This window comes from Osmerus mordax, chromosome 8 (genome assembly GCF_038355195.1).
Source record: "Osmerus mordax isolate fOsmMor3 chromosome 8, fOsmMor3.pri, whole genome shotgun sequence".
NCBI lineage: Eukaryota > Metazoa > Chordata > Actinopteri > Osmeriformes > Osmeridae > Osmerus > Osmerus mordax.
In genome coordinates this window covers 1,149,618-1,220,979 of record NC_090057.1, presented here as the reverse complement: position 1 = coordinate 1,220,979, position 71,362 = coordinate 1,149,618, and the positions used below count along the sequence as shown (strand labels likewise).

At 46.7% G+C, this 71,362-nt stretch overlaps 1 protein-coding gene and 2 non-coding genes across 13 annotated transcripts; 2 read left to right on the top strand and 1 right to left on the bottom strand.

The window, feature by feature from the left end:
- Positions 1–14,217: 14,217 nt before the first annotated feature.
- LOC136947323 (unconventional myosin-VI-like) lies at positions 14,218–60,203 on the bottom strand. Of its 11 annotated transcripts, XM_067241326.1 has the most exons (37): positions 60,110–60,194; positions 51,140–51,189; positions 50,869–50,987; positions 47,920–47,989; positions 47,665–47,738; positions 46,842–46,971; positions 46,659–46,764; positions 46,506–46,561; positions 46,309–46,406; positions 46,069–46,233; positions 44,183–44,263; positions 41,324–41,504; positions 39,021–39,165; positions 37,192–37,349; positions 37,005–37,096; positions 36,712–36,784; positions 35,363–35,490; positions 34,862–34,957; positions 34,496–34,666; positions 33,033–33,071; positions 32,385–32,478; positions 31,653–31,783; positions 31,448–31,525; positions 30,363–30,492; positions 29,433–29,523; positions 28,865–29,009; positions 27,352–27,560; positions 25,676–25,754; positions 24,286–24,446; positions 24,034–24,075; positions 23,597–23,632; positions 22,500–22,538; positions 21,146–21,249; positions 19,342–19,473; positions 18,056–18,082; positions 16,497–16,715; positions 14,218–16,188 (listed from the first exon to the last, which is right to left on the bottom strand). In XM_067241326.1, exons 3-37 carry the CDS (start codon positions 50,983–50,985, stop codon positions 15,989–15,991), a joined length of 3,897 nt encoding a protein of 1,298 aa, XP_067097427.1. In that variant the 5' UTR covers positions 50,986–50,987; positions 51,140–51,189; positions 60,110–60,194; the 3' UTR covers positions 14,218–15,988. The 11 variants fall into 11 exon arrangements, with proteins under 11 accessions (XP_067097427.1, XP_067097426.1, XP_067097428.1 ...); XM_067241325.1 differs by lacking the exon at positions 51,140–51,189 and having other exon boundaries at positions 50,869–50,999; positions 60,110–60,203; XM_067241327.1 differs by lacking the exons at positions 18,056–18,082; positions 51,140–51,189 and having other exon boundaries at positions 50,869–50,999; positions 60,110–60,203.
- Positions 60,204–62,031: 1,828 nt separating this feature from the next.
- trnag-ucc (transfer RNA glycine (anticodon UCC)) lies at positions 62,032–62,103 on the top strand. Its single transcript has one exon. It is a non-coding gene; the product is annotated as a tRNA-Gly (tRNA).
- A 2,465-nt stretch (positions 62,104–64,568) lies between these two features.
- Positions 64,569–64,640, top strand: trnag-ucc (transfer RNA glycine (anticodon UCC)). The gene has a single exon. It is a non-coding gene; the product is annotated as a tRNA-Gly (tRNA).
- The last annotated feature ends 6,722 nt before the right edge of the window (positions 64,641–71,362 follow it).

Sequence of the window (71,362 nt, the reverse complement as noted above, 5' to 3'; positions counted from 1 at the left end):
ATTCGATTTCTAAAGGATTGTGTTTACAACAATACTCTTGGGAAATTTATTTAATAGGTCTTCCCTGTTGGAAAACCAACAAGGGTTTTGGTTCCTAGTAGAATATTGTAGTGTTGAAGGCAATGGTTTGCTTATTTTGAAAGTGTAACATGAGGCTTTAGGTAGTTTGTGATGAATCCAAATGAAGTACTTTGATCCTGAATAGAACTGTATTCAGTTTTAGGACCAACGTCTTGCCTCACTGAAGAACTTTCTTTTTTTCGGTCAGTTTGCCAGGAAGCAGTATGGGAGGCTTTCAGGATCTTCTTCGACAGGATTCCTGCAACGACTGAGTACCAGAGATGGGTGCACACATGTCAACATGACTCTGTCTGTATCTCTGACCTAGCCAGGAACTTCAGCAACTCAGAAGAACACATCAGTATGGTTTACAGGGTAAAGATATTATAGCACATTGTAAACTAAAGCACCTTGTTTGTCAATTTGACCACATCATCCACAGTGATTGGGGTGCAGATTGCATTTTCTAAAGAATTATGGTATCATTATCCTTTTTGCAAGACAAATGATCAAAACAGAAATGCAATCATTTCTTTATCTGTTCACTATTCTGTAAACAACCAGGAGTGAAGCGTCAGTTGATACTATAGCAACAAGGAATTTTTCTCCTTCTCACTCAGAAAAGCTGTTGACATTTGGTTAATTATGTATCTGTCTCTCGAGGCATTATGCTGCATCCATTATCACACACAGAAGTGCACAATCCATATGGCCAATTACATTTGATAATACACAAAAATATACACAATTACTGACAGTCCTCTCCAGGGTTGCTCTACAAACCCTGCGTGCAGTATTACCAATTATTTTTAAATATTATTGCCGTGAGATTGTTTCTTGACTCCGGTTGTGTTTCTGATTCTGCTCCTACAGAGGATGAATGTTCCGGACCGGAGGCCAGTGCCACAGTAAGTCTGTGTGTGTGTGTGTGTGTGTGTGTGTGTGTGTGTGTGTGGGGTGTACAGTTTGTGTATGTACGTGTGTGTGCTTGTGTGTGAGGGGGGAGTATTTTTCAAGTTAAACGCTGTTCAAAGGAGCTCTTTTCCCACAGCTTTTATTCCACTTATGTACACTCTGTAATGTGCATTGGGTGGATGTCTCCTGTGTAGATTCTCACTGAAGTGGTTCTAAATGGTAGTCATTAAATAGCCTATCTCAGCTAGGATGAGAGCTGAAAGGAGCTACAATGTTTCAGAAATGATTGGTGCCCTTAATTGGAATAGTTTAGAAGTGTATGCATCACTAATCAGCACATATAACAAGAACCATATTGTACATAATTACAAACTGGCACACATGTACTGGAATTTGCATAATTGTTAATTGACATCATCTGCTCTTTGGTCTGCAGAGAGGTGACTACGACTGCAGCACCAGACACATCTGAGACTGCAGGTCAGGCTCCAGATCTAGATGTGGACGATCGTAGACTTTTGTCTTTCACAGTCTTTGTAACCGAGTGATGATGATTGGTTTAGGTGCAACGGAGGCTGAAGTTGTGTCTGAACCGGACGATCATGTGACCAGCAGTGCTGTTCCCCCTGACACTCCCACTCCTACAGTCCTGGATGAAACCCAGGCCACTAAGGAGGTACAATACCACAAAGGCATTTAGTTTAGCTCCCTAACAGCTTGTAGACTGACAAGAAAAGCTAACAGAAATAACATGGATTCATAGCCTGAACAGCTGTTGTCTCGCACTACTCAGTGTGTTTGAGCTGGTAGTTTTGAGGCACGTGTTGCTGGTAGTACTAGTACCAGCCTTCTCACTGACACATTACATTTACATTTAGTCATTTAGCAGACGCTCTTATCCAGAGTGACTTACAGTAAGTACAGGGACATTCCCCCAAGGCAAGTAGGGTGAAGTGCCTTGCCCAAGGACACACCATAATTTTGAAATTATTCCCGTTCACCAGGGGATATTACATCCTATGCGCCCTGCCTTGTTAGTGTACGTACTTGTCCTATGCTGGCTACATACTCCAAGGCAGGGTGTTACCCCTTAGACATTACCACACCACCAGAGACAAACCCATTTCCATTGCAGTAAATGGTTAAATAAATCCTTGAGTGTCTTGACAGAACTGTTATTGCGTCTCCCTAGGACCCAGAGCTGCCCAACCTTGTGCCTGAACAGCCTGTTGAACAGATCTTAGAGTTCAGCATTGAGCTGGTGGACCCTGGCTACAGGGAGCTGCTGGATGACCCCGACTCACTCCAGTACATCGACCTGTCTCACCACCTGCAAGACCAGGTGGGACACCATGGAGAACAGGCTGCACTCATGGAAGCCTAAGCTGTAGATATTCTAGACAGTCCCTCATTGATACTTCCAAAATATCTAAGGCCAGTTATAGTGGCAATATATATCTTGATTCCAGCTCACCAGTCCTGTATTCCACCAAGACACCAGGTAACCCTGCTACATTCAGCAACACAAGGTTACTGTGCAGTCGTATCTGTCCCTATGGCCTGAAAAAGTAGTTCACTGTAAAGAAGCTTATAGTAGAAGGTACCACAGGGCCATGTCAGAGAAAGTGACCAGATTACCAGACCTTCCCTTGGACAGTGAGGTAAAAGAATGTCATTCACTGACAGGAGATCATCCTCTGGTTGTAAGAACAAAGAGTCAATTAGGTGTTCTTTAATTGAATCCGACTGAAGATGATTGTCAAAATTGTGTATGCTGTACTAAATAGGTACTTACAGTATCTCCACTCAAGAGCAGTGAGTGTATAATTAAGAGCTGTACATGACTGTTTTATAACTTTGTCACCCAGTCATTCTGAGATGACGCGTGTGAGAGTTCACACTTGTCAGCTGTGATGCGGTGTGGTGTTGAGATATTGAGCCTGCAGACAGGGCACTCAACACTAAAAAGGTTTTCATCTTCACTTTCACAGATGAAACACGTTTTTGACAAACTTCCAGGATTTAAGGAGATCAACGTATTGGGAATCAGGTGAATCTTTCGGCATGCATATGAAACATGAAACATTTTGAAGTGCAAATGAGAAACGAGGAAGCGTAGCCAGTGTAGACATGCTTAAGCATCGCTTGTGATGTTCATGGGAAATTCCACAGAGGCTTCATCATTTCATCAGAGTTCATTTGGCATGGCCAGAGTATTCATTTGAATAGGTAATGAGCTAATTTTCACTTAAGCTGTGGCTGAAATTCAGTCGAAATGCCAGTGACGGCCAGTGTTGAATGTTGTGTTCTGACTGACAAGCAGAACCACAGAGCCCATGTATTACCGTGACACTCTAGCTGTCTGTAAAGCCAGTTCACAGTAATTTAAGTATATTTATTCACGTGGCAATAATGTTTTATCAAAAGGAAAATATATACTTATTGTGTTTTTATTACGATGCACCATGTGAGGTTGACGTTGACGTTTGATTAAATATATTCTTTTGAATGTACAGGTGCAGGTGCTCTTCGGCAAAGAAATGAATGACAATGTCATGATGAATGTCATTTTCTCTTACATGTCATTATAACGAAATACTAATTGCCTGTTCTCTTCCCTTCTTCAAACGCTAGCGAGACCCAGGATAGTGACGGGTAATTCAATTATATTGATGAGAAACATCTTTAGTGGTAGCCGTTTCCCCTTGTGTTTGTACTTTTCCCTAGCAGCCTCACGTTGCTTTTGTTTGGCTCTGACTCTGGGCTGTGGAAGGGGATGAAATTACCTAAACACAAACGCCCCATGACAATTACTGTGCCGTCTGTGCAGAGATGACAGGTCAATATAGAAACAAGGGTCCATATTGTGGTATACAGGACCACTGTCTGCAGAAACAACACTTATTTGTACACTCACTATCCAGGTAAACATATCAGATATATGGTTCAAAGTCTGAAAGGGTTGCTAATGCGCCTATAATTTTTGTTATGAAAGAAGCCAAGCGGTCTGTGGATATTGCAAAGCCTTGTGAATACAATAGTTATCCCTTCAGTAAATGTCCTTCTGTGCAGTGTCTTGTGCTGCCACATTCAGTAACGTGCCAGTCAGGCTGCAACTTCTCCTCTAATGGGGAATTCACAACTAATACAACTTTTGCCTGATAATCTTGGTCGCGAAAACAAGAGAAGGCACCACACAGAATATTAATGCCATTTGATAATGACAGATTTGCATGGCCTCTATTCAAAGTACGCCATCCCACTTATCCTACACACTAGCTAAAATAGTGACTGCTAAGTGGAATGTCTCACAGCATATTCCTGCTGTTGATGTAAGTGTCTTACCAAAATCTTTGGAGTTCTTGTCACCAGGCTTGCATGCTGTGTCCTGAATGTTAAAACTCTTCCTTCTCTAGACCTGGAGGTGTGTCAGTGCACTATTCCTTGGTTTTCGAGACCAATTCCCTCGACATCAGTGCAGATAGTTCTGAGGAGGCTACTGGGACACCAGTCTCTGCTGGACCTAGCCTGCAGGACGTGGTGACTAAGGCCCTGAGGGAAGAAGCCTCTTTACCCGTGGATCTAGACTCACTGAAATTTCAACCAGGTTAGAGAACATTACCTTGAATTTGACTATCCTGAAACAATAGAATGGGACAAGAATGCGATTTTGCCTTTTTGTGGTATTTATTTTTGTGGGGGGTTCCACAGAAAAAGTCATCCTACCAACTATACAAACAATTCCCGTAACTGTGGGATCAACAACTGTTGAAGTGAGTAAACAAATTGTGTGTGTATATATATACAGTACATATACTGTTTTTAAAATGTTTTTTGTGTATAACAGCAGAGAAATATTAATGTTATTTTGCTCTTTTATTCTTGTAGTCTAGTGAGCCAGATTCACACAACGACCTTGAAATATCCACAGCTGAGCCAGAAGTCAACATAGAAAAAACACATTTAGAGCTACCATTCAGCCCTGTGGAGAAGGAGAATGCTCTGGTCACGCTTCTGGATCCCACAGCTGATCCTGGCGTGGACGAGGAATCTGTCTCCTCCGATGCAGCCCTGACAATCAGCACTGCTCCACCCTCCATCTCTGAGGACCTCACTGGGTCTGAGGGAGGAGAAGGGGAGAGCGAACCAGGACCAACAAGTGAGCCAGAAGAAGAGGTGCCGTTTATCACCCACATGATCGAAACCATTAAAGAGGGAATTGGTGAGCTTGTGAGAGACTACATCCCAACCCCACCCGCGACCTTTGTTGCTAAACTGGAAACCGAATCTACGGATGTCGACCTTTCTGCCAATTTGATATCGGAAGAGGACCTTGCTCCCGTTGTTGACAGTGAGAGTGATCCCAGTCCGGAAGTCAGTGTGGAGTTTGTGTCCACAGCCACTCCTCAGATGCTGCTTACCACCATGACCATTAGCCCACCTGCTGAAGAGGCTGACGCAACACCTCCTGTGACCACTCTGTCGGCCATTACAGATCAGCCACCTACTGAAATGATTGGCGACCTTCAAGAAGAAGAAGTTCTTAATGTAATTCCCGGTGAAGATGAGACAGAATTGGTGTTGCCTAGTCCTGATGGCAAAGGATCCTCTGAAGAAGAACCTGGCGTAGAGGCTGAAGCTGACGTTCCTGAGCTTGTCGAAGTAGAAATAGAGCCAGAAGAGGAAGTTGAGGTTATAAAGCCTGAGGTTGAGGTTATAGAGCCTGAGGTTGTGGTTATAGAGCCTGAAGAGGAAGTTGAGGGTATAGAGCCTGAGGTTGAGGTTATAGAGCCAGTGGTTGAGGTTATAGATCCGGAGGATGAGGTTATAGAGCCAGAAATTGAGGTTATAGAGCCAGAAGAGGAAGTTGAGATTGAGGTTATAGAGACGGAGGTTGAGGTTATAGAGCCAGAGGTTGAGGTTATAGAGCCAGAAATTGAGGTTATAGAGCCAGAAGAGGAAGTTGAGGTTATAGAGCTGGAAGAGGAAGTTGAGGTTATAGAGCCAGAGGTTGAGGTTATAGAGCCGGAGGTTGAGGTTATAGAGCCAGAAGAGGAAGTTGAGGTTGAGGTTATAGAGCCAGAGGTTGAGGTTATAGAGCCAGAAATTGAGGTTATAGAGCCAGAAGAGGAAGTTGAGGTTATAGAGCTGGAAGAGGAAGTTGAGGTTATAGAGCCAGAGGTTGAGGTTATAGAGCCGGAGGTTGAGGTTATAGAGCCAGAAGAGGAAGTTGAGGTTGAGGTTATAGAGCCAGAGGTTGAGGTTTTAGAGCCAGAAGAGGAAGTTGAGGTTACAGAGCCAGAAGAGGAAGTTGTGGTTATAGAGCCGGAAGTTGTGGTTATAGAGCCGGAAGTTGAGGTTATAGAGCCAGAAGAGGAAGTTGAGATTGAGGTTATAGAGCCGGAGGATGAGGTTATAGAGCCAGAAATTGAGGTTATAGAGCCAGTAGAGGAAGTTGAGATTGAGGTTATAGAGCCGGAGGTTGAGGTTATAGAGCCGGAGGATAAGGTTATAGAGCCAGAAATTGAGGTTATAGAGCCAGAAGAGGAAGTTGAGATTGAGGTTATAGAACCGGAGGATGAGGTTATAGAGCCAGAAATTGAGGTTATAGAGCCAGTAGAGGAGGTTAAGATTGAGGTTATAGAGCCGGAGGTTGAGGTTATAGAGCCGGAGGATGAGGTTATAGAGCCAGAAATTGAGGTTATAGAGCCAGAAGAGGAAGTTGAGATTGAGGTTATAGAACCGGAGGATGAGGTTATAGAGCCAGAAATTGAGGTTATAGAGCCAGAAGAGGAAGTTGAGATTGAGGTTATAGAGCCGGAGGTGGAGGTTATAGAGCCAGAGGTTGAGGTTATAGAGCCAGAAGAGGAAGTTGAGGTTATAGAACCTGATGTTGAGGTTACAGAGCCGGAAGAGGAAGTTGAGGTTATAGAGCCAGAAGAGGAAGTTGAGATTATAAAGCCGGAAGTTGAGGTTATAGAGCCAGAGGTTGAGGTTATAGAGCCAGAAGAGAAAGTTGAAATTGAGGTTATAGAGCCGGAGGTTGAGGTTATAGAGCCTGAGGTTGAGGTTATAGAGCCGGAGGAGGAAGTTGAGATTGAGGTTATAGAGCCAGAGGTTGAGGTTATAGAGCCGGAAGAGGAAGTTGAGATTGAGGTTATAGAGCCGGAGGGTGAGGTTATAGAGCCGGAAGAGGAAGTTGAGATTGAGGTTATAGAGCCAGAGATTGAGGTTATAGAGCCTGAGGTTGAGGTTATAGAGCCGGAGGAGGAAGTTGAGATTGAGGTTATAGAGCCAGAGGTTGAGGTTATAGAGCCGGAAGAGGAAGTTGAGATTGAGGTTATAGAGCCGGAGGGTGAGGTTATAGAGCCGGAAGAGGAAGTTGAGATTGAGGTTATAGAGCCAGAGATTGAGGTTATAGAGCCGGAGGTTGAGGTCCCACAGCCAGAAGCGGAGGTTAAAGAAAAGCCAGATGAGGGGACAGACAAGACAGTAGCTGAGGTACCTCAGCTAGAGGATGGAGAGGAGACATCTGAGCCTGCAGTTACAGTTCCTATAACTGAGCCAGAGGAAGAAATTGGGGAGGACGTTTCTGAACCTGAAATTCCCGAGCCAGATGTTAAGGATGAGGTTTCACTGTCAGTGGGGGAACTGGAGGCTGAAGTTGTAGAGACTGAAGATGAAAGTAAAGATGGGGGAGAGGTTATTGTGCAGGCAGCTGAACCAGAGGCAGAACTAGAAGCAACAGAAGGTGCTCTAGATGCAAGTGTGGACCTCAAACTTGAGGAGGATGTTAGCGAGCCCCCAGCCGAAACTATTAAAATCATTCAACCTGTGGACACAGTTGAGAACGTCCACTTTGGTGAGGATGCTCTTCAGACAATAGAAGACACGGAGACACAGGAAGCGAGAGGTGAGACGGCCCTCCTTCACCCCGTTGAGGAGGACGACAATCTACCTGTTGGGCCAGGACAGAGAGAGTCTTTGGAAGAGGGAGAATTTCACCCAGAATATGTTGGCTATGAGGATCTCAGCCCTGTGGGGGACACAGATGATGTTGAAGTATTGGAAGAGACAGACACTGGTGACCTTCAGCCTGACGAGCAGCTGACTGCTACACCAGTAACACATGCTGCAGGTATGTGCAAGCCATCATAGCTGTTTTAGCTCGGTAAAAAATGCCATACAGAGAGTGAGAGAGCACAAGGCAAAGAGAGAGAGAGAATAATGATGCAATTTAAAAATGACTTTCACCAATAGAGCTGGGAAGTTACATTACAGCTAATAATTACAGACCAACCCATGGAGAAGAGATTACTGTTCTATTTTTGGAGTGAGTGCTGCCTGGCGATAAATGTTCTGTCCTGTTTATTATTTGACGTGGAGTAAACACAAATCTTTTGACACCTTGTTAATTACTAGGGCTCACACTGCTGAGAGACACATTATCATTAAAATAGAAGATTGATTTTTTAAATAATTGAAAATGGAAGAATATTTAGAGGATGCTGGCAGCAAAAAGACATCATCATCTTTACACTCTTTTGGGATGACAGTAGAAAAATAATAAATTCTATGTACAGTATTAGGCAGCTAGCAATGGGCAGACATATTTTATACGAGCAAACCATATGATTGATTCCATCTAAACTCTTTTTTCTCAACCCATATTTCAAAGAGGTGACAGCGGCTGTGAATCAGAACACATCAGAGGACAGCGGTCTCGAAGAGACGGAAAAAAGCGATTCATCCACGAGTGAAGAGATTTCTGTAACAGCTGGGTCCATGCTAGATACCATTCCAACCCAACCAGCAGATTCTGGCTCTGTACCTGAGATACCCCCCACAGAGCCATTCATAGACAGCGGGCTCTTCGAGGTAGATGAAGGGGAACCAATCAGCGAGGATGTGGAGGATGAAGAGGCACAGCCACCTGGGGTGGTCGTTATAGATGAAGAACCAGAGGAAGTGGAAGAAGAGGAGGAGCAGGGAGAGGCAGGGGTTCAAACTACTGCACCACTAGCCCAAGCAGAATCACCTCTCGCTGAGGTTGTACAAGACCTGGCCGCCGAACTAGACCAAATGGATGTGGTGAGCACAGAGACTGTCGACCTGCTGGACTATGGTAGCGGAAACACGTTTGCTAACGAAGAGCATCCTTTCGAGACCACGGCATCGCCACCTCTGAGGTACCTGACCACACCTTCCATGACGACCGCGAGTAAGGGCAGGGAGCTAGTGGTCTTCTTCAGCCTGCGGGTCACAAACATGAGGTTCTCAGATGACCTGTTCAACAAGACCTCCCCTGAGTACAGGTCCTTGGAGAGCACCTTCATGGAACTGGTGAGTAAAAATATTTATAGGGATCGAATGCGTTTGACCAACATCTTTGCCTTGAGAATGAGTAGGCGAATGCCACCCTGCAGGCATCGAACGCAGACCGTTGCGTTAAGGGGCACACCCTCTCCTCGTCATCTTATATTTCTATCTTATATTTGACATAATTAATAGTTTTAGACTGATTCCCTCTACCGACCCACAATAACTTCAAGCTGAGACAAACTCAATACAAGGCTCATTATACAGAGCAATGAGTCATCCAAGCTAATGAGCTGAGGAGAATTAAACATGCGGTTGCGGATGTTGTGACTGGAACAGGTTGACTTAGCCCTGAGGCCTTTATTGTACCTACAGTCCCTACCATGTTACCTCAGGAACCACAGGAGATAGAAAGCAAAAGAGCCACAGTTTCAAATGAGCTGAGATATTCCACTTTTTGATATACAATAATGTGATACTCTCTGGATAAGAGCGTCTGCAAAAAAAAAAAGACTAAATGTTTGCTAATCCAAGAAGAAAAGATTCACATGTTTGATCTTTGTGTTTAGAAGTCAGCATCACAACGGTTTGTGCAGACAGAGAGAAAGGTTTCTTTTGCACCAATTATGCTGTCAAAGCATTTGTGAATGTGTGAAAGTAGAAGGTCATTTTAATAAACCGAGCACAGTATATGACTACATAATGACAATTTAGAGAATGGCTGCTTATAAAGTTGATTCCAACTAAATGTAATGTAGTTTCACAATTAGCAATGTAATGTGTACTTTGTAAGGATGGTTGCATAACAGATGGTAAAATGGTAAAATAAAATATTGTTTACGTTTTTCCCTCATTTTGTCTAGCTGATACCGTATCTTCAGTCAAATCTGACGGGATTCAAGAAACTGGAGATTCTCAACTTCAGGAACGGCAGTGTTGTGGTCAACAGCAAGATGAAATTTTCCAAGTCGGTTCCTTACAATGTCACCCAGGCTGTACACATCGTTCTGGAGGACTTCTGTAGTGCCGCAGCCAAGCACGTGGACATTGAAATTGACAGCGGTTCACTGGACATAGAGCCAGGTATGGCAGTATTGTTGCACTGTTTAGATACTGAGAGAAATATGAAACATGTTACAGTGTGATGTTAACACTAAATCCGACACGATAGTCCCTGTATGTATTTAATTGTTAAAATTCGAATATACTACCTGACCAGTATTATGTTAGCAGGAGAGAGTGTGAAGTGAACAAGTTATTTCTTGTCGATGACATCGATGTTGAGCAACGCCAGCAGCTAAACATTCCAATTAAACATACGAACCTGAGGGGGGTGGAGGAAGGGGGGGGGGGGTGAGATTGTCTACCAGAGAATACTAATTCCACTTTATATTTCCTCTTCCGTCTATGTAGCTGACCAAGCAGATCCCTGTAAGTTTTTGGCTTGCAATGAGGTCTCGCGTTGTGTAGTAAACCGGTGGAGCAAGGAGGCGGAGTGTTTGTGTGACCCTGGCTACATGACGGAGGACGGACTACCCTGTCAGAGCATCTGTATCCTGCAGCCAGACTACTGCCTCAATGGGGGGGAGTGTGAGATAGTCCCAGGTCATGGAGCAGCTTGCAGGTACCTTAGCATAACTCGAAGACCAAATAAACTGGAACGCTGATTATAAGGCCGAAATTTGAGTCATATTATATACCTTAAATGTACTCTATTTTTGGTATATTATTGATTGTTTTGGTCTTTTTTACTAGCTGGTAATCTATAACTTCTCATTATGATTTCACCAGATTTACTGTTGAATTTGTTTTCTTGCTTTTGTGTTTACATGTTTAGATAAAAGGTGCAACTTAACCATTACCTCATGAACTAAAGACTGCAATTTGCTTCTACTGTACAACACACACACACTTACACACACACACACCCCAACATGCAGACACGCATGCACACACTCGAAGGCTGTGTGGTTCATTTCTGCTCTAACCCAGTCTCTTTGACCTCTTTAGATGTCCTGTAGGTAAATACTGGCACTTAAAGGGAGAGCGCTGCAGCGAGGTGGTGGCCATGCCTGTAGACCCCCTCCTTTTCATAGCCTGCCTAATGGGCTGGCTCAGCTCTGTATATGCCCTGATAGGTCTCATGATATTCATGCTCAGACATTATAGACGGACCAGAAACACAGTGACTTTGGCGTAAGCAGGTCTTTTTTTTTTCCATGTCAACTTGCTGTTGAAGTGTGTTGATTTTTTTTTGAGGGGGGGGGGGTATATTAGAAAGTTTCTTTGTACAAATAGCTCATGCCTTCCTCTTGCATCTCACGCTTTTAGTTTTGAACAATTTCACACAGCTTCGAAAACGGAAAACTATTTTAGTGATACAGTTGAAACCTTAAAAGGTTTTTTCAATAGGGTGACGCACCTTTTATGTAATCGCTCAGCTTGGGGTCCTAGTCTCATGTTGATTCCTCTGGAGAAAAACTCATTTTAAATCTCATTAGATACACTCACCTCACCAACTGACGCAAAGAGATATATACAAAGAGAACAAAAGTATTGCTTTTTTGTCTACAAAATGATCATGTTAAAATGATAGTTACAAAGACTCAACATACATTCTCTCTTTACAGCATTATAAGACATAAAGTCTACTTATCACATTTATACATTTGTATCTTGATATACCCAGGATTTATATTTGTACTTTTTATAAGTGGGACACATTTCCAACAGAGCAGGTCCTGTGACAAAACTACGTGGCTGTAATTGCTAATTACAAGTACCCTTACATGCAAACCTTACCAATTGTTTAAGCAAAAGGATAAATTATCAGGTTTGACCCTGGCTCCTTGATCCTGTTAGCAAGTGTAATTGTTGGAGCAGCTTTTCTGCTTGTCTGAGATCGCAGGGGTGTGACCCCAGACACAGACCCACCCCCGGGCCAACACTTGCCTCCTTTCATTAACACAGACCCTCACCTTTAATCCAGCTAGCTTACTAACCAGTTAGGGAAGCACAAAAACAACAGTAAACAGGCCTTACTTAGCCAAACCAAAAGGTCATTATCAAATGGCAATTCCTATGCCCCAGTAATCTTCCTGTGACGGTTTAAAATGTCGGCTGCCAAAGATATAGCACAGTAACCATTAGATTCGTCTCAGACCAATCTATAACAATCAACATGGCACTGATAGGGCTGCCTGGACAAATCTAATCGAAATGTCAGAGGATCTTTCTTTCACATCTGCCAGAAATAGAAATGAGAGCTGCCGGTGCTTTGTCTAAGCGAGTACTGCACTAACCCCACACACCAGCCTCCTGCCGTCTGCTGTGTGCTGTGAGGTCTATAGCCCCCTGACTAACGTGTCTTCTTCTACAGAAATATCTCTTGTCGTGCTTCACCTTGTTATATTTTCCCCTTGGGATAATGTATAGTTTTTAAATCTGTTCTATTGTTTCTTTTCACATTTCTTATGTGGAGCTGCTGTAAGTGCTTGTAATTACTGTCTGACAGGGCTTTTATTCTTGTCTTCAGAAGATCGCCTGGAACAGGTTCCCTCCCTGGCCTGACAAGCTAGATGGTGACACAACAGTCAACGCTGCTCCAGGATAAGGTGAGAACAATTAACTAAAGTTCTTTAATTCAAAGAAAACATTTGGGGAAACAGAGAATGAAGCAAAATCTCATCAGCCCTGAAGACCGATCTGACCGCTTTTAGAGCAGGATTACTGTTCACCAAAATCGGGTGACCTGTCTGAGCCGTCGATGCTTCAGGGTTGTGTACAAAATTGGTTTAAGAGGTTTGTGTCTCCACAACAGACTTAACCACTGACAGAACTAAACACAAAGTCAAACCTCCTGAACGGGCCCAGACTGCTTACCGTCTGTTTTTCAGCTCTAGTAGGAGCGCTGGATGATTGCCAAGCCGGTTTGTGGAGGCAGAAGCCAGTGTTGGCCTATGAACACAGGCTTTGTCATTAGGTGATTAGTCTGCCCCTCACTGATCCTCTTCAGGTTGTGTCACTATTGTCAGGGGACCGGCTTCGCATGTACCTTCTTTCAAATACCCAGAATTCTGAAAGGATCAGTATGGGATTGTGTACCATGGACGCAATGCGTTTCTATAAAAAGCAGTTGGGTCAAGATGATTAAATCGTAAGAGTACTTCATAAAGTATACCAGAAACCTTTTGATTGAATACAGTGCACCTGTTTGATTCCGTGTGCAGGTATGACAGTTGCTGGAAGACCACGGGACAAACACAGAAGAGCTTACCTGAAGTCCAGTCATGGATCATGTTGAGGACCGTGTGGAGAAGAGAAAGGCTGTCTGTTCCCAGTGACAGCCAGGTGACATTCCTCAGCATGGTCTCTGAGACTCCTGTCTCTGCGGGAACCAGAGCCTGGGTTTAACAGGGAAGGAGCCCAGACGTTTTCTGACAGAACACTTTCAGGCAAACTGTGTATTCATGGCCTGTCATTTCCATCTATAGATAAAGGACGCAAAAATAAATGGACAACTTACATGAGTTTTGACAACATCGAACAAGCTGTTAAAGCTTGTCAGTGCTCCCTGGACTGCTAATTGCAATTCCTTTGTACATATGTGTGGAGATCTATTTGTGTGTAGTGGACATCTTGGAAAAACATGCATATAAATAGAACTTTAGGCAAACTGAAATGTTTTATATTGTAAGAATGAGTTGGTGGTGTGTGTGTGTTAAACACGAAGCACAGCCCATATGTGTGGGTGATGCATATGGTCACATTTCCTGTCTGTACGCGTGCAGTAATGGATCTTAAGTACTCTCACGCTACTGCATATACGCGTGGGTTTTCACCAAACAACGGGCTTATATGATGCTATAGAGATGTCACCCTGAAATTTAAATGTTTTGGTAGGAGAGTTAAGAGGCAGAGAGAAACATGGAATGCATTTATTTCATCCGTTAGATCAGCATTAGAAAAGTGACAGTGAAAAGGCAGTATACAAGGAATGATTGTAATTGCGTGTTGAGATACAGAGCACAGAAAAGCCAGTCATTTTGTTGTACGGTACAGGTGATTCCAGGAAATCCCTCAGTAGTACACTTCACTGTGTTTTCAAGTCATACATAAATAAATACTTACAGTAGGTCTTAACTGAAGACTTGCCTCAGACACAGCGGCGTAAGTGGATAGATCTCACGCATTCAAACAACCAAATCGCCTTTTCGCTTAAGCGTCAAAGGGAATGAAAAGCTAGGGAACATCACGACTATCAGCCTTACCTGAAGACAGTAGTTCTAGTCTTAAAGGAGATTGTCTCTTAAAAGCGTCGCTGTTTATGACAAAGGACGTCCCTCTCCTCTTAGCTGTGTGTGTGACTAGATTATTGCTTAACTTTACAGCACGCAAAGAACCGTTTGAATCCAACAGAGATTTATGTGCCCGAACCCTTGGATGTTGGAGTAGAAAGATTTTCTTTTTGAAAATAAAAGTGTACATTCCATTAGAAACATTACACTCTCTTTGTATCATACAATATAAAATATGTACTGTGTGTACGTGTCAAATGAGAGGGTTTCCATGAGAATAGGCTACCTGTGTACTGAATGCTGTTAGCTTCATAGTCTCCCTATTAGTTTACCAATCTGTAATTGGTAACAGCTCATTTCTGCTCTCAAACACATTTGGTCCAACTTAGTAACTGTTGAATATCTCATGGTATGCATGATTCACATCTAGTAGTTCAACATTCCAACAGTTAAGTCTGATTAATACACGTAAATGCCATTTGTGTTTAACAACATTTGAAACCAAATGTTGTGTAGATTATTCAAAAACAATAGGCAAAATTAACTGTGACAACCAAACCCAAATGGCATTCCCAACTGGGTCATGTACAGGGAACCTGCCATTCTGTCTACACCTTTTTAATTAGCATGAAAAATATAATCACACATTGAAAAAATAAGACAAAACCAACAAATAATGAAGACTGAAGGAACAAATCAACTAAATCAAATTACATTCGGTTTGAAAGACGAGGTAAAGAATTTTACAGTATCGTCAAATATATCTTAATTGGAAATTAATAATGCGTGCAGTTACTGGAAATAATCAGAGAACGTGACACATGAGAGAACAGAGATCAAGTATTGTCCTGGAAAAAAAACAACTATATGAAAACTATGTAAACAGCTGAAGAGTGAGTAGAATTATCAACAAGCTGTTAAGCCGGCAGAGGCCAGAAGGAGACTGTAGTGTAATCAGAAACAAATTATTATAAACATCTATGAATTAATACTCTCAACCTTTTTGGGGAGGCAGCTATGAAACAGTTCCTACTTTCAGCAACTTACCCTATTTAGTAGTATGTAAGGCCTCATAGTTAAGAGTTGCAGAAATATTAAAGAAAACAACCCATTTGCCTGAAAAATAAAACGGGATGCATGTGTTCCTCTGTATAGGGTTCACTGCAATTCCCCCTGCCTCAACCTCAAATACACAAGACGATTCCAAGCCAGCAAGATCCCCAAAAAACTAAAGACAAATTAACAAAAAGCAGTTCTTTCATGACTGCAGTGCACCCAGTCAGAACAGTATGCCTGAATGCATGCTGTCCAGTCCAGTTAGCAGTCCAGTTAGCTGGCGCACTCTTCCCTTTGCTGTGTGTGTGTGTGGGCCCGTGGAGGGAGCTGGAGGCAGGGAGCTACTTGAGGAGGCTCTGCAGCATGGCTGTAGCGTAGGTGGGCCGGGCCTGGTGGCTCTCGATGGCGCTGCGCAGGTACTGGACCCCCCCACAACGGTCCCAGATGTCCTCGAACTGCCGGGGCAGGATCTCCGCCCCCCTCTTCCTGGTCAGGCCCGTCTCCTCCAGGCTCAGTTCACACATCTCCATGTCATCTTTCCCTGCACACATTAAGCCATCAGTGGCACAGGAGCAGCTGGGGAGATGACGTCAGCTGGACGAACACTCAGGACATCCTCTCAGCTGAGTCAAAGTTTGGACTCTGAGAACACTCAGGTCTAACTTAACAGAACACAGTTCTAACTTAGAGAACACACAGTTCTAACTTTGAAAACACTTAGTTCTAACTTAGAACACAGTTCTAACTTAACAGAACAAGGTGCTAACTTAGAGAACACACAGAACTGCGTTCTCTAAGTAAGAACTAACTTCTTGCCTCTCCCCCGTGTAGGACCTTGGGGTGACTGACCTGCCACCAGCAGGATGGGGTGCTTGTCTGGGTGCAGCTCCATCTGCCGGGCAATCCAGGGCCCGTCAAAGTGGGCGTACCACCAACCCTTCTTCTTGTTCTGGGGGTCCTTGTACTGATCACCAGGCCGGATGAAGGGGATCCGGAAGTAGCGCTGCTGCCTGTTCATGGCCACTTCATGCTGCCTGGCAGGGATGGGCGGGGCCGGGTTCTGCTGGGCTGTGAGTGGGCGGAGAGAGGTGCTATGAGGCAGTCTTTAGCCAATAGGAAGGCTGGGAGGGAGAGCGTAGCAGCTAGCTTGTGGAGGGGGTCAGTAGAGATCACAGACTCTAATCAAAGGGAGAGCAAATCAGTACGACAAAAAGCAAGGCACATGTTTGTTACAGAGCTTTAAATCTCGTCTCAAAACATTTAAATAAAATATTTTGCATATATATGCAAAGTGGAGCGTAAAAAATAAGGGATTGAGCAGGTGTTCAAGAGGGTTTTCTATGCAGTACAGGACTAGGGGAATACAGGGACATGTTGCTATGCTGCTTGTTTAAGCAGCATAGCACTTCCAACCACCACATCTTCAGAAACTGTTCCATCTCCACCAAGAAGATTAATTCTTCCCACAAACCTTCCACAAGAAATAGCAAAAGCAAATAAAAAGGTTATGGCATCAACTGAGAAGAAAACACCTTTTGGATCCCATCACCACTCAAAACGTTCCCCCATGCACACCACGCAACACAAAGACGTAGCAACCGACAGAAGACTGACCTCAGGCCTCTGAACTCCTTGACAAATGCACTTAAAATGTTAAACTCTAAATCTGCAGGCTGGATGCCAAAATACTACTTGCACTACAGACACCAGTTTCCTCGGTTTCCAGCAACCAACTGACTGAAATCATGAAGTACTTCACCCAGTGTTTCAACTAGCATTTTATGTTCCCACTTTATAGTTCTCCTTCAATCAAAAACCCATCTCTGTAAGTGTAGAAAATGCCTCCAGTTTTCTGCTCAACGGAAGAGTCTATTAGGAGTTTGTCTTTCAATCAGCGTGTAGACTTCTCCTGTTGTCGCGCTCACACTGATGCCGTGACACCCGCTCCACAGTTTACACAGACTGCCCTGAACACTCCCACCTCGAGGTTGCTGCTTTACATTTGCACACGTATTCCACTTCCATAACAGCAGCAGCACACCACCCCATCCAAGCATCCTCAGTTTCTGAACGACGACTCGACATGCCTAATGATCATGTCTCCAGTTGATCACTGCCACAAAGAACCGTATCTAATTACGGGAATTGGCTGAGATGGACTGCTGTGTATACCGCCTTATCAGAACCAGCATGCCTCAAAAATGGAAACTATTCATTTCAACAAGAGCGGTTCATGTGGAATTCCAATCACGATCACCTTTTTCCCCCAAAAATGTTGAGTAAAGCTCTTTTGATGTAACGCTTCCTGATAGACCCATAATAACCCATCTGTCGTCATGTCCCATGGTTAGTGGAAAGGTTTGTTTAGAAGGGCTGTTAGTCGTGATACATTGTGGAGTACCACTTACATGCTTGTTTCACAGGTGAAGGGGTATCTGAAAGTAAACATGCTTGGTTACACAAATACACACGCAACACATGTACACACACAACACATGTAGGACAGTGGAAACATTTTAATCACGGTCATTATGGAGAAGTACAAAGAAAAATGAACTTAACAGTGATGAAGACTATAAAGAGGAACATAAATTTGTAGAAAATTTATCATTTACCCTTGTGCAGAAACACCATCAGTAAAAACACCAGTTTTATAATTAGTGCCATACTAATCAAACCATTATCTATCAAAACATGTGCTCTTGGTCTGTGTAATTTACGGTCTCTTGAATGGATAAGATGGAGCACCGGGGTAATTGCTGTCAGTACTGGGAGAGAAAGGAGCTAAATGATTAACATTAGTGCACATTATCCCAGAATATGCAAGCATTTCCTCCACATATGGCTAGTCATTGTGTTAATGTTCACGGTGCGACTGAACACACAGAGACAGAGAGAGAGGATGGATGAGTAAGGTGTGTGTGTGTGTGCATGGGAACACAGTCCAATCAGTAGTCTAAACAGACAGTGGCATAAAAGTGTGTCTGAGGTCTGCTAGGGGGGGGAAGAGCTCTTTGTCGTCATGACGACTCCACGCATTGCAAATGTAAATGAGGAACAGTCTGCAGAGAACCAAAGAACCCTTTTCGTGTCCAGTCGAGCATGAGCGTGTTACACAACAATGGAGAAAGGTCAGCCTTAGGGTATTGGGGTACAGTTGCCCCTTACAATGTGAAAGTAACAGCACAGCTAGGCTACTTCTTAAGTTGTATCTGCTGACGCTCCTACAGAGAGATGGGCGCCTGGTTCCATCACCATAGTTACACTTCCTTGTAAACAAAGAGAAGCTTAACCCCAGAGTACACACACCACAACAACAACAACAACAACAACTATATAGCGGAACGGTATCGTTGTAATCACGTCCCCCCCCCAAAAAGATTCCCACCTCAAATCCTCTAATAGTTACAGTTATAGTTAGCCTATTGTTATCGCCTTTGAACGGGCCTAACAGTGTGGTCACGTTGCTTTTAAAACAGGTGAGGGAGTCAGTTGGCTGAGCGGTGAGGGAGTCGGGCTAGTAATCCGAAGGTTGCCAGTTCGATTCCCGGTCATGCAAACTGACGTTGTGTCCTTGGGCAAGGCACTTCACCCTACTTTCCTTGGGGGAATGTCCCTGTACTTACTGTAAGTCGCTCTGGATAAGAGCGTCTGCTAAATGACTACATGTAAATGTGATGCTTGGGGGTCTTACCATAGTCGGTGACTGACTTGGGGGCCCTCTGCTCAGTGTCCGTATTGCGTTTCTTGTTCTTTGACTTCCAGGCGTGGTAGACCTTCAGGCGGCGGTGAAACTCCTCACGACAGGCTGCCAGGAGCTCGATGTCTGTGGGGTTAGAGCAGGTCTGGGTTACAGTGAGGAACAGAGACATGGGGGTTATCGTCCCTGACGCCTGGGCAGCCATTACTGTGACGGCCCTCTAGCAGAGACTAATTACTTAGTCACTGTACTAAAGTAGATATTTTCTGGCATCAGTAGGCTACGCTACTTTACCATTTATTTTTATGACAATGTTTTACTTTTACTCAAATATCTTTAGGCTGCTTTCAAATTTATTATATTTTCAAACCAGGCTCAATAAAGGTTTCCAAAAAAAGTTTGGAAAGAATATAAAAATAATCTTGAAAAAAAGGGACGTTATCGATGAGAAGGAGGGAGTTAGCGTCAAAAAGGATTTGCGTCTAGTGTCTTTTTGTATTAATGTAGCCTATTAATATGATGTGAGGTCCAACAGGTAGGCTACTTTTTACCCAAGTATATGTCTGAGACCATACTTCTTTACTTTAACTTGAGTGAAAAAGTAAAATCTGCACTTCAACTTTTACCTGAGTCTTTTTAAACATGAGTATCTGACTTGTACTTGAGTGAAGGATGTGTTCTTCTGCCCGCGAGGCCTTCGGTTTGGCTGTTTTGTGTTACAGACAACATGGAGACAGATGGGTGGAGACTCATGGAGACTAGTGACACGGAGATGTGAAACTAAGATCAGACAATGCAGAAATGTAGGAGTCAGGTGGCTGAGTGGTGAGGGAATCGGGCTAGTAATCCGAAGGTTGCGAGTTCGATTCCCGGTCATGCAAACTGACGTTGTGTCCTTGGGCAAGCCACTTCACCCTACTTGCCTCGGGGGAATGTCCCTGTACTTACTGTAAGTCGCTCTGGATAAGAGCGTCTGCTAAATGACTAAATGACTAAAATGACTAAATGACAATGCAGAAATGTATGCAGATAAACAATGATTGATGCGTATATCTCAGACATGTTGAGAATTAAAGTGGGATTAATGAGTTTTGTTTTCAAAGGACCTTTCCTATCAAATTCTTGATCTGGATGTGACAGGCTCATAATGTCATCACGAGAATTGGATGAATAAGAGCGAAACTTGCAGCTTAATCTTAACGCTTTGGAAAAGTGCCAACAGATGATTAATCAAAAGATACATCTGGGTAAAAATACTTTATATTTTTTCGGGTCCAACTGTGCCTATTTGGCAGCAGTGGTGAGAGATTGACAGAGCGCCTTCTGTATTGTGGTCATGGCCCTTGGTCTCCCTGGTAGGCGGGTGGCTGCTGGCCTGTTAACTGCTAAACTAATCATTTCTTTGTGCCCATATGGGTGAGCTCGGGGAGGCTTATTTTCCTAGCCGCTATCGTCCCTCTCTGCCAGCCGCTCCAGCCTCCTCCAAAGCAAAAAAGAAATACATCATAATTCTACGGACGAGGACGAGCCTAGCGATCCGACGTTAACAGAACTGTGAGCGGCGCTCTTCCGACAGCAGATCGCGCCGACGCAAAATCGATAACCGCTGATGAAACAGTCATGTATGCGTGCTAATGAATTAAAGAGCAGAAACCCTCAGACGCCTAACAAAACGTGCAGATGTTTGCTAAATGCCTAATTGCCTCCTCCCCTTAAGGATGGTCTCTCCCAAAGGTCCCACAGCTTAACAGATCTTAGACTGGGCCACGGAGGCAGGAGGAGGTAAAAGGCTTCTCACCGCACGAGGTGTTGATGGCGTCCCTCAGCTCAGCGTACTTCCACTTGCTCAGCTCGTACTTCTTGCCGCTAGCGGCAGCTTTGGTGGCCTGTACCTGGGGGCCTCTAGAAGGGGGACAGACACAAGCAGGACAAGGGGGTCACCACAACACACCACGCGCTGGCGAGGAGCCACGAGGAACAGCAGGGACGTCACAAAGCTCAGGAGTCACGTGACTTTCACCTCAGGGTACAAACAGACATTTTAATTGGGTGGTAGTTTGGGGGAAGCTGGGAATTAAGGTGAAGCTTTGCATTTTCTACAAAAACAAGATGGAGCATTTCAGGGGGTGGCTTGACTGTAATGAGGGCCATTGCGGGGGTGGATTTGTTGTTGGAGAAATAGGGGGAGAAAACAATCTGGAGGTTCTTCAGAGCACTACTCATTCTGCTGAAATACAATAATTGGCCTTTTGAGGGTACTTCTCTCTGGCTGTGAGCTTGTCCGTAGGCCTGTGTTTCTCTGCAGCCAGGCACTTTTCACAGCCCTCATTAAGCTACGACAGGGATTTGCCCCGTTTACAACACCATGGAGTGAGGGTGGGCCTCCTACCACCTCAGGCCTCTCACTCTGTAATCCCATTGGCTGGCTGGGCCTCTTCACCAGTACAACTGTTCAGACAGCGGGCTATTCTGGGTTCCCTGAAGCTCACAAAGCTGTAACCTTGGGCTAATGGGACAGTCCCCTTCTGACCTGAACTTCCTGTCGCCATGTGACTCAGGGAGTCTGAGGTAGCATGAGCCAATTAGCAGCACACACAGTGAGTGGTTCGGGAGGTCAACTGGTGTGTGTGCGCGCGTGTGCGTGTGTGTGCATGTGTGTGCGTGTGGGCTCTCGGTGAATGTCACTCATTCACACTTGCTGTGAAGGTGACGGCTGGAGGTGGTGAGGCCTGGGGGATATAAGCTGCTGTAGCGGCTGCAGCAAAGCCTGGCCCAGTCACAACAGGGACACGCCTCCACAGGCACACGCCTCCACAGGGACACGCCTCCACAGGGACACGCCTCCACAGGGACACACCTCCAGTTGGCACGTGGCACTTTCCTCGTGTCTACGCAGGCGGCTCTTCGTTGTATTTAGATTGTTGCTAATTTGAATTGCGAATTAATTGGGTTATATTGTATCACATTTCACGGAAATAAAGTATTGATCGTTACTACAATGATTCTAGGATCATGCGGATTTACACGTCATGAATTTCACAAATTCAACCACAATCATAGAATTTAAGAAAGTGTAAATCTGAAGAGATGGTGTGAGATTGACAGATTTCAGTGCCGATCGAGTGAGAGAGTGAGTCGGAACAGCTACCCACCTAGCCAGAAGCTCAGACATTTCCTTGGCCATTTCCTCCCTAAAAGAACATGGTGATTCCAGTACACAGCAGTTAGAACGCCAGTCAATGTCACTACTAAGCCACTGTCAACAGCAGGTACCAAAAATAAAACACAGTTTGCACACAGAACCACCACCCACAGAGAAAGACTCAGGAGAGGGGAAAATACTCAGTCAGAAACGTGTGTGTGTGTGTTTGACCTAGGAAGGTAACACACTCTCTCCTCTGTGTCGCTCCCTGACCAGTATGGCTCTGCGCCTCTACACTTCCCAGGGGGCCGTCTGGTCAGACCTGGGGCAGCATCCCACCGCTGTGACATATGGCTTCTGAGGCGTGACGTAGCTGCAGCGGGAGGTGGTTAGCCGCCGCCATCGTGAGGGGCCTTGGGGCTGCGCTAATTAAACTCATCACTCCTGTTGATTTAGGCATCCAAGCGTTCTATATTTACCCTCATCTCCTCCATTAGGAGCCTCTCACGAAACGTGTCCCTAGTCCTAACAGCTGACAGAAACAAACCCGGGCCCAACGGTTTTGTCTGTTACACATTTATTTTGGGGGGGTGATTACCTGATGAGAGAGCATATTACCTGGGGAAAAGGTGAGGTGGAAGAGTAAAAATGTGGAAAGTAAGTGATAAGGCATTGAGAGAACAGGCATACTTGATAAACACTATTCTAAAGAGCGCATTCCAGGTGCAGATGAGGGGGGAGTGAAGATGCAGAGAGAGTGCAGAGAGAGGCTGTGGTTCCCTGTGGACCACATCCACTTGGGGTCGCTGAGGTTGTGTTCAGTTCAGTTCAGGGGATATGCAGAGAGAGTGTGAGAGAGGTGTCTGTGTTTGTCTGCCACTGGTTTAAGTGCTATGATGTACTGGGTATTAGTCGGCGAAGACGGACTACTCATTTGCACCTTGCCAGAAGAAAGTGCATTACACATCTAATTCAAAAGTGCATGTAACTTCATGTCTTAACAACACACGTACTGCGCTGGTTTTAGAAGTTTCACGTATGAACTAAGCTCTCTGTGAGTGTGGGCTGGAAGGAGGATTGAGAAACGGAGGCCTGAATTTAACCTACATGGTCAAGCTCTTGAGGACTTGAGTTCCAGCAGCGCTGTAAACGAGAGAAGAACAGGATTACAACGGAGCACTAAGTATACAGTAAGTGGGCCAATCGGGAACTGGAGAGGGTGATTCCCTCTCCTCTGTCGGTTCAGAATGGGTCATTGCCCTTCCAACGCTGTCAGATAAAGGACAGATCAGGCCCTTGTTAAAAACTTCCTTCTGGATGGGAACGGGAGGCCATAGATATGTATGTCTGAAAAAATAAACTAGACAAGCCACTCTGACCGAGATTGATGTTCACAGTCATCCTGCCTGTTTGTTCCTGAGTGTGCCTTTGTCACGGTTCAAGTTTGCGGTTTATCTGGCAGATTGCCACAGCATGCAGGGTGGTAATGGGTGAGTGGTCAAGGACGGGTGGGGATGGGATTAAGGGGTTAAATCTCTCCTTACGTAGCTCTCTCTGGAGACGATGGAACACCTGAAGAGCCGTTACTGAGAGAAGAGAAGAGAAGACATTGGTTACACCACACACACACTCAGAGAGAAACCAGCCCGTCTCTCCAAAACACCTTTGAAGGAACAACATTAACAATAGCCAGTATTCTGATCACTGCTTTGAATCCGTAGGACTGGATGGCCGTGGTGGTGATTGTGACTCCAGAGCCCTGTCCTCTCCCAGCTTCCCTGGGGGGGTGTGTGTACCTGCGCAGGCCTGCGTCGTATGGGCTCTCCTCTGGGATGAGCTCCGACTCGCTCTGGGCGATCCTCATGGCCAGCTCCCTGTCTCTCCGCTCCTGCTCCAGGATGGTGGAGCGAGCCGCCTCCTCCTCCCGCTCCGCCTCCATCTGCAGCTCCATCTCCGCCTGCGCACACACACACACACACTATGTTAGTTCACAAACACACACACACACATCTACACCCACCTCATGCACAGTTGATGAGGGTGGCAGGCAGGCTAGAGGGGCTGAGCTGGTTCACCAGCCTCTCCCTTCGTAAGGTGCCCCTTTACTCTAATGAAGGACTCACGGAGGTGTGTCTAGCCGGCAGCATGATTGATGCGCCTGCCTAGTGCATCACCCAGCCCATAGACTCTTACATAACTCAGTCCTCGCCAACCAAACTCACAAAGGGCAGCAGAAACTCGGTTTCGAGGACAGAGCAATTCCTCGCCCAGAAGGGACACAAAGTGAGGTCTCTTTATGTCAGAGAACAATAAGGACACACCCCCTCCACCGCCCCCCCCCCCCCCCAGTCTCTTCCCCTGCCCTCCACCAGGCCCCCTCCCTGACCATATGGTTCCTCAGTGTCAGGTGCCTGAGCCCCTGGAGGCAAGGGATATGATGCAGGGCTGAGGGGCATCTTTAGACCCCTGCTAATGAGCCTTTCTCCTGGGAGGCGCTGTGTCCAGGAGAGCCTGTCAGCTGGAGATCAGCCAGGGGCTCGCTGGAGCACAGTAGCACCAGAGGGTCAGGGGAGGGAAGTGGGGCGGGCAGTTTGAACTAGGACACAGTCCACAGGCTAGCATAGCATCAACTGCCCTTACTGGTGAAAAGACAATAAATTAAGTCTTGTTTCAAAATCTAAGAAGGAAGTGAAAAGGAGATACTGCGGTGAGACCAATTTAAGAGTAATACCTCCTTTCCTCCTTGAAAGGTCGGTTGTTGAAACTAATACAGCCCTCGAAGAAGAAAATGAAGAAAGGAAAAAAAAATCTAATTTTGGTGCAGTTTCTCGCCGCCTAAAACCATCCAAAATATGAATTCATGAATATTTGCCGAGAGCACGCGTGCACAGAGAACCTAATCTGGAGGGTATCTGCCAGCAGCACCCAGCAGGCCTCAGGCCAGGGCCTTTGATCTGAGGGCCGGCTTCACAGCGCTGCTCTCCAGCTCTCTCCAACAGCAGCTGGGGAACCCAGTGAACAGAACGACCCTCCGACACAGGGACGGAGTGATGGAGTGATGGGGAAAGAGAGAGAGAGAGGAAAGGAGAGCGAGAGAGAGCCTGCCAGGGAACTTTGCAAAGTGGAGCAGGGCGAGCTTCACACTCCCTTCAGCTCATGCACAGCGACCCACAGGAAGTCACCCACCTGAATCCTCTTCTCCTCTTCCTCCATCTTCTTCCGTTCCTCCTCTTCCTGTTTCCTTTTCAGCTCCATCTCCACTTTCCTGAGGGAGAGAGAGAGAGACAGAAAGAAAGGGAAGATAAAGAAAAAAGAGAGGAGAGAGAGACCTGTCACAGAATGTAGATATCCAACTGACAAGGAGCCCATCTAGAGACCACATGGAGTCCACACAGCGACTGACTGACTGCTCCTCAAGTTAAGACATCAATCAACAGCAGCCCCTCAATAGGCCAGAGCTTCCCGGGTCACTGAAGGTAAATCAGCTCCAGTCCCTGACCCAGGAGCCCGCACACGTCCCTGACCCAGGAGCCCGCACACGTCCCTGACCCAGGAGCCCGCACACGTCCCTGACCCAGGAGCCCGCACACGTCCCTGACCCAGGAGCCCGCACACGTCCCTGACCCAGGAGCCCGCACACGTCCCTGACCCAGGAGCCCGCACACGTCCCTGACCCAGGAGCCCGCACACGTCCCTGACCCAGGAGCCCGCACACGTCCCTGACCCAGGAGCCCGCACACGTCCCTGACCCAGGAGCCCGCACACGTCCCTGACCCAGGAGCCCGCACACGTCCCTGACCCAGGAGCCCGCACACGTCCCTGACCCAGGAGCCCGCACACGGCCCTGACCCAGGAGCCCGCACACGTCCCTGACCCAGGAGCCCGCACACGGCCCTGACCCAGGAGCCCGCACACGGCCCTGACCCAGGAGCCCGCACACGTCCCTGACCCAGGAGCCCGCACACGGCCCTGACCCAGGAGCCCGCACACGTCCCTGACCCAGGAGCCCGCACACGTCCCTGACCCAGGAGCCCGCACACGTCCCTGACCCAGGAGCCCGCACACGTCCCTGACCCAGGAGCCCGCACACGTCCCTGACCCAGGAGCCCGCACACGTCCCTGACCCAGGAGCCCGCACACGTCCCTGACCCAGGAGCCCGCACACGTCCCTGACCCAGGAGCCCGCACACGGCCCTGACCCAGGAGCCCGCACACGGCCCTGACCCAGGAGCCCGCACACGGCCCTGACCCAGGAGCCCGCACACGGCCCATTCACCTCCCTAACCGTCCTGACATTCACTTCAGCCTCGCTGACATCCATGAACAACCCTGTATAATCACATCAGGACTTTATGGAGGTCCCACTGACACATCCTTCCTCAATCATAATACTCAATCGTTTCCAGAATGGATGCCCTTCAGTCGCCGGGCAGATGAGTGTGTGGCTTAGTAACTCTCTTGGGGGTTCATAACGCCGAGCCCACCGTCTCTAATATCTTAAACGAGGGGGTACTGATATGTGACGGTTACGATGGGCCACATCAGTTCTGCCAACAGGTTTTATACCCTCATAAAGGACAAATGTGTCTGCTCTTCTCTGTGTCCTCCTGACGACCACTCCTCCTCCTCCTGCTCCTCCTGACCACCCCTCCTCCTCCTCCTCATCCTCCTCCTGACCACCCCTCCTCCTCCTCCTCCTCCTCATCCTGACCACCCCTCCTCCTCCTCCTCCTCCTGACCACCCCTCCTCCTCCTCCTCCTCCTGACCACCCCGCCTCCTCCTGACCACCCCTCCTCCTCCTCCTCCTCCTGACCACCCCTCCCCCTCCTCCTCCTCCTCCTCCCCCCGGTCAGGTACTCACAGGCGGCGGTCTTCCTCCTCCTGCTTGCGTTTGTGCTCCTCCTCCTCCCTCCTCTTCCTCTCTCGGTCCATGTCCTCCTGGATGCGTTTCAGACGCTCTCGCTCCTCCTCCTCCTTCTTCTTGTTCTGCATGGCGGTCAGCAGCTGCTCCGAGCGCGTCACCAGGGCCTGGTACTCGTGGTCGATCTCGATGCGGGTCATGATGGTGCCCTGAGGGGTCAGAGGTCATAGGGGGAAAGGTCAGGCGGGGAGCAGAGGCGAAGATAAGCGTGGTGAGCAGGTCCCCACCAGGGTCTCAGACCCAACGAGCCAGTATGTCTACGGCCAGACCGCACCCACACACAGAACAGTAATGCATTCTAACCTAATTCTCCCCTTGGCTGGGCAGATCATCGTTCATTCCTTATCAGAGCCCTGCATATCTTGCTGCTGGCATTTCCTAAGACTCTGCATGCTGCGGCGTAGCTTTGAATTAGAGGCAAATGTGTTGCAGGTCGTAAATATTCATGCACATCTTGCATCACGTCAATGGAAGCTTTTTATGGGAAAAGTATGACTTAGCGCAGCTGTGTCTGCCCGACCAGGACCTGTCCTCCTAACACAAACACACATTATGTGTGACTCCAGCCAACCTGACAACCCTGGAGAATGTACTCGTATCTAGAAAAACAAATTAACAAGGTGCAAGGGAATTCAACGTGAACGAGGCTTCTCTAAAAAGCATTAATGCACTTTCAGTTTGAACAGCAGAACAAAAGGATAAGTTACTTTATTTGGGATTTGGAGACAAGATGGACCACATCTGAAAACTGAGAGAAAAACGAGTAACCCTAGGAGGATATAATCAAGCTGGTGTTGGTGTGCGGTGCTGACAGAGACTAGGATGCCATTTGGGTAGAGAGGGAGCCAGCCCCACTAGAGCTCTGCCGATAAACAAGTCTATTTGTGTGAATGCAGAAACGTGGATTGTGATGAGAGAGGCAGAGCAGGGGAGGGGAGAGTGGCCTTAATAAAGGCATTGCCTCCCAGAGGGTCCCAAACAAACCACAGTCTGAGCTCCACATCATTACCTGCCATCTGGCAGCAAGGGGAAAAGCACTTCATCCAACACAGCGCAACATCAGAACATGTATTTTCAGGTATTTATTCTGGAACGCAAATAACTTCTGGAATGCTTATGGTGAAGCGTGACGCGTTATTAATTCTTCTAAAGGAACGGTAACGTAATGTGTTGTAATCTGACGTGACCCAGCTTGAAGTGTTCTGGAGAGAGTGGAGCAAGCGAGGCTCAGCGGTGCAGACGCGTGTTAACTCCTGAATGTGGCTTCTTGAGTGCAGAGCAGAAAGAGGAGGTGCTTGTGTGCAGAGCAGAAAGAGGAGGTGCTTGAGTGCAGAGCAGAAAGAGGAGGTGCTTGAGTGCAGAGCAGAAAGAGGAGGTGCTTGAGTGCAGAGCAGAAAGAGGAGGTGCTTGAGTGCAGAGCAGAAAGAGGAGGTGCTTGTGCCGTCTCACACACTTTGATCTTGACCATCAGGCTGCTGATGGCTGCGTCCAGCTCCTGGATCTGGGTGGCCATCTCCTGTTTGCCCTCCTTCAGTTCCACCTCGTTGAATTTGTCCATCCTCTTCTTCAGATGCCGCACTTTCACCAGCCCGTCGATCCTGTTGGATGGACACAGACGCACATTCAGAGACACACCCCAAAAACATCCAACACTCACACATTCCCAGACAGCCACAGACAATCAAACACACAATCAAAAGACACACACAGACACACACCACACCCAACTAATCACACATGCGGTTAGCCCCAGACTGAGGGTTGCCAGATCAGACAAACTCCCCCCCCCCGCCATCTTCCCCTCCCCTGGGGTGGTTTTGTTTATCATCACAAGTCTCCTGGAGCTTTACTAAGGTAATAAGCGAAGCCTCGCCATACAAGGCACGGTGTGACGGTCTCCGTGGCGATACATGAGGATTGTTAAACAGGCTGGTGCTGCTGAGCTGTGAAAGTGGTGTATAATGAGATAGAGGAGGAGAGGGAGGAGGAGAGGGAGGAGGAGAGGAGCAGAGGACACCCACCGTGGCTTGTGCTTCCTCTTGCAGAGCCACATGCGGACCGTCTTCTGCATCTTGATGCAGGCACTGGCACGGTACAGCATCTTGTTCTTCACTGTGGAGAGAGAGAGAGGAAGAGAGAGAGAGGGGGAACGAGCGAGCGAGAGAAGTGAGGGAGAGAGAGAGAAAGAGAGAGAGGGGGGGGGGAGGGAGAGAGAGGGGGGGAGGGAGAGCAAGCGAGCGAGAGGGGAGGGAGAGAGACAGAGAAGAGAGAGAGAGGGGGACAGAGAGAGAGGGGAGGGAGAGCGAGCGGAGAGAGAGAGAGAGAGGGGGGGGGGGAGAGTGGGGAGGGAGAGCGAGCGAGAGAGAGGGGAGAGAGAGAGAGGGGAGAGAGAGAGAGAGGGGGGAGGGAGAGAGAGGGGAGAGAGAGAGATGGGAGAGAGAGGGGAAAGAGAGAGAGGGGAGAGAGAGAGCGAGAGAGAGGGGGGGGGAGGGAGAGAGATAAATGTTGTGAGAGGTATAGGAAGAGAAAGAGAAGCTTAAAGGCCTTCCACCCACAGACCTGCTGGGACTGGCATAGACTACTATGGCACCTTGGAAATGCTCAGAGACACCAGACCAGATGGAAAACCTTCCTCAAAGTAGGGTGTGAAATGGAATAGAGATACTACAGTCTGTCAAGCCTGCGGACTAAACGCAGGCTTGACAGCATGACTGGTGTGTGCAAGGTGTGTGCTCCAAGACTGGTGCCTGGGTCAGATAGATGTGACCTGGCTCAAGTCAGAATCATGTCACGTTTATCAGCTGTGTTGTACTCTGAATAGAAACGGAGAAACGACTGGCGCTCCTTGAAGTGTTTCCCGACAGCACAACACGTGCACCCTCTCTGTAGCGCACCACGTGGACGCTCCTGGGAGCGTCGGGGGCAAACGGCGAGGCCTCGAGCCGACTCACGTTTGATGACTGACAGGGCGCACCACTGCACCTTCCTCCAGCGGCTGCAGATCAGCCACTGGTTGACCTTCTTCACCAGCTCTGCCAGGTGGTCAGGGTCCGACTTCATGATCTGGTCAAACTCTGCAAACTGGTGGGATGAAGAGGAGAAGGTGGAGGAGGAGGAGAAGGTGGAGGAGGAGGAGAAGGTGGAAGAGGAGGAGAGGATGGAGGAGAAGGTGGAGGAGGAGGTGGAGAGGATGGAGGAGAAGGTGGAGGAGGAGAGGATGGAGGAGAAGGTGGAGGAGGAGGAGGAGAAGGTGGAGGAAGAGAGGATGGAAGAGGAGAAGGTGGAGGAGAAGATGGAGGAGGAGGTGGAGGAGGAGGCGGAGAGGATGGAGGAGAAGGTGGAGGAGGAGAGGATGGAGGAGGAGAGGATGGAGGAGAAGGTGGAGGAGGAGGTGGAGAGGATGGAGGAGGAGAAGGTGGAGGAGGAGAGGATGGAAGAGGAGGAGGAGAGGGTGGAGGAGGAGAAGGTGGAGGAGGAGAGGATGGAGGAGGAGAGGATGGAGGAGGTGGAGGAGGAGGAGGAGAAGGTGGAGAGGATGGAGGAGGAGGAGAGGATGGAGGAGGTGGAGGAGGAGAAGGTGGAGGAGTAGGTGTGGGTCCATGAAGGGTAAGTTATGTTCTCTCTGTAAACACAGCCTTGAACAAGCCTGCGCTCTACCAGGGAGGCCTGGCCAGAGAGGCTAGAGACAGACTCACAGGGTTTCACAGTGGCTCAAACTATCATCTTAACAACAAAAGATTCTAAATATTCATGTATTCATGACTTTCATCCCTGGGTCCAGTGTCAAAGAGACATCAGTCCTCACAATGGGCTTGGTCTGGTGTACTCCACAACAAGCACCGTTCGATTTTACAAAAAAGCACAGGCACTACAGTATAAATAATTCATATGTCTAGAAATTAATACTCCATCTGTTAGCACTGGTCTATTATAAAAAATCTAGCTTAGACTTTTACCTTTTCTGCCTATATGAATCTCAGCTCAACATTAGGAAACAGTAACCTCTTTAAAAGAGCTATAATCCTGAATGCCTCACCTTCCCGGGTCTGAAGAACACTCTGGTCAGACCGAACTTGTAGTCGTTCTCGTTCAGCCCTAATGCCTTGAACAAAGCCTGCGGCAAAAACATGAGCACAGTTCCGGTGAATAAACATTTGCTGCGTCTGTGGTGTCTGGAATAGCGATGAGTGGTTAGGCGGCTGTGTCGAGGCTGTGGGAGGGGGGCCTCGGGTGTCGCCCACCTTGGTGAACAGGCGAGGGTCCAGGCGGGTCAGCTTGGCAGGCATGTACTGCTTGTACATGTTGTAGAGCTCGTGGAAAGGAGCTCTGGATGGGAAGCCGCCCTGCATGAGGTCCAGCACCGACACCATGCCTGCCAGGGCACAGGTGGGTCAGAGCAGGTGGAACAAAACATCCACACACATATTTTTGGGGGGGTATTGCTGAATGAAATATGATGAATTTCTTAAAAGGACTAAATACATCTCTGACTATCTACTTCCCTTCTTGATTTGTCATAACAACTGTCATTCATGTGTTCGAATCTTTCCACGTCAAATAAACATTCCAATCATGATATTTTTGTTCTCCAGGATAGAGAGCTGAGGAATACTAGTCACGTCTACTGACTTTTTGTGGATGAAATATCTCCAAGGGTACTGAACTAAACCACGGTAAATTGAATATGCAAATGAGGCAGGAAGACTGGGGAAATTTGCCTTGCAGCCTTAAGAAGGCGGCCAACGAGAAAGACAAGAAGTTTAAAAAGCTGTCAGGTAATATTGGCTTCTACTGTCCCTAGTGGGCCACCACACATTCATAGGTCTAGGACAAAAGACTGAGAATAGGCAGCAGTGTGGAACACTGTGCTGTGTGGGAGAGTCCTCCATCTCCAGGTCTGACTGGTCCACTCCCTGCTGCTCAGAGTGGAGGACCTGGGGTGGGTGTTGTACTGCAGCAGCACTCTGACTGACCTGAACACTGGAGCTGGGACAGGATCTGGGCTCCTTCAAACTGGTGGCTCACCATCTTCAGGTTGGGCTTGATGCAGCGGATGAAACTGGAGCCCTGAGGGGGACAGAGGAGGGAGAGAGAGAGGAGGGAGAGAGAGGAGGGAGAGAGAGAGGAGGGAGAGAGAGGAGGGAGAGAGAGAGAAGAGGGAGAGAGAGAGGAGGGAAAGAGAGAAGGGAGAGAGAGGAGGGAGAGAGAGGAGGGAGAGAGAGGAGGGGGAGAGAGGAGGGAATGAGAGGAGGGGGAGAGAGGAGGGAGAGAGAGGAGGGAGAGAGAGAGGAGGGAAAGAGAGGAGGGGGAGAGAGGAGGGAGAGAGAGGAGGGAGAGAGAGAGGAGGGAGAGAGAGGAGGGGGAGAGAGGAGGGAGAGAGGAAGGAGAGAGAGGAGGGAGAGACGTGTGGCTGTTAAAATATGTAGATGGACACACACACACACAGCTCCTTATGACAAACTACAGGCTCTAAACTGCATGGGCCTCGATTAGGATTTAATGTGTTGACAAAATGGCATCATGTCCTCGTATGCCTCCTGTGGGATCAATGAAGTTGTATAAAAAAGGGATGTAGAGCTGAGGGCTAACCAAGGTGTCTGGGTGACTGGGGTGGTACTGACCGTGCTGCGAAGTTTTTCCAGAAGAATGTTCAACTGGGTCTGTTCGAAAGAGATGAGAGAAAACTATGTTTAGAGACCATCAGTGTGGCCAATTTAGCAACTTTGTAGCTAGATTTAGCGACTTTTCTAGCGACAAATCTAGCGACTTTCCGCTACTTTGACAATCTGTTTTCGTTGTTGAGTAGCAGCAAAATAACCTGATCTTTACTGACTTGCGAATAACATCCCGTTTGGCTTTCTTAGTGTTTATAGAAGTAGCCTGTTAGATCTGTAATTGTACTTAGTATATCTACAGATCTAAAGGTTGCCGCAATATATTAAGTCATCACACAATCTAGTAACTTTTAGCGACTATTCAGAGAGCCTCTAGCGACTTCTGGCAAGATCTTTTTGGCAACACTGTTAGAGACAGACTCTAGGAACAGGTGGAATAGGCCAGCTCACAGCCAACATGCGTACTTATTCCTCATTCCCTTAGCTTTGGGCGTCCAGTCAAACTCAAACTGACAGGTAACAGTACATTACAACCACAAGGGATATTGAAAGTGTCACTTTGACAAAACCACAACGACAACAATAACGCATCCAAACAGGTGAGAAACAACACAGGTCGGAATAGAGATAATTATGCTTTCAGACGCTTTGTGTTTAGTGCTATGAAGGTAGTGATGTTGAGCTGGCTCCTCAAGGGAGCCCACTGTGACCTTCACATTCACCCAAACCTCACATCTGTCACACCTTTCACATAAACGGATGGTCTGGCTCAGCAGGCGCAGACAAACCCTTCACAGAGGACTGTCAAGGTCAGAGAGCTAATACCATTAAGTACTGTCTATATTACCTTTTCCAAGTCTGATGGCAGACTGTTTTTTTTATTGGCTGGTGGGGTGACCTGCCAAATGACACTCAGTGTGACCAATAAACAGCCTTGAGCCAGAATTCAGAATGTCGCTGTGGTCGAGCAGATGGGCAGAGGAGCACAGGGGTGATTTATCGATGGCTCCTGAATGTCTCACAGCTAGACACGCCCTGGCCCCTAGTCTTAAGATCATAGCCGCGCTACGCACAGATAAAAGAAAGTCTGTTGTTGCAACACACACAATTCCAAACAGTCATGCTGTTTTTAGCTGAAAGGTGAAGGTACACGTACTCTATATTTAACATAACCTATCATCAGAAACATAATATTACCTCATTCCATCGTGTCTATATTCCACGCAGTCATGTTAGTGTTTGCAGAACAGTGCCGACATTAACAACCATTAATATTCATACCAAACACCCAGCGGGTGTCACATATTGCATTACCCAACGCAAAACTTACACTTGCAGGGAAGCTGTGAAATCTTAATAATAGTAACATGTTCTCCTTCTGTCCTCATTCATTTTGGAATGAACATGAAGCTGCATCCTGAGGTGATGTGTGATTAAGTGGGTTTAAAAGCTGTAGATGTTTGGCTCACCTTGAACTTGTTCCCCACGCTGATGAAGCTTAGCTTTCCAGCCTTCTGCTTGGAGTCCTTGGTGTTGTTCGAGTTCTCAAAGAGTTCCCTCACAAACCTGTCCTTGGACTCGCTGATCAGGCACTCCAGGGACATGTGTAACGCATCGTTGTTTTTCTCCACAAACTTGGTCTGCAAGTCACAAATTCACAATTCTTGACAAGGACTGCAGGTTTTAAGGGATTAAATTGTTGTTTACAGATAATGATTATCCATGTGTATCCATGTAAACTGTTTGATCCAGTTTGGAATTGGTTTGATCCAGTTTGGGACGAGGCACACGGTATAGAAGTTTGGAGAAGAGCGGAGGCTGTGTCGCGAGCCTACCGTCTCGTAACACACGGCTCCCGCAAAGTGTCTGACTATGAAGCCCTCGTCATCCCTCACGTTCCTGTGGACAGCCAGCTTGGACTTCCTGGGCACCTGAGAGGATCACACACACACACACACTGATTTTTTGTACATAAGAGGAACAATTAAGATGTAGTTGTGGATACTTCAGTGTGCAGACGCCTCAGAGCTAGAGAACAGCTCAGATCTGGAGAACAGCTCAGATCTGGAGAACAGCTCAGATCTGGAGAACAGCTCAGATCTGGAGAGCAGCTCAGATCTAGAGAACAGCTCAGATCTAGAGAGCAGCTCAGATCTGGAGAACAGCTCAGATCTGGAGAGCAGCTCAGATCTAGAGAGCAGCTCAGATATGGAGAGCAGCTCAGATCTAGAGAACAGCTCAGATCTGGAGAGCAGCTCAGATCTAGAGAGCAGCTCAGATCTGGAGAGCAGCTCAGAGCTAGAGAACAGCTCTGTTGGCAGGCTGCGGGGACTCACAGTGAGACGGAAGTGGTTCTTGTGCTTGTTGTGTACGGTCTCTGCAAAGTGCTGATCGCTGGGCTGGGGCAGGCGGTTCTCTTCATCCAGGATGTCCAGGATGCCCACTAGCTTGGCCTCCACCAGGTCTAACAGGAGAGAGGAGAGAGCATCACAAAAGGCTATTCAGCAAATGTAATCAGCGTTGCCTTATAGATAACATACGATCTTACAAGTGTTTTTGCTCAAAGAACTAATTTGGGAACAGCCCTGGGACCCATACGCTTTCCAATTATAGGAGACATACCTGTCCAGAACTACATTTAAGTTTAATATAGAAAGGTAGTTTATAAGTAGTTTCACCTTGACCTATAACTGCTCGGTATAAAAAATGCATAGTGTCACAAAGAACATTTTTATTAGGACACTTTTCAAGTAAGAGCTGAAAGCAAAACCACCATCTAACCACAAATCTACAGCACAGAGAATCCATCTAACCACAGACCAGTCTACCGCCCACACACTGTAGCTGAAAGGACTGGAGGCCCGTACACATGTACTGCTCTGTGTTGTGAACAGGTGCAAATAAGACACCTGCAGAGAGCACACACTGGGTTTGACACATTTGCAAAAGCTTACAATGCCTGACATTGTTCTGGAGATCAATGTCAACCTACTGTGACACAACAAAACCATGATTTTGTACAAGGCTGAGAGCTCCCACACGCATATTAAGTGTTAGTTTTTTGGGGGGGAGGGGGTGGGACTTGGTGTGATGGATGAATTGGTGAAATTCAAGGTAAGGTGTGTGCTCTGGGCAAAAACCGAGCACTCTGCAAACTGAAAGGTGCTTGGCTGAATTCGGATCCCATTATGTGGAGGGGGCACGTAGTGAAAAGCTAGCATTCACCCCCCGTCACCTCCACCCCTCTGTGTTGCTCTCGCTGTGGGGGCAGCACAGCAAAAAGGCTGTTTAGATGTGCTCCTCCACATGCTCAATCAATCAGGCCCCCTCCGCAATCTCTACTTCTGTTGTCCAGGTAACAGCGCAGAAGCTCCACAAACGAGAATTATTTCGCTCGGGAGTTTAACCCCTTCACACTGAGAAACCACTCTGCTGTCTCCCACCACACACACACACCAACACACACACACACACACACACACACACACACACACACACACACAACACACACACACACACACACACACACACACACACAAACACACACACACACAAACACACACACACACACACACACAAACACAAACAATCGAGTCAACCCTGTACTGTGCTGCTGAATGAATATAGAGCAGTGAAAACCAGCCTGGCGTCTGGAGGGAACAGAGGTGCTTCAGCAGAAACTGACCTATGCAGTCCTGATTGTCGACGTAGTGAACCTCGTTCACCCCAAGTCCCTCTTTCTGGTACAGCTCTTGCTCCTGGAAAGTAGGAAGAGAGGCTTGATTGTGAAAGGATGAAATTCAAGCTCTAACTGATTGTTTTCGATATTATCCAAGCAACAAAAATGTTTCTACCCCAATAAAATAAATGGAATGTAAGTGATGGATTTATTATTTTTAACAGCTGCAGTGATAACTATGTTTTGGAAAGCCAGGACAGCAGTGCTAATGTAAGATAATAATTAGTAAAAGCACTTACCTCTTTCAGGATGCGTTCGTTGAAGAACTGCTGCAGCTTCTCGTTGCAGTAGTTGATGCAGAACTGCTCGAAGCTGTTGTGCTCAAAGTACTCTGGAACATAAAACAAGCACACAAGTCAAAAACCTCAACAACAACGTGAACTTCTTCCCCCGAACCTCACAGCCTCTCAGACAGAGGGGACACACCGAAGCCTGCGATGTCAAGCACCCCGATGAAGTTGGCAGAAGACTCGAAGGGGAAGCACTGGTTGACCCTGGTGACCACGTGGTCGAACAGGCGGCTGTAGACCGCCTTGGCCAGGGCGTCCCTCGCGTTGTTAGCCTGCTCCACCTTCAGAGGCACCCTGCCAGATGGAAAAGATGACAAATAACAAGGGTTTGGGTGATTGCACCCAGTTGTGAGGCCTGGACCCTGGCTCAGTACAAACTACCCCAGGCCTGCTTGGCTTCCCAAGCAGATAATTGCGTTATTGACAATTTGGGAGGGGAGTGATTGGGGTGCAATACCCATCATAATACAATTACAAAGTCTAAGAACCAGCTCAACAGGGGTGTTGCCTCTGGAGACACTCCAGGGTTTAGTTCAATATAATCTGACTACAAAGACGCTCTAAAGCAAGGAAAATGTAAATCGTTCATCGCATTCATCCGCCTGTGGGCTTCAAAACTTTATAAAAAAGCTTAACATTTTGCACTTTAATTCACAAATACATGGCTGGTGTGCACTTAAGCCAGGCGTCCGCAAACACAACCCTCTCCACTTGAGGGGGATCAGCAGATAGGACCATGGCCGTGCCCTGGTCTACCATGGCCGTGCCCTGGTCTACCATGGCCGTGCCCTGGTCTACCATGGCCGTGCCCTGGTCTACCTCTAATGTGAGATATGATTATGGACTGACGAGGCCAGACACATCCATTAACTCTACCCCCTGTGCAGTTTCACCAAGCACTGAGTGATGTTAAAGGTGACATATCCTATAAGCACTCTCTGACCCCCCCCCCCACCCACACACACACACACACACACACACACCGTCAACCCCCTTTCCACATTTCTGCCATACATGTATAATTCATAACCCCTTTCTGGAAAGAATCTCCAGTTAAACATTTGAAACGCCAAGGGTTGAGACCCCTGTCATTTACAAAACCCGAGGACTCTGAAACGACATGACGCTAATAGTGCTGCTTATGTGCATCTCCTCCAAGTGTTCTCGGTCTTCACCTTGCATAAATTCCTCTCCGGCATCTTATCAGCTGTCGGTGGAATTGACAGCCTCAGCCCAACGGCTAATTTAAATGAGCATTAAGATGACCTGAGGGGAATCTGCATGGGGGGTCAGCATGGGGAGGTCAATAAGCCCGTAGCTGTTCGCCAACAAGCGGGTGTGGGGGAGGGGGACCATGACTTCTGACATGTCTGAACTCTCTTTCAGTCACTCAATGTCAAAACGTCGACACTTTCGACTGTAAAGCCGTTGCCTGCCAGACCGTTTAGCAAAGGCTTTCCCCACTTACATAAGGCATTAAAATAGCCATGCTTAAGGCTGGGCGGAGCAGACCAATCCCTCCTCTGGCCCATTAGCCATTCCCCTGCCTCCGTTCCCTGCCTCCGTTCCCTGCCTCCGTTCCCTGCCTCCGTTCCCCGCCTCCGTTCCCCGCCTCCGTTCCCCGCCTCCGTTCCCCGCCTCCGTTCCCCGCCTCCGTTCCCCGCCTCCGTTCCCCGCCTCTGTTCCCTTGCTACTGTCATCTCTGGTGTGGATATCATAGTACGATATCCAAAGACATGTCACAGCAAAAAATAAAATAAATAAATAACATTCTCAACTATTTTAACGCAGAGGACCTTCCACCCTTCCCAAAAAAAATTAAGAATACATTTAAAAAAAATCTGAATTACTTCTCAACTATCTTAACGCAGAAGGCCTTCCATCCTCGAAAAAATAAATAAAAAAGATTCACAAATACACGTCTGGTCCCCTGCTGGTCCCCATCCCTCACTGCTGGCTACTCACTTGATGACCGTTCCTTTGGCGCCCCCTGCTGTTGTGAGCATGACCCTTGTGGTGAGACTGACTTGGAGGTCGTCCTCATCCAGACCGAGCAGCTCTGCGCAGTGCTCCAGGGGCTGGCCTGACTGCTTCTTCAGGGTGCAGCCGCCTGGGGACACAAACACAGCAGTTTGGTGTTGAGCAATTACAGAGTTTTTTGTTGTTGTTGACAATTTGTCCTCGGAAGTGTCACATGGAACGTCCCCTCAGGTGAGACGTCCCCTCAGGTGAGAAGTCCCCTCAGGTGAGACGTCCCCTCAGGTGAGACGTCCCCTCAGGTGAGACGTCCACTCAGGTGAGACGTCCACTCAGGTGAGACGTCCACTCAGGTGAGACGTCCAGTCAGGTGAGACGTCCACTCAGGTGAGACGTCCACTCAGGTGAGACGTCCCCTCAGGTGAGACGTCCCCTCAGGTGAGACGTCCCCTCAGGTGAGACGTCCCCTCAGGTGAGAAGTCCCCTCAGGTGAGAATTCCAACTTGGGGAAGTTGGAAGAGGGACTGAAGAAGAGCCTCACTTAGGCTATGTTAAATCGAGCGTTTATTTTGCACTCAATTGCCACATACATCAACATGCGGTCCCCTTGAAGATCAATAGGGTCCTCGTCGATACCGAAATCAATAGATGCTCAACATAAGCCACGCCAAGGTGTCTAAGCTAATTTATAATGTGACTTGGGGCCAACCATGCAACGAGATGCCTTAAACAAGTACAAATTGTCTTGTTAAAGTAAGAGTAACAGGACCAAGTCACGGAGGTAGCCTACTTGATGTGATTTATCTGTGCTAATTAACCTCTTCTGTATATCTACTTCCTAATGAAATGGGCTTCATTGGACCTGAGAAAAAGGCACTCCATCATTGCTCAACACTCACTATATTTCACTCCGATCGCAAAGGCTGAGACCCACGCAGAGATAAGGGGAGCAGAGCTAGTTCGGGTGGGATGCAGAAAAGACACCCTCCCTCTCCCCTTCCCATGTTCTGAACGGGAGGGAGGGGTGCAACCTTGCTCATCACACCACCAGTCGTTATGCTCATCTGTGACCCTCCGTGAGAGGCCCCTGCCGTGGGAGCTCTCTGTACGCCCCCCCCTGGCTGCGCACTGTGAAAAGACGGGCAGGAACCTGGAGCTGCTGGCCTCAGTTTCGCCAGAACGTTCAAAAGGAAGGAATTTCCATTTAGATGGAGCTCGCTCGGGGTCGTGTGAAATTCAGAATTTGCAGCGGTTGGTAATCCCAACGTACCAGCTCTTGAAATGTGAGGGGGGGGACCACATCTGGTCAAACAATAACACAAAATACGGCAGCTCTCAAAAATGATGATCATTTGATTTGTTAACACTGTAATTTTGGATAATGAAATGAATCCTGGCTCGGGGAGCAGCTCTCTGTGGAGCTGGGATTTCCTTCAAGGACTTCCTGGTCTCCAAACCCCAGTGAATGCTGGGAAGTACTCTCCTTTTGCATCTGAGATGAAGATCAGGAGCATGTTTATACTGAAGACAACCCGAGGAGCATGGTGGCTGGCGAGGGAAGTTGAAGATTAAAGTAATCAATCAGCAAACAAGAGGCTTCTCGAGAGGGGAGAGAAAGCAAATGGCACCTGCTGCACAGGAACAAAAGCCTGATTGTTTCTGTGGTGGCAGAAACCCAGGAGATGGTTGCTCACGGCTTAGGTGAGTGACAGAATGTTTTTTTTTCGTTTTTATAATTGAACTCTCCCTTCCCCATCCTTAGTTACACCTGGAACTGCTGTGGGCCCTGTGAAAGGTATACTAAGGAGGTCAAAAGGCTGGAGAACAGTACATTCGTTCTTTCCATTTGTTCAACCACGATGAGACGATGAACAAATGGAAAGAGAGAGAGACAGTGAAACAGTCGTATGAGAGGGTACACGCGTAATACATAAAGTATGAGAGATGAAAGAGAGAGATGAGAGAGAGAGATTAAATAGAGAGAGATAGAGAGAAGAGAGAGAGAGAGATAGAGAGAAGAGAGAGAGAGAGAGAAGAGAGCGACACGAGAGAGAGAGAGAGATGAAAGAGAGAGAGATAGAGAGAACAGAGAGAGCGATAAGAGAGAGATGAGAGAGAGAGAGAGATGAAAGAGAGAGATAGAGAGAACAGAGAGAGCGATAAGAGAGAGAGAGATGAGAGAGAGAGAGAGATGAAAGAGAGAGAGATAGAGAGAAGAGAGAGAGAGAGCGATAAGAGAGAGAGAGAGCGATAAGAGAGAGAGAGATGAAAGAGAGAGGATCCCTGCTCACCTGAAGTACTTCCTGTCTCCTCAAAGTCGATGTTGCCCAGGTGGAGCACCCCTGCCACCACCCTGAACAGGTCCAGCTTCTCTGTGTCGTCCAGGCCGATCTTCTTCATGGCCCCACACATCCTGTTGAAGTCCCCCTGGTCATCCAGCAGAGGGTCCTTGAGGGGCCCAGCTTTCAGGTGCTGGGAGACCACCAGGAGAACAGGGGTCAGTCACTGGCCTACAGGGGTCATGACAGCCTGAGCAGTATGTTTTATAACGGCTAACCTGGACTCTGTCACAAAGGACTGTTTGTCAAACAGAGCTTCCGCACATAACTTAAACCATTGTGTGTTGTCCTTTTATGTTGTCTTCTTGATGTTTGCAGATTTATGGGACCCATAATACTGTTGTTTGTTTTTTTCTCACCAACAAAGACACATATTATTCCCGGGTTCAGTGGAGTGGAACACCACATACGCAAAGTTATTTAAAATATTCATAACAAATGAAGAGCCAAAGCCACAGCGACTGAGGTTGGATAAATACAGAACTGCATCCTTTTTCTTTTAGCAAACATCGAAAATGGGTCCCAAAGACCTGAACACCACACAAGGGTTGAATGGAACTCTGAGCTCTTGTAACACCAACATAAATGTGCACAGCAGACAAACCACATAAAATCTCAAATCGTCAGAAAGAAAATGAGCTAGTGTATGGCGGGCAGAGCAGACCTGAGACCTGCTGAGCCAGCGCAGGAGGAATGTCACAGTAAGATGATGCTCTGGCCTGGCAGCAGAGAAGACACACTATCCTTATTTGGGGGAATTTGAAGGTGTTTGTGGTGAACAGCCAGATGCGTGTGTCAGACACAGCTGGGGATGATGGGGGGAGGGGACTCCCCCAGTGATGTGGTAACCATGGGGACGGGACTAGGGGTGGCTCTTCTCTATAGAAAAACGGATGATCCAAGGTGATAAAAAAAAATATTACAATCCATAATCGAGGTTCTCAATTCATTCTTAAATCAAAACATTTAGCTCAAAGATACCAGATCCCTGATTGCAACCCCTTATTAATTCCAATCAGCACTTAGTCATGGAAGTGCTTAAATGACGGTTGTTTCTGCTGTGTACAGCTCCAGGCTGAACTCTAATTGGCACCCAGACCCAACTGAGCAGAACAGAACGCAGACCAGAGCTTCTGGAAGTGAAGGGCTCACAGCCTCCCTGTGCACCAGAGACACCATTCTACTGTGACATTCTGATCAGACAAAAGCTGGACAAGTAGGATATTGTCATTTTGACCTGAAGCCCTACACTAGAGAGCAGAGTATTTTTTTTTTATTAAAACATGCATTGGACTAGGAAAAGAAAGAGAGAGAGAGAGAGCGAGGGAGAGAGAGCGAGAGCGAGGGAGAGAGCGAGGGAGCAAGAGAGAGAGCGGGAGAGAGACATGCAGAAATCCCACTACACTCGGAGCAGATGTGAAAGCAGAGATAACATTGATCTCTAAATTCACATAATTATCAAACGACCAAAAGAAAGCTTGTCTATGACACTGGGCTAAACTGACTGTATAATCACCTGATCGTCCTGTGTTTTATAGAGAAGAAGCAGTGTACAAACACACAGCCAAAATCAACTGGAGTGCCAAGGGATATGAAGTATATAGCTGCTTGTTATGCGCTGCGTGTTGCTAACAAGCCTCTCTAGCAAGTCGAGCAGATCGTTATCCGAGATAAATGTTGGATTCCTCTCTCTTGAGCTTCATTCATCTTGATTTAGAATGTATTCCACTGAGTCTACATCATTCACATATCAACAGTTTGCACAAATAAAAGTATATGCTAGTATTTTCTCTCTTGAGCCACTATAAAGTACATTTCAATTAAAGTTTTAGATTAATCTTATCATTAAAGGAAGAAGGTGGGGGGAGGTTGAACAAGAGAATGATGTGCCTGAATGAGAGGATGAATCACCAAGGATCTTCATGGGAGGAGAGGCTAACAATGGTCTGTGGTGTCTTTTAATAACAATAATAATTAATTACTCTGTGCCAGGAGAGATGCAGTAGACAGCAGCAAAAATGGAATAGCTCTGCATAATTAATCAAAAGAATGAGGAAGAGCAATGAACTCATCTCGCTGGATAAAGTATTCACACCGAGGCACTGCATTGCATCAATTCAAATTAAAACTGTTTAACAATTCTGAATCTGTTTTGGAGAAAGTTTTAAGGGTTGAAAAAGGGTTTATGCTGACCACAACTGGAAAAAAAAGTGAAAATGACCTTTGTGGCAGTTACAACTACGTGGCTTCAGAAACAGGAAGGCAGGGAGAGAAGGCTCCTGTCATAAACAGGAACTGGAACACATCAGATGGGATTTCCTGTCTGATAGCCACGGCGACAGGGAATCAGAGAAAAGGCTTTTGAGGTTGTCCAGGGGTTTAAGAGATTACCTGGAGTATAAAGAGCGTAACAGAGACACAGGAGCTATGAAGGAGAAGAGGAGGAAGAGAGAGAAGGAGAGAGAGATATATATAGAGAGAGAGATAGAGAGAGGGTCGGAGGTAGAGTGGGATGCAGAGAAAGAGTGGGGAAGGTGAGGAAGCAAGAGGAACAGGGAGGGGGGCAAAGCAAGAGGAACAGGGAGGGGGGCAGAGCAAGAGGAACAGGGAGGGGGGCAAAGCAAGAGGAACAGGGAGGGGGGCAAAGCAAGAGGAACAGGGAGGGGGGGCAAAGTAAGAGGAACCGGGAGGGGGGCAAAGCAAGAGGCAGTCAGGCAGAGAGGGATAGACATAATGAGAGAGAGAAAGAGAGGCTGATTGACAGACAGAAGGGGGGGGGGGGGGGAGAGGGAAGGATGATTTCCACTTTACCTCAGGGCTTTTGCGGTTCTGAAGAATCTGTTTGTCTGTGTCCTTGTTTGCAAAGAAGCGAGTGCATCCTCTGTTCAGGTACTACAACAGAAAACAAGCAGAACACATACATGATCCAAACACAGAACACTGAGGATGACACTTTTCATATCCAACTATCCAAGAAAGCAAGGCTAATGTAAAGCCGGTCGCTCCATATAATTGATCATGCAAATTCCTGTGTCGGAGCACATTGTGATTCAGGCTTGTGCGTCGCCCTGATTTGCACGTAAACAAAAGGCACCGATTCATCTCAGTCCTTTCTTTTGTGTGAGATTTAATAGCTGTTGAGTTCTTAGGTTTCCCCGTGAACCACGATAATGATGCACCCCAACGCAGACTTCCCGAGTGAGAGCGTAAAAAAAGTACATTACTGAGGTAAACCACAGGCTTGAACTAAATCTTGATGGCAGAGATGAGTCATTGTATCTGGCCAGATGCAACAGCGGCAAAAAAATACTTTAATTATACAGAGCCTTAGGGAGCCTCTCAACACTCATTATCTCCTAGCAGATCTACAGTGTCCTACCAAGAGGACAAGCCCTCAGGAGCTACCCCAGCTACACAACCAACTCACAGTCTCCACTGCACACACTGTTATTGTTCTTATCATAAACTATGGTTTCAGTTTACCAGGTCAGCAGTAAAAGTATGGACGGCCATAATATAAAGAACATATTTGGGAAGTGCGATGAAGGATGGCTCACTGTGGGAAAGCAAAGGCTACAAAGGGAGGGCTTAGCAGGGGATGTGGAAGACTCCTTCTAGGGCCCGGCATCTGCTGATGTGGTGGATCCTCAAAGCGGAGGGAGGGAACGTGCGGTTCTCTAGTGAGCCGCGGTGAAGTGATGTGCGATCTGCTGAGGTGGGAACGTGCGGTTCTCTAGTGAGCCGCGGTGAAGTGACGTGCGATCTGCCATGGATGCAGGATTCTACTTTTGCTCTTGGACTTTCTGTCACCTCCAAACTTACTTTAGAGTCGACTCCATCCAGATCTGTACTAAAGACTAAACATTAACATTAAGACAATTAACGTTTTCAGGCTGCTATGGGAATCTGCCTTCTGTCAACCCTGAAGCAAAATCATCTCTACGTTCCAAATGTGCCCTCACCCTCCCCAGTGAGTCGAGGGCTTCCAAAAAGGTCAATACTTATGTCCAGAATTTAATTGGGGGATTGGCAGAAATACCACTTCCATTATCTAGGCATTACAATCTCCATTACTGCAGACTGTGTCGAGAGAGAGAGAGAGAGAGCGAGAGAGAGAGACATAGAGAGACATAGACAGAGAGAGAGAGAGAGCCTGGCAGGGTACCATGCATGTCGAGAGCTGATGCTGGGAAAGGGAAGTGTCAGGGCAGCTTGAACATCACCCCTTAAAGATCTGCAACACACATCATACGGTGACTCAATGTTCCGACAGATGGACTGTTTAAAGGGGGAGTTGGTGCCAAAAGAAGCCTCTTGAAACCATGTCTGTGAGCTCCATCTAGTGGTACTGTGACACAGCAGCTTTCAAAAACACCCAGGACGGCAGGTCGGACTCCCTCACATCCCTGGGCCCAGTCTCCCTCACATCCCTGGGCCCAGTCTCCCTCACATCCCTGGGCCCAGTCTCCCTCACATCCCTGGGCCCAGTCTCCCTCACATCCCTGGGCCCAGTCTCCCTCACATCCCTGGGCCCAGTCTCCGTCACATCCCTGGGCCCAGTCTCCCTCACATCCCTGGGCCCAGTCTCCCAAAACTGGGACATACTGTTTAACTGTAGAGTGGTTCTGGTTCCTTAAGGAAGAAACAGCAGGCTGGAGAGGGGGGCAGAGGAAGGGAGGGCAGAGAGGACCGCTCACCCTGAAGGTGTCAGGGGAACCAAGGTGGAACCTCTGGCTGATGTCCTCAGAGGCCCCGGCACACAGTCGGTAGAAGATGTGGTAGTTCCTCTCCTCCGAACTCTGCCGGCAGATTCTGGACTTTTCCAGCAGGTAGTGGGAAACGAACCCCCCTACAACAGCATTCTGACACACACACATTAACATAAAAAAATAATAATAATTTATCAAAAAAACATTTTAACCATGAATTTTTTTTACCTTTTGATTGAAGTGAATTTCTACAAACTTCCCAAATCGACTACTGTTGTTGTTCCTGACAGTTTTAGCGTTCCCAAATGCCTCCAGCAGGGGATTGGCTGAAGAAAAGAAAAAACAGAAAAAAAGAACGTTTCAAGGATCTCAAAAACAGTAAAAACAAAATTGTGATTCAAGTTGAACAAGTTAGTCCTTCTCACCTTCAACTATTCTCTCGTCTATATCTTGTCCCGTTCCATAGGAACTTGTCAAGTATCTAGTTAAAGGAGGAGAACAAAAGAATCAATTATTACTGTTTTAACAAATTCACAAAGTCAGAAGGTTTAAACTCAAACCGCCAGTTGAGACTGTACCTGAGCACAAACTTGGTGTTTTCAGTTTTCCCTGCTCCAGACTCCCCTGAGACGATGATGGACTGACTCATCTTCAGGACCCTCATGTCCCTGTAGGCCTTGTCCGCTGGGAGAGAACAGCATGTCAGCCACACTGCCCCCCAGTGGACACAGGCAGAAGTGCAGCTGCAGCACCATACTCACCTATGGCGTAGACATGTGGTGGTAGTGTACCCAAAGACCTCCCATGATACTGTTTGATGGTTTCGGGAGAGTACAGCTTTGGGATGTCATAGTACGGGTTCACTGCAATCAGGATATTAGCTACAAAAGTCTGTCAGGAAGAGAGAGTGAGAAATGCTGAAGTTAAACCCAGGTGAGGACACGGAGGCTGCTGAGTCTGCATGCATCTAACATGTTGCATTCAAACACTAACCCTAACCCTAAACCCATTTAGCTGTGCCAGTGACTGTGTGTGGGCGCCAGGTGGCTGAGCGGTGAGGGAAGCGGGCTAGTAATCCGAAGGTTGCCAGTTCGATTCATTCGGTCATGCCAAATGACATTGTGTCCTTGGGCAAGGCACTTCACCCTACTTGCCTCAGGGGGAATGTCCCTGTACTTACTGTAAGTCGCTCTGGATAAGAGCGTCTGCTAAATGACTAAATGTAAATGTGGCTCTCCCTCCAGCTGGCCTCTAGACAACCGTCACCCCAGAGGACCTGATTAAGTTCAGTGGGGAACAAGATATCAGTCTCTGGGTGATTACTGAGGTTACCTGAGCCCCAGGTGGACACAGACCAGCAGGGAGGCAGGCACAGACTGTGTGTGTGTGTGTGTGTGTGTGTGTGTGTGTGTGTGTGTGTGTGTGTGTGTGTGAGTGAGTGTGTGTGAGTGGAGTCACCATACAGTAGGAGGCAGGGGGAATGCAGTGGAGGGTGAGGGGACAGTAATGAGTGACTGTCCTAACCTCAACTTGCTGCTCAAACCTGTTCAAAAGCTTAAAATGTATGCACGTCAGGGCACTTACATAAATTTTGTCTTTACTATATCTCACACGGACGTTGTTTAATAAAGTGGCTTCATTCAAGTACATCAAGGAACCTGACAAAGAAAGAGAGAATGTGTCAACATGAGAAACTAATTACATATTGAAACATTTACTTATTGAGTTTTAGTGTTCCCATTAACAGTGCAGACACAAATGGGGATAGTTGAGTGAGCAAATTAATCTGGATATAGTGCAGAGCACAGGGTTGAAAACTAAAAGTTTTCTGAAACTCACAGTTGTCCTCCACATGTTTGCTGATGTCATCCTCAGCAGGAAACACTTGGTTAACGGCGGCAAAAAATGTCTGTAAAAATGAATAAATAAATAAATGAGAAAAACAAGTGTGGGAGAGAGTAAAAGCCATACTTTTGAACCAGAAATGTCTGCAAATGTTTGAAATAATTGTGGGAGATGGAGAAAACAGCTTCAAACCTAAAACACAACACAAGTCAGGAGGTGCTGCTGTTCCTTTCTGACACTTGAGGGTGGTTGGTGTCTTTTCAAGTCTTTGTCAAATATGTGCCCCCCCCCTTCCCCCAGCTCCAGCCCCCCCCCCCCCCCCCTCCCCCCACCTCACCCCACCTCCCCCCACCTCACCCCCCCTCCCCTCCCCCCACCTCACCCCCCCTCCCCTCCCCCCACCTCACCCCACCTCACCCCCCCTCCCCCCACCTCACCCCACCTCACCCCCCCTCCCCCCACCTCCCCCCACCTCCCCCCACCTCCCCCCACCTCACCCCACCTCAAGCTCCTCCCAGCTCCTCTGTGACTGAACGCCAACTGATCCAGGCTTTCCACAGAGCTTCAAACAGCAGGCTGCTGCAGCGCTGAACAGTGAGCGACACATCAAGGCATGATGAATTATTTGGAGGGAGGGAGAAACTGGATGGGGGATCGGGTAGCGAGGCACGGCCGCAGAGCTGCAGCCTTTTGTACCTCAATCACAGACGTCCGACCACACGTCCAGGACAGCAGGACGTGTGTGTCTGAGCAGCAGTGCTCAGACACACACGACTCTCTCTCTCTCTCTCTCTCTCTCTCTCTCTCTCTCTCTCCCTCCCTCTCTCCCTCTCTCCCTCTCTCCCTCTCTCCCTCTCTCTCTCTCTCTCTCTCTCTCTCCCTCTCTCTCCCTCTCTCTCTCTCTCCCTCTCTCCCTCTCTCCCTCTCTCCCTCTCTCCCTCTCTCTCCCTCTCTCTCCCTCTCCCTCTCTCTCCCTCTCTCTCCCTCTCTCTAGGACTGTAAGGACGGCTACAGCGTGAAAGGAAACACGGTCACATGCTCCTGAGCTGCTTGAAAACAAACCGTGTGTCAAAAGTCTGGCTCCGCTTGTGTGACTTGAAACATCAAAGCAAGGCTGAGTCTCGTGTTTTCAGGCTCATGAGGTGTCGGCTGACGTCACCCCTCCAGCCACCGTACCACCACCCTGAGATGCTCCAGATCCAAACTCATGGCGGCAATGGAAAACAACACGACAAAAGCAAGTCACTCAACTGAAGGTGGTCAATATAGGCATACTTTAACGTGGTCTAAATAACCATCTTATCTGCCACAAAAGGCCTGTTCCACCTGAGTGTACAACAAAGGACCCGTGCTGGACAGAGGTCAGAGATGTCTGTGTGGACACACAGGGTTGGAGCTGGTCGAGACCAAACACAGCCTGACCCTCACTGGTCAAGACCAAACACAGCCTGACCCTCACTGGTCGAGACCAAACACAGCCTGACCCTCACTGGTCGAGACCAAACACAGCCTGACCCTCACTGGTCGAGACCAAACACAGCCTGACCCTCACTGGTCGAGACCAAACACAGCCTTCCCCTCACTGGTCGAGACCAAACACAGCCTGCCCCTCACTGGTCGAGACCAAACACAGCCTTCCCCTCACTGGTCGAGACCAAACACAGCCTGCCCCTCACTGGTCGAGACCAAACACAGCCTTCCCCTCACTGGTCGAGACCAAACACAGCCTTCCCCTCACTGGTCAAGACCAAACACAGCCTGCCCCTCACTGGTCGAGACCAAACACAGCCTGCCCCTCACTGGTCATGCTGGGGGCCCTGTCAACCTCACTACTGCTCTCAGGGTTTAAGCTGTCCAATTAAAGAGGCATGTTTTTAAGGCCTTCCAAGGTGACGTACAGTCCACTCATTCTTTCCTGCCGTGGCATGTTCCACATTCTCCCGCTGGCAGGAGCCCCAGCCAGGCCACACGAGGAGACTGAGAGGAAACAGGGCTTGGGAGAGGGTGATACTGTCCTCCCCCTCTTCTTCTCCCTCCCTCTCTCCTCCTTCTTTCTCCTTTACTGTCCCTCGCTCCCTCCCTCTCTCTTCCTTCTCCTCTCCAGTTTACTGCTAGCGAACTGTGGAAACCATCTGGGGACACATTACCTAACACAGAGGACCACAGACTCAGTCATTGTGGCTGTGTGACGACGTGTCACGCTCCGAGCAGCCTTCCCTCCTGACGTGTTCCCCGGCGGTCTGCCTGCCTGCCTGCCCGGCCAGCGAGGCACACAGACACTGGCACGGACTAGCTGCCGCAGGACAGACTGGACACTGTGTCCCTCAGTCTCCCTGTCACAGTGACCGCCGTCCGGACCCGAGACTAAGGTCCGGAAAACAGACACATCCGTCCGGCAGTAGATCACACACGAGACGTGGACCAGACAGACAGACAGACAGACAGGCAGACAGTCAGACAAGCAAGTAAGCAAGCAAGCAAGCAGGCACACACACTATTGAGCTCAGAACATCCTCAGCGGTGAAGGAAATGACAAGACCGTGTTTCACAGGCGAGATGTAAACACTAGTAGCGGGCAGATGGTTTGAGGAGGACGCTCGGTGGATAAGCAGTTGGATGACAAACATGAGAACAGGACAGGAAGCTATGTGTAACTATAGAAACAGAGTCTTGTTTCCACAAGAGCAATAAACCACCTAGCCAGGCAGAAAAGTGAATTAGTGGTAATATGGAGGCCTCTGTTGAGAACCTACTTGACCACATAAGAGACACTTCACCGTAGATACACTGACTCAGACATGTCCCCATAGGCAGGGCCAGGCTTCAAGTTTCCAACTCTAATGAGTCGAAAATCACTGCCACACTGATTATGTTTCTTGTATGTGTATTGTGAAGAGAAACAGTTAGTGATGAATGTGGTTTGCGGTGTCCTGGTTCTCTCACCTTCCCCTTCTGTTTGAGAGGCTCGATGGTCAGGCTGTCGGCTCCGATGTCCACGATCGTCCCCAGCTGGAACCCGTCCGTCGGGTGGGGCGCCCAAACCGGCTTCCCGTCCTCCATCGCTGCGCTGGGCTCTGGAGAACACAGCAGGATATCACACCTGTGCTGGGCTCTGGAGAACACAGCAGGATATCACACCTGTGCTGGGCTCTGGAGAACACAGCAGGATATCACACCTGTGCTGGGCTCTGGAGAACACAGCAGGATATCACACCTGTGCTGGGCTCTGGAGAACACAGCAGGATATCACACCTGTGCTGGGCTCTGGAGAACAAAGCAGAATATCACACCTGTGCTGGGCTCTGGAGAACACAGCAGGATATCACACCTGTGCTGGGCTCTGGAGAACACAGCAGGATATCACACCTGTGCTGGGCTCTGGAGAACACAGCAGGATATCACACCTGTGCTGGGCTCTGGAGAACACAGCAGGATATCACACCTGTGCTGGGCTCTGGAGAACACAGCAGGATATCACACCTGTGCTGGGCTCTGGAGAACACAGCAGGATATCACACCTGTGATCAGGGCGGTCACTGCATTCAAGACCCTTACAGTCATCGGTGACAATCACTTGAGGGCTTTAAGTTGCTGTAAAGCAAATTCCATGATTTGCTTCTCAGTACATTATATATGTGTGAAATGAGTTACTGAAAGCATGTGCAAAGCTCTACAACTTTGTCGCACTGAAATTACGCAAGCGTACAAAAAATGCTTTTGAAAATCGTATTTCGAAGATACAAATCGTTTCAGCGCTTTTGAAAATTAAAATCTATATTTTGCGTTTATGTTCAGTTTTACACTTGCAAATCTTTTTTACCTTAATTCTCAGGTCAAAGCTTCATACAGTGGCCAACGGTTAATGATGGTGATACTTCAATGATGTAAGCTCTGAAAGCAACCAGCGTATGTGGACACTTCCGCACTGTCATTCTCTTGGGCATAGCCTCTTATTACAGACAGCTGAACTCAGATACCCCAGGATGATCCATAACAACACAGTAGTGGGAACACCATGGTCACATCACAGGAACTGTGAGTGTGTGTGTGTCTTTCTGTTTGACCAGCTACTGGCTGTCGTAAAGTTGTACTTAACTATCCATCCCTTTTTCCATCTTACCCTCTAGCCCTCTTTACTCGACCCTTCCCTCTCTCTCTCCCTCCCTCCCTCCCCCTCTCTCTCTCTCTCTCTCTCTCTCTCTCTCGACCCTTCCCTCTCTCTCTCCCTCCCTCCCTCCCCCTCTCTCTCTCTCTCTCTCTCTCTCTCTCGACCCTTCCCTCTCTCCCTCCCTCCCCTTCCCTCTCTCTCTCCCTCCCTCCCCTTCCCTCTCTCTCTCCCTCCCTCCCCTTCCCTCTCTCTCTCCCTCTCTCTACCCTTCCCTCTCTCTCTCTCCCTCTCTCTCTCCCTCTCTCTACCCTTCCCTCTCTCTCTCCCTCCCTCCCCTTCCCTCTCTCTCCCCCGTCTCCCTCCTCCCTCCTCCTGTGCTCTAAAAAGGTACAACAGGCCACAAACTACAGCCATGTGTGAGACTGAAAACCAGACATTACAACCAGGTTAGTGAGTAGACTTGTGACTCCTAAAAACAAGACCGTGGTTTTGTTTGACGACACTGGTGGTCAAAACAGTGTGAGCTGGATCCCAGAGCAAGGTGGGTCAGGTGACATGTCACTGACACTACACTGACGTTTAGATCCAGAGAGCACGGTTACTCTACAGACATGATTGAAGCGAGAGAACCTCTGATATCATATTCAAAGCAGGATCTAATAACTAAAGCTCACTTCAAAATGTGTTGTGGCCTGAATCAAGCAACAATTTACTACTTAACATAATTTGGCCTTTCGCAAAACTGTTGGCTAGTTTATGGCAGATGTCATAAGCAAACAGACAATGTCAAACCCTGTGGTTAGATGAGTGCTTCCTCTCTCTGTGAGCTGGTCCCAGATGGGACTATGTTGCCTGAATCACCAAGCTGGTGGGTTTTGCAAAGTCCCACAACACAGACAGAAGAGAAAGAGATTTTCACACCAGCTCCATTATCAATAATTTAGGTCATGCTTTGGGTGAAAACTTCATAAGAACTACAGCTGTCATATGAAGAAATCCCCATCAAAACATATCCAAAACCCAAAACAAACAGACCCATTCAAAGACAAACATTTTCGATGATCCAATGGCAGATATGTAAGCCTGGGATTTCACAAGGAAATAAGTGGAGCTTTTCATCTAATGGGGCTTGTACAGCTACTGTAGACTTGGTCAGTCAGCCTATCCCCATGCAACGGGGTCTCCAAGTACAAACTGTTTTCACAACTTACAAACTAACAGTCTTGCTTAAGCCTAACTTTACGCCAAGGGAGAAATCTGATCCTTTTAACATGAGTGAGATCATAGACGATAGTGAACACATTTGTTTGCATGTTTAGAAAAAAGGCCGAAAAGTAAAACCAAGTTCCAAAGTTTATTACTCAAAAAACAGTGGCCTGCTGTCAAAATGTAAACTTCATATGTCATCTGTTTTCATGCCAACTCTCTGTGTCATTAATCAGACGGCTGTATGAGTCTGGAATGTTCTTCAATCCAGTCAGGCATGACTTAACATGGATTGAAGGTTATCAGCGATTTGTGCTTTGAACTGTCGTTTACCTGGCTGTGTACACTCTTCCACCAGGGTGAGCTGCCTCGTCATACGGGGCTTTCCATTGAATAATCGTAACTTCCTACAGCTGGCTAGTAACTGTTAAAAACCAGGCTTATGTGTTTTGATCCTGGTCCCTTGAGCTCTGTGATGTTGTCATGTCTGAAATGTTTTCAGTTGAAGGTTCCTGTTCCCAGTGGTGACCTCTGATGATGTATTTAAATAAGTGATTCCTTCCTGAAAACCCTTCAGGATATGAGGTCAATATCCAACCTCTTCAACTTCCTGATACCACAGTCTGATTGCTTATCACATTAACCCAGTTAGATTATCTGAGCACATTTGAATGCTGTCATTCAAGGTACTGTATTGTGCATTTCATAAAGTTAATGTGAGCATAGGAACATGTTTGCGAAGAACAACTTTAGTTGGCAACATTTGTGAAAGGGACGGATTCATAATTTTTGTGTACAAAAACATTGTGCCTGCCCAGTCACTGGCCCTGAGAAAGCAGGGCTGATCGCACCTAAACCCTAAACTAGCCTCATTGGCTCAGGCCAGAGTGAACTACAGCCATACCTTTTGTACAGTGCGTTATGAGCTGCAGTAAACCATGTATAACTGAAACTGCCTCAAGCTCCAACGAGCCACATAGAGACAGAACGAAGCAGGGAGAAACCTGACTCTCTCACTTCAACACAACATTTTACAGCCCAGCTCAAAAACAGTATGCTAATTCCTGAACAATGACCACCATTACGGCATCTATACAGCCAAAACATGGATGTTAAAAGTGCAAACTAATTTATATTTTCATAGCACTGTTTGGTATCAGTAGCGGGAGGACTACTATTAGGCTTATGGCCTGCATTCAAGTTTCTCCTCCTACCTACTACTAAAGCGATTATGAGTATACGCATTTTCTTATTCAGTAGTCTGTAAAATTGAAGTTAGCATTGCACACCAACGATTTAACATGTTAATGTTTGTGGCAACTATTTTCCCTCGATTCCTCACGAGTAGGTATAGGCTTAGATCACATTAAAAGGTAGCTACTGTGTCAACAGCACTAACTGAAGTGAGATTGTGTCTCAGTCGCCATAACAGAGGCCAGACTACATCACGATCACACCAGTATCATGTGAGTTCCCCATGCAGTCTCCAGCTCAGTTAAGACATAAAACATCAAGGCCTCTCTTTCACCTACACAAAACTGCTGAATTAGTCGAATATAAAACAGGCGCATAATGAACAGCCACGAAAACCCTAAATTGTTGATTCAACCAGATACCAGTGATCAGCTAAGATGTGTGCATGTGGAGCAGAGAAGGCCTCACTGCCAGATGGTATCTTGCCACTAAGGTAACCCAACGCTTCCACAGAGGAGGAAGTAGGGGAGCCTGGTTGGGATGGCCTGAGAGTTATGCCTGCTTAACCCACTCTTCTGCCTCATCAGAGACAAGCGGAGGATTGTTGGACTTGTGTCCGCTGAGGACTGAGACACCACTGTCATGGTACAGGAAGGTCACATGACGCTCTGAGACACAAAACCCTGTGATATGTTTAGAAACAAAGGCCCCCGAGGCGGCTGTGAATGTGCCCGGACAAAACTCTCAAAGAGCCCAAGTCTTCAGAGCTTCTGAATCTGCCTCAAAGATGCTTTCTTTCACTGCAACATCTCCAGGTTTTTAATAACGATCTATAAATAGGCCAGTATTTTTACAACTCATAATTTCCTACCCATTTAGAAATGAAAATTTAACAGACACAATCTGATGAAATTCTGAAAACCCCATTAAGTGTGGTGCCGTATAATCACAGGGAAGAGTAGCCTGATTAAGATTAGGCAAGATCACAGATAATGAATCTAGTGGTTATAAAATAATTTAAAAGCAGTTAGTGCTTGCATCACTGAGAGGAAGTCAGATGATGTGCGTGTTAAGTTCTGACCTGTGTCCCAGTCAGAGAGGGAAGGTGTGTTAAACGGGTTTATACTGTAAAGGGTGTGTCATCAATAACATGGGTCCCACACCCAAGCATGACCAGTGGGTCATTAGGCTTATGATTACATGCATCACGGTTACCTGACATAACAGGTTTTCAAACTAACCCAGGCTAATGGTTTAAGCTAAGTCAACACTGGAGGCTCAAGGACACAGTGGCTAACCAGTAGACAACATGCTGTCTATCGAAGCAGGTTTGACCCAGTCAGGGTGCCAGACCCCTGGGCAGAAAGAGGGGTTTAGCTGAGCACAAATGAACATGACAAAGAGCCAGAACAGGGCACTTCAGACGCAGATAACTACTAGGGAGGCTGGGGCTTAAGGGGAAGTTCAATAGGAACCAAACCACATCCCTGTGGTTGACCTACTAAATGACAAACTGTGCTTTAAAATGACTCGATATTGTCTTTAAACATTGGCCAAATAATCAGTACAATAAGTGATGGAATTTCCCAGACCGCAGCCCTGCCCATGCTGGGAGTGTAACAGGTTCAGCAGATTACAGGTTTCTCTCTAATAAACTGGACAGGTCTGCTCTCCTCTCTACACAGCTCTGCCAACTCCTCTACACAGCTCTGCTAACTCCTCCGTCCAGCCAACTGCCATTAGCTGATGTAAGCACGAGGCAGAAACAGTAAATGCGATGCCTAACTAACAAAGCTGTACAACAGCTTAAACATTGACGAGGATCAGCTCCCTCATGTCGAAGTCTAACACTCATAAATAGTTTTTGTCAGTGAGACAGCTACTAAAAAAGTTTAATATTTCACAAAAAAAGGTCTTGAGGCAGACTTGGAACATTAAATCATTTTCAATTTAGCTGCTTAACCCACTTACGAAAATAAGCTGCTAACTTTGATTTGGTCTCAGTTCCTCAAGTTTATTCATACAATTTTATAGATCAGTTTCAGACTAAAAGGCTTCATTCTTATGAAAACAAGCCGTCAGACAGACACAGCTTGGTCTGTTCTCTGTCAGGAAACAACAGCCCCCAGTTGGTCCCTTGAGAGCTGCACAGCAGAATCTCTCCCCTCATATCTTGTCCTCCCAGGCGCTGAGGTCTCAGTTCTGTGTGATCTGCTCGCACTACACAGATACACATGAGATGATTCAATGTGCATGAGGTAAGAAACGCCATACTGCTGCCTGAAAATGAATGGGCAGGAAAGTCTGGTCAAGTCCCAATGAGCAGACATGCAGATAAGAGAGAGACACACACACACACACACACACACAGGGCCCTTGGAGCAGACGAGAATCTCCCAGATCCCATTGGTCTTGTCCAGTCAAAGGGAACATGGAAAACACATTGAGGCTCTGGAGACAAATGCGTCTGGCAGGAAAACAGCAGTGGACACTCAGAAACTAGCACTAGGCCCAGAACAGACAGACAGTCAGTAAGAGGAGCCTTCTGGACTGAATGCAGTTTCTTAAGCACTGGTTGAGCATCACAGAAGGAAAGTTTGTGCAGGACAGATTAAAAAAGTAAATCTATTTTTAAGGCTTTGTGAATAATGAATAAAAGATGTGAATGTTGCTGAAGAAAGAACAGTGACTGCTGATAAAAATGTGTAATGCTAAAAATGTTGGATAGAAAAAAGAGACGTTCTCAGAGTAGAAGAACGTCTTAATGACAAGGACAGTAACCTCTGCTACACAGCCTCCTTGTCAAGGACAGTAACCTCTGCTACACAGCCTCCTTGTCAAGGACAGTAACCTCTGCTACACAGCCTCCTTGTCAAGGACAGTAACCTCTGCTACACAGCCTCCTTGTCAAGGACAGTAACCTCTGCTACACAGCCTCCTTGTCAAGGACAGTAACCTCTGCTACACAGCCTCCTTGTCACGAGCTTGTCATGTTCCAGAGAGAGTGCTGGTTTAATATAGGTTAAAGTTTCCCCAGGGAACATTTGACCTAACGAGCAGAGCACTAGCAAGGTTACTGGAAGGGAGGAAGAGGAAATAATCAATTCCTATATTACATAAAATAAGAAACATCATGCATGAGTTAACACTTTCTCTCTGAACTACTTTGACATACCGTAGAACAAAAGGAAAACACTGTAACTCTGCAGTTTAGATTCCAAACATGAATTCTATAACGGGCCCAGTTGTGTTTTCTGCAATCAAGTAGTCTAAAAATGGTCTTGTTGTGGCAACAACTGTCAAAATGGTTCACAATCAGGTCCACACCCAAAACATTGATACCCACTTGTTATCTGCAACACCAAATAGCAGCACACAGTACAGTATTAAACTGTGTGCAGCACAAACTAAACTGTCACCTTCTGTACTACATTGTCTCACACAGCGTGAGTAATCCTAACTTCATACCATGAGGAGGCCTGGGCTCCAAAGGTCAGCAGCACATGATCCAATAGGAAGAGAGAATGGTTAGACCTATGCTCTGTGTTGCTATGGTTATGCTACCTGCCATGGTGATGGGCTGGGTTAATTTGCATTCTTTCTAGGCTAAACCATTGAAGGCAACCTGGTAAGCAAGGAAGGTTCTGCAGAGTTAAGCCATGGTTAACTAAATGAAAAAATAAGAACACTTAGCCATTAACCCAAAATGTAATGCATCCAAAGGCTAGACAGTCTGACCTCAGACTAGACCAGTTCGTGAACACAGTCTTTTTTTACAGACAAAATGAAAGAAGTACAATAGACCGTGACGATATCACATATCACAGAGCCACCAACACAACACTGGTCTCTCAGCAAGCGAGCAAAGACTCCCAACCAGCAAACAAACCCTCAGTCTCAGGTAAGTTTAGAGTCTCTAAATAAAACCAAACAATAACACCTTGGTGTGTGTGTGTGTGTGTGTGTGTGTGTGTGTGTGTGTGTGTGTGTGTGTGTGTGTGTGTGTGTGTGTAGACTCAAGCAGACCACAGTGCACCTGGAGCCAGGGGTCTAGGCACACACACTGTGTAAGGTGACCCTCTCCATCGCACTGCACAGAGACTTTAGTCTGCTCACTGGAGCACGACTAATTCATCTCACATTCCACTAATTACAAAGGCACATGGACGAGTCAATGGGGTCCCAGCCTCTACATCACTCCCCCTCCCGGAAACACGATATTGCCTCGTCCCATTCCCTCACCATCCATGGCCCAGGCTGCTGTGTGGGCCTGTTCTGCTGGGAGATGAAAGGGTTAAAAAGTCCCCTCTGGTCATATATTGGGACATCCTGTTTTCCCCTCGTTCTACCATCAGAGAGACACAGAGAGCTAGCGAAAAGGATGCCACAAGATTCTCCGGTGTTAGATCCTCAGTGTCCCTGTGTTCAGTAGCACCTCATCTTAAAAGTCTTCACAACACCTGACTGACACTTTATTGTGGTGACAACGAGTTATAATAACGGTTCAATACAGAATTTTTCTAATCTTACTTGACTGACAGGGGTTTGATGGACATGTGGATAAAGACCCTAAGCAGCTTGTAAAACACTGACAAAACTGAAAACTAGAATCAATGACAACCTTCACTGTCAAAAGGTATCTAGAAATGGAATCCCACTGCTGAGAGGAAAGAGTATTTCCTGAAAGTACTTTGACCCCCCTGTCAAGATTTACTAGCAGGATGTCCACCCAGGAAAAACACCTCTGTCACAACGAGCAGCATCCCTGTGGCATGACTGATAGGACACTTCACTCGTAAAACAAAATGTACATGACTTCAGGTCAAAGTCCATTAAGAAATAGACATGACAGTTTTGCTATACCCGGTCACCCAAGAGAAGCAAGGAAAAGCATATTCCATCAGTTTGCCGAGTTTCAGTCATATAACAAAAAGCACTCAGTCTTATGTAATCATAAACATGCTAGGATTAGATCGTTTGGAGTGGCCAAGTAGGCCTGCACAGAACGAGACGAAAGAACAGCAATTCATAGATGGCGTACTGCAACCATCCACCCAACTCTGTCAATACCAAAACCTTGTACAGTTTTCAGATTGTTGTCAAACTGTGCACTTTGGATACAGGTCTCATACGTGTCCGTGTATCGTTTCAGACTGATTTATGTTTGCTGTAAATTCAGTTCACTTGAGCTGTGGCAAAGCACAACATGAATGCACCTGATATTTTATTCCATAATGTGGCCTACGCAGTAGTGCATTTTAATTACAGCTGGGAACAAACACTCCTGTACCGGGGTAATGAACCTGATGGTGATTCCAATACTGAATGTTGTCCCAGAGCGGCTGTCTGTCAAATATCCAATTTCCCAGCATCCCATTCTCCCCCTAACTCGGTATCGATGCTATTCATTAAAGCGACTATTATGTGAGGCGGTTTGTATTCATTTCACACTACTGGACTGCATTGTTTTTCTTGAGGACGAACATACGCGACCTGATGGCAATCCCTTCCTGTGTTTTGACAGTCTCCACCAATACTAGCACTAGCATCAGTAAGCTCAAACTGGCTGGCATTTCCATAGGGCTTGCTAGCAAGCAAGTACAGACTGATTTTACATCTCTGAATTCCGGTAGGTTGTCTGAATGCTAGTAAATAACGCTTGCCGATGTTACATACCGTATGCACTTCGATTTGCAGCTGTACTCCGAGACTTGTTCCCTAATAAAAGTGCAAGTTTCCACGATGAATGCCGGGTGCGATCTTCAGACCTCCCCTTTCTCCCAGTCCAGCTCTGGCAGCAGAAGACCAGGGAATTGGTCGTGACGTCACGAACAAAGCATGCAGTAACGTTGATACGACGTTGGTGTCGCTATAAAATACACATCCATGTATGAAGATAAATTATGAATATTTCCGTCCAATATTTGGTCATATTGTGTATACAGTTAATACTGGGCGGAAATTCAGCAAAAATAATAAAAACAATTCCAGTTGGATGGGTGCGAATGCATATAACAGCACTCGAAAATCCCAAACGTTTCTAATGTCAACTTCACAAAACAACAAAACACAATTTGAGAGTCATTAATGTTTGATGGCCAGTAACATAAAGCGTGGAGTTTCCCCCCCTAAAGATGTCATCCAATACCGATCTGGAAGCTGATACGTAAAGGGTGAGAGCATCTCATTAAAGAAAATCACCTGCGTGGACAGTAACTGCGCCTGCCTCATGTTTCTATGACCATAGAACAAAATGTATGCCACAGTTGGTCATGCACTGGCAAGAAAAAGCAATACATACCGCATAGTAAGTAAGATAACTTGACAGTTTGCATTTTGAACGTACAGTAGAAAGAGCTCAATAGATTATGCCCAAGAACATGTGTTTTGTTTGCGCATTCCCAAAACAGGTCTTTGCACCTTTAGTAGGCTATTCTGTGGGCTCGTTATAGAAAAAAGGAAAGGTAGGATGACTTCATGCTTAGAGGACAATAGATTGTGTCTGGCTGTCCTACAGCAAATAACCGTGGAAGGGTGCGTTGATCCTCCTTGTAAAATATTTACACATCATTGTGATCAAAATCACATTAAGTCCTAAAGACATATTGCTTCAAGTTGTTCTCTTGTTACAGTTCTTCAATGAGGATAATGGTAGTTTGGGAATGAAATCAAAGCCCATGTGATGTCAAATTATACACACAAGACATGAACCGGCTCTTCACCATAGTTACGTAATACATGCCTCCTATAGGAGTTTTACAATTAACTCCCTAACTATCTTATATTTGATCTTCAAAGTCACTGTGCAATAACACAATGAGACAAAACAGTAATTAGTGGTAGCGTCTAGAGATTAATTTAAATCAGTATATCCACAGCAACATATTGATCTATTTTACGATTACAGAATTACCTCTTGCAGCTTTAATGTGCCTAATCTTTTCCCTCACACACACACTGTTTCCAATAAGGATACTAGGCCTAAGACAAAACATTATACCAAACCCACAAAAAAATGTCCTTTCAGTTCTGTTCAGTACTCATGGTAACAGGAGCAAAACATTTTATCAATACAATAGTGTCACCTAGGGACGCAAACTTTGAATTACTAACAACACGTTTGTCTATGGCAGCCTTTCTGAACCCTGGTCCTCAGGGTAGGCTCAGTTGACAGTTTGAAAACAAATTTCAAACTTTTGGGGAAACAAATACGAGAAATGAAAGACTGCAACAATGCAGATCGGTAGCGCGAGAAGGGGGGGGGGGGCACCGAACCTGTCAGTTTAACGGCCCTGACAGTTATACAAATCTGCTGTTCCTGATGCCTCCTATAGGGGCAGACTTGTACAGCAATAGATTCTACCTTCAATACATGAAGACGAAGAGATTAAAATAAATTGTTGTTCACAAAAAAGTTTCAAATAAATTGTTGTTCACTAAAACACACTCTTTTTCTTTTAAAAACCTACTGAAATCATTCTCATCACAGAGAAGGAACGGGAAAAGAATGGGGAAAATAACAGAAAGTAGGATTTTGGGACTCCCAGAATCCATTTCGGCATAGGTTGGGTGGTCGTGGTGAGAGTATCTTTCGGCAGGCGTTGGTGGTATAGTGGTGAGCATAGCTGCCTTCCAAGCAGTTGACCCGGGTTCGATTCCCGGCCAACGCAAACATTATTTTACAAAAGATATATTACAGTTAACCTTTTGCTGCCTAAGCCAACATTCCAAACATTCCATATGCTGTTGAAATATGATATTCATATTAATATGCAAATTTTATGAATTTTCATATTAAATCATACACCTTAACTGTTGACACCATATTGAAGAACAGAACTAGGGGATTTTTATGATGTGAATAAATATATGATTACTTAAGGCAAATCATATTTTATCAAGGTGATTTCAGGCAGCCATTTTTTACAAAAACTTCTCCATCCACCATACCTCATCAGACAACTTCATTTTTAACCACTTTAATTACAAGATGGAGGAAAACTTTGAGCAGGTGGAATATCCACACATCTGTGGGCAATGTGGAACAGAAGACAGATTAGAAATATCATATTTTGATTAAAAGTTATGACCATTCTAGTGACTACATGGAAACACGTGGAAACATGGGGGAAACCTACATTTCTCTGCCCCAAAAGTAGCTAGCGCTATGGCTGGATACTCCTCTCGATAACTAAAAAACGTTGGAGTTTCTTCCACAATCGACCGAATTGGCCAAACAAGGCATGTACATTTAGCTTACAGTGTATATAATCTAGCTAGTTAATGTTGTTTTTCTAAGTTTTTTAGAAATCTGCTCAAATCGAGGCTAAACAGTGCTACTAACGTCATTACTGCCTGTCCTGCCGGACACGGCAGAACGCGAGTTTTTTTCTGGAAAAAACTCGCATCACTCCCACAAACAAATTCTTCGTATGTAAAAAGTTTAGACTTTTAATTGACAATATTGACAACACATATTAATAAACTTGTCTTTACTCAGAATATCGTCTCAGATTTCAATTCGAAGCTGTAAATCTAACACTGTAGGCAATCTCCCATGGTCTCCGCTCTGGCTCCGCCTCGAAAAACAATGGCTGCCGTTGCAGACGATACATTTATTTCCCCCTCCCAGTAACCCCTTAACCAATGATATGTACTTTGAGCTTAACTTGTCATGAGTATCTGGCAGTTTTCAGAAATAAAATCGGTGATTGGACGGCAAAGATATTAAGGCGGGTCTTATGGGTCTTTTTTGACCCATATTTGAATGGGCCGGCTAGATAGGGTTAAATGTAATTTGCTAAACACGGTCCTTCATGATTTAGCTAGCCATCTTATGATCTATCCAGATCTGAGGATATATTACCTTAGATTGCAGAGACGTGTACTGTAGTTCTCTAAAAAAAAATCTGATTTGAGACGCATCTGGCAATTGCATAAGGAAAAGGCGAAACAGCGCCCCCCAAATCCACATAGTGGCCACAAATGGTAGTATTCGATATGGTTAAGACTAGCCATAGAGAATGAATGGGAAATGTTAAGGAAGTTAAGACTATTCATAGCAAACTGCCGCGCGTTATAATGACACGGGTTTGATTCCCGGCCAAAGCAAATATTTTTTTTTACAAAAGATATACTACAGTATGTTACATTATCTGCTAAAGTTATTGTTCTTTGTTGACTTTAGCTCACGTAGGCCTACAATTAAAGTGTACACATTTCAATTTTCAAAATATCAACTACTGACAGGGAGATACGTTTAAAGTTCCACTTGTGGTTCCACTTGTCATTACACTATGAATACATAGCATGTCAAACATTGATTAAATGACATGTACCCGTTTGGGCCTTGGCTCAGGTGCACCCACGGAAAGTTAAACCATGGATGTGTAGGTAGAACAGACAGGGCACAGTAGACAGTTTGAGAACAACTTAAACACTTTTGGGGAAGTAACGCTCATGGTCACGTCCCAACTAGGCGTTAAATGAGCTCTCCTGGCTGGGTTCCTTAAGTTCATGCTCTCCGGCGGCAAGTCCTAAAGGAAGAGAAGGGAGGACAAAAACGAGGAATGAAAGAAGGCAACAATGCAGTGATGGGTAGTGCGAGATGGGGGAGGCTGCAGACCTGGAGCACTCTCAGTTTAACGGCCCTGACAGTTTTACAAACCTGCTGTTCCTGATGCGTCCTATAGGGGGAGACTGTACAGTGACATGTTGTGTCTACAGTCGAGGAACCCCCCAGAATCAGAATCAGAAAGGGATTTATTCGCCATGAAAGTTTGCACAGACAAGGAATTTGCTTTGGCAGGAAGGTGCATACAATAAACATATACCTAAAATTTAAATATGTGGACTAACTATACTAAGGGTACATAAACTAGCAGTACTAAGTGGGATAAATATAAGTTGCCGTAAATTACACGAAGAGATTCAGATAAATTGTTCACAACAAAGTTTCAAATAAATTGTTGTTCACTATAAAGTTTAATTTTTCTTATAAAAACCTCTTGAAATCATTATCATCATAGAGAACGAAGGGGAAAAGAATGGGAAAAGTAACGGAAAGTAAGATTCTGGAATTCCCAGAATCCCTTTCGGCATACGTTGGTGGTATTGGTGAGAACACCTTTCGCAGGCGTTGGTGGTATAGTGGTGAGCATAGCTGCCTTCCAAGCAGTTGACCCGGGTTCGATTCCCGGCCAACGCATAACTTATTTTACAAAAGATATATTACAGTTAAATATAATCTAACAAAGTTGTTCTTCGTTGGGTTCTTTAGAGTCAGAGGGTGCAACATGAGACAGTCCATGCAGTCCGGAGCGTTATCACAGCAATTAATACAGGTACAAAAGTATGTTTGTCATGCAGCTGATGAATGAATTCCTCACCTTTAGGTGTCAGTGTTCACTCATAAGTGGTTTATCTCTCTTGCTTTGATTACAACTCTACACTAGAGGGCGGGAAAGAGTTACTGTTGTTTCCAGTGTGTTTTGGATTAGAATTCAAATAGACTTCCTGTCTAGATCTCCTAGACCTCCGCCTCCACCCCTCCATCTTCTCAGCCCCCATTCAGGTTCAGCTGTCCTGACTGTAGAGAGAATTATTCCATTGAATTAACAAAAGAAACACTAGATAAGGATCCATTCTACCTCTCTGTGATTCAGACTTTCCTCCACGGTCTCCAGGGAGAAGGTATGAATACTCAGTTTCCTCCAGTGTGCCAGGCCAGGCCAGGCCAGGCCAGAGGTGCGTGTGACAGCATGAGATGAACAGGTGGTGTTTCTCTCAGCTGCGGCAGAAGGACTCCAGAGCTTAAAGCCACAGATCATCTTGATGGACTGTTTATTTACAAGCGGGTATTTTTATACCTCAGCAGAAAATAAAGAGACCATTACTGTCATAAAGGTGTACAAACTGTTCTTTGAGGCCTTTCACCTTGTCCTAAAAGGATAAATTGTTTGTTACACAGGATCATTGTCATGCTCACTGATGTGATGATAGGCTACTAGAAACGCATAGGTATCTGTCCCAAAGTCTTCATTATGAGTGGTTCCCTGACCTGTAGCAACACCCATGACATGGGCCATGTGTCATTTCTACACGTGTTGTAGCACATACTGTATGTGTAGTGATTTGTTGTTATTGTTGAAATCTATCTGGGATTGATTTATCTTTCGCAGTATCCTTACATGTAAGTTACTCACAGAATTGGGCTAGTGCATTGATACGCAGTTAGCTATCCCCAAGGCTGGAAAGTAACTATGTTAGATTAATAAACATTAACATTAAGAAGTGTCTCGCATATCATGACAATATATAGGCCTATGTATATATGTTACGTGATCACTGTGTTGCCAGTTCGTCAGATTCTTACCAACAAGAAACCAGACATGTTTTTACTTCATCATTGCCCACTTTGCTGCCTCTTAAAAGGTTCTCCAGATTCGCCGTGTCTGTGTCCAGGACAATGCCTGCAGAATTGTTTCGTTTACTAGGACTTGTTTATACGTCAATGTTTTTGTATGTGCAAGATTGATGCCAAATTAAAACTGAATGACATTGGTACAGTAGGTTTAAAGCCCTTTTGGCAGATGAATAGCTTCTATAGTTCTAAAGATACAATCTATAACGCTAATCATGAGTCACATAGTAAGTTAAGTCTGTTCTGGAGGTCTGTTGTGTGTGTAGGCCTATGATTCAAGTTATACACTAACAATGCTCGGTCTTTGGTGTAACGTTCCACAAAGCAGGTGAGTTAACTGACAACCTGATATTATATCACAACAATAGTGTACATTTTAGTTGACTTCTAGCTTATATAACCAATGTGTACAGTAAGTCAAGGTTACTACATGACACAGCTGAACTGAGGACCCTAACCCACTACACACATACAAACACGTCAGTCTAGTTGTGTGCTGAACCTTTATAGAGACAAGAGAGGATGGTTGAAGTGGGGTAGCTGGTGGATGGTGGAGCGGGGTACCGGTAGGAGGAACGGAGGATTGGAAGTGGTGATCTGGTGGTAGACAGGAACAAGCATTAGCACAAAAACAGGCATAGAAGAATCAATCACAGAAAGCCAAGAATACAGATGTGGGGTCGGTGATTCAACAAACTGGCGAGTAGTGGATGACAGTCCAGGGTTTAAGAGCTGTGGTGTTGATGAGGGAACGAGCCGCAGGGGAGTTGAGTTATCGGGAGGGAGTGAAGGAACGGAATGGATGACTGGACCTGGAATAAACAGACGGAACAGACTAGAACCTGGCCTGGCCTGGCCGGGGGACATGACAGTAGAGGCTACTCTGTATGCTGGCAGCGTCTAAAAAGACCATGCCACAATTTCTGTCACTGTAATACAGACTGTTAATATAATAACACAGCTGAAGTGCCTAACTTCTGAACGTTGTTACATTTCCCATAACACAAGACAGCTTGTATCTTAGCAATGAAAGGCCTCTTCACAGTAAGGCCTTTTTTCAGTCCAGAGGTTGAAGGCTTTGGTGTGACACAATTATAACTCTTATGAAATCGTGTATTTTTTTATGGGGTCTGCTTCACTGGCAACAATGTTATCACATACAGGAGGTATTTCAGCAAGGACAACTTTATTCACACACCAGCTACTTTTATGAGACTGGCAGTTTGATCAAAATCTTAAAAAAAGTCTTCTGAGCAGATAAGTGAACTGATAAGTAACATTTGTATCCGGCCAAATTCAACAACCATATCCACTTGAAGTATGTGTTTATCTGCAGTTATGAATTAACTTTGCGAACTAACCACAACACAACTTTATACGACTTCAAATGGTTGCTTTTAAAATGTTCTGTGTTGTTATACCACTGTTTGGAAACCTGAAGACCGGAACTCGGTTTTGCATTTGAGGTCTGTTTTTGTGATTTGGTCACATTTGTTTGACTGAATAATGTTTTGTATACATTGTGGTCTGAGTGTCCTGGTCCTGTTCCCTCCCTGTCGTCTGCCTGTATGCTCCCTGGAGTAGTCAGACTTGTGAATGTTGGTGCAACATTATGCTAAGGCAAGGCTTTGAGTAAGGTGATACACACTGTTCTCTCATGCTATCATTTAAACACATGGCATTGACCTGTAACTGTACTCGCTCTTTCTCTGGCTCGACAAAATCCTCTCATTAAATACAGTGTTTCCCCCTGAGGTAGAATGTTCCTCCTTTTCTCTCTCTCTCTCTCTCTCTCTCTCTCTCTCTCCTCTCTCTCTCTCTCTCTCTCTCTCTCTCTCTCTCTCTCTCTCTCTCTCTCTCTCTCTCTCTCTCTCTCTCTCTCTCTCTCTCTCTCTCTCTCTCTCTCTCTCCGTCTCCCTGTCTCCCTGTCTCCCTCCATCTGTCCCTGGGTGGGTGGGGAGAGTTCAACAATGGGGTGTATCCAATTCACCCCTCTGCACATGTAATCAGATTCACATCTCTCTTTCTCTCTCTCTCTCTCTCTCTCTCTCTCTCTCTCTCTCTCTCTCTCTCTCTCTCTCTCTCTCTCTCTCTCTCCTTCTCTCTCTCTCTCTCTCTCTCTCCTCTCTCTCTCCTCTCTCTCTGTAACTCTCGCACAAACAAACTCTCTCTGCCTCCCTCCCAACCATCCCTTTCTACTCTCTGCTCCTCTTTCCCCCCTTTGTCTCCAGCCATGGTTTCTGTTTTCAAGCAGAGATCTCTGCAGCTTGTGTTTCCTGTAACATGTCAGCCATCCTCTGTGGGTTTCCCAGGCGGGGGGCGTCTAGGCCGGACGGACCAGGGTGCAGAGCTGCGTTGTGAGGGGCGATGCCTGAAAGAGCCCTCTGTCTGTCTGTCTGTCTGTTTCTGTCCTGAGGAGGGGAGAAAGAGGAGAAAGAGGAGAGGGGCCGTGCTCTCTGCTTGTCTGGCCTCAGCCTCACAGGTGAGCCTCAGGTGTAGCAGACCCTGGGTGTGGTCCTCCCAGCTGACTCTCACAACAAGAGACTGTTTGACACGGCAGTCTCAGTGTCAGCTGTATCTGAACGCAGGCCTGGAGGGTGCAGGCCTGGGGGTGCAGGCCTGGAGGTGCAGGCCTGGGGGTGCAGGCCTGGGGGTGCAGGCCTGGGGGTGCAGGCCTGGGGGTGCAGGCCTGGGGGTGCAGGCCTGGAGGGTTAAACCTAACCCTAACCGCTCCAGACAGAGGGTAACGAGGGAGGTTGTAAACGAGGAACAGAGATTATGAGCAATAAAAGATATGCCCTCATAAGAGGTTCTTTGTGCCTATTGGTGGAAAGGCTGTTCAGCATAACACAGATGTCTGGTGCATGTTTTTTTACTTTTATGGATTTGTTTATCAGATCTCACCATACCTCATTCCCTGTTGTGAAATTATCTCTTTGCGTTTGTGTGTCTGCATCATTTAGTATCCCTGTGCTTTTGCATGCTATCTGTGATATGGATGTTACGTCATCAAAAATAGCATCGACAGATTCGTCTGGTGTGGCCCCCAGCTTTCTATGGGAGTGAGGGGGCGCAGATAGAAAGAGAGAGAGAGGCGCCTGATGGCGGTTGCTCCTCCAAACAGCCTGCCCTCTGCAGCTGCAGGGCCCCTTCGTGGACTGTGTGACAGAGGCTGCTCTGATCCAGGCCTCAGCCTCTGATAAGAGCACCTCTGTGTGCACACAGTGATACTTCTCCCTCACATTGCTTTATCTGCATTTCCTCCACCTCTTCCTCTTCTTTCACTTCTTCCTATCTCCTCCACCTCTTCCTCTTCTTTCACCTCTCCTTCTCCTCCACCTCCTCCCACCTTCTCCACCTTCTCCAAATAAAGTTTCAAAGAAAACAGCAACTGATTTTGCAAAGTTGTTTATAGTGCACAGTTGAATCCTGCAAAAAAGGAAAGAGTTTTTAAGAAGGAACAGGAAAACAGGACAGGAGACAGACATCTGATTCTTCGCTGTTTATTTGAGCCTCTTCCCCTCCCTCTCTCGCAGGCAAGAGGCCTTTCCATCAAAAACAGTTGCCTTACAACGGGTATTTTAACCACAGAACATTTATGGCTACACTGATGTTGATCTGCTTCCTGTGCGTGGTTCTTGGACTAGCAGTGACATCAAGAGAGCCGGCCAACAGACTCAAGTTGTTCAGTAAACACTCAGGGATCAGACTCCCACACAATCTGTTCTCTGTCTACGTACGTTTGTGGGAAAACGAGTGTTCTGGTTTTAAGGAACAGTGGAAGGGGAGGGGGGTCTGGTTTGTGGTTAGAAGGGTATTGGAAGGGTGTTAGGGAGGGGTGGAAGGGGGTGTTTGTGTTGGAGTGTGGAGCAGGGGAGGCAGGATCAGGGGGAAGGCTGATAGCACCCTGTCCGACCTGGACAGAAACCTGCGGCACACATGGGGTTTGTTTAGTCTGCCTTGGCTCCTCCTGGCCTGCTCTCTCCTCTCTCTCTCCTCTCTTTTTCCTCAACAATAGTGGTCCAGTTCTTTTTTTCCCCTTCAGCTGCTGCCTGGTGGTCTCAGTCCATTGTCTAGTCTGAGATTTTGACTTCTGTATTAAAATCAATCTTCTCTCTCTCCCCCCCCTCTCTCTCTCTCTGCGCCTCTCTCTCTCTCTGCTCCCAGGGTACTTCCTTCACATGGCGTGCCTGTTTGGTCCGTGCACACATTTCCACAGGAAATGTTTTGAGGAAGTGAGACTGGCTGATATGGCACTAGTGAGCCCTGATCCTGCTTACTGCATGGAACATAAACACACGGAGGAAGAGGAGCGAGGATATGGAGGATAGCTAGCGCACGGCAGGGCCAGGGCTAGGACCCAGCCAGGTCCCGTCCTTCAGCAGACTGAATTAGCACTCCCCACCAAGGTTTATTGGAGTCATGGGAGCTGCGGTCACACAAAGGCGGTGGTGATAAGGATGTCAGGCGTTGAGTCCTGGTCAGGCTTGGTTAATGTCTGTTAGACCCTGTCATAACTCTAGTCACTAACGTTGTTGTTTGGTGACTTTGAACCCAATGTTGAGCCCCAGGCAGTGTCCTAGTTCATGAGACAGCAGTTTTCCAAGTGTGAGCTGTCTGGCTGTCGCCATGCTCTGGCCTAGGAAATGATTCACTTGTCGATTGTTCGAGACAATGAAGGAGGCCCACGAGTATGTAGTGGTCATACCATGACTTGTGGTTCATGGCAACAATGTGTACTCTTGACATTGTGAATTAGTGGGACATACATTTTGATGGCTTTTGTTTCAAATGAATGGAAAAGAAAAGATGAAAACCATTCAAGCCGTCTGGTGTGCCGTCCTCTAACCACTCTGTTGAAGTAACAGCACCATTCAATCTGAAGACGGGGATTGTAGAAATGTCTGTGTTAAGACATCATCTAGGAAGTGGACACGCACATTAAAGAGATGTGAGGGACAGGATCACACAGAAAAATCCGGAACATATGAGGTTTGTGATAAATATAGCATCCTTAAAGTGCAGAGGCTTACGATGGGAATGGAAGTAGATCTGTGTGTTCACTGGGGCCTCTATGATGTTGAGCAGAAGAGTTACACCAGACACTTACAAGCACATAGAGTAAACCACTGAAATATGACCAGGCTCCAGATTATCTATTGAGGAAATAGTGTGGCTAGACCCCAGTCCTCAGCCTCCAGCCTCCAGCCTCACGCTGCATGGCTGGAGGCTACTGAGACATTCCTCAGCTACTCCCAGAGAACCTCAGAGGCCTGGAGGCTGTTTCCAAATCCCCCCCAAAGAAAAATAGCGTGAAAGGAAAGCAGTGGTGCACTACTGCTGCTCCAGTAGGATTGGCCCTTCACTGGTTCACTGACTGTGTGTGTGTGTGTGTGTGCTTGGCTGAACCAAGCATCTCTGAGGCAGATCAGGAATCCTTTTCTATATATTTAATGTACCTGGGAGGAGCAGGACTGGGTCTCTGGACATAAGATGACATGTTATTG

Excerpts from the sequence above, each read along its gene's own strand:
- LOC136947323 (XM_067241325.1), bottom strand. The coding sequence starts at position 50,985 with ATGGAGGACGGGAAGCCGGTTTGGGCGCCCCACCCGACGGACGGGTTC. Across the intron at positions 30,493-31,447 it reads TGTTCTTCAGACCCGGGAAG|TTTGCAGAGTTTGACCAGAT; the intron begins GTGAGGCATTCA and ends TCATCCCACCAG. Across the intron at positions 21,250-22,499 it reads ATGTCTGAGCTTCTGGCTAG|AGGCCCCCAGGTACAGGCCA; the intron begins GTGGGTAGCTGT and ends TCCCCCTTCTAG.